Source organism: Cibotium barometz, chromosome 34 (assembly GCF_041138505.1).
Source record: "Cibotium barometz isolate CiBa-2024 chromosome 34, ASM4113850v1, whole genome shotgun sequence".
NCBI classification, from domain to species: domain Eukaryota; kingdom Viridiplantae; phylum Streptophyta; class Polypodiopsida; order Cyatheales; family Cibotiaceae; genus Cibotium; species Cibotium barometz.
In genome coordinates, this window is record NC_141079.1 from 26,675,631 (window position 1) to 26,747,719 (window position 72,089).

Sequence of the window (72,089 nt, forward strand, 5' to 3'; positions counted from 1 at the left end):
TCCTTAAACAAACTAGGCCAATAAAACTATCTTTTTACTAGTGCATAGGTCTTCTGAATCCCAGGATGACCCGCACTTGGACTATCATGACTTTCTTTAAGAATGTGGGCCCGAAAGTCACCAATAGTTGGTACACATACTCTACCCTTGTAGAGTAAGTACCCGTTGTCAATGGAGTAATTAGCATATTTCTCCCCCCGACGAAGTTTATCACTCCCCTTTGAAGCCCTAGCAGTCAAAGGTGATGAAGGGCCTACATCAGAACTCTCCGGCTCCAAACTATACCCAGAAGACATGGCTAGTCTCTCCGGACTAACTCTCGCTTCCCTTCCCGTTGCACCTTCAGCCAGTCTCTCCGGACTAGCAATATGTGCCAACGAGGGAGGTGGTCGCGTCTGTGAAGAAGTGCGTACACGTACAGCGCGCGAGACCTCTATAAAAGATGGATCATGCTCACATAAACCACGTAGTGACTCCAAGAAATCATTCTTGAAGACTGTGAAACTAAGTTCATTAATCTATGGCATGCGACTAAGTGCATCTGCCACCACGTTATACTTACTTTTCTGGTAACGTATCTGAAGGTCAAACTCCTGTAGAATCTCCGCCCACCGAGCTTTTCTACCCTTCAGTTCATTTTAACTTAAAAGCCATTTCAGACTTTCATGGTCCGTTCGGACCTCAAAAGTAGCAACATATAAATAGTGTCTCCACTTTTTTAGTGCATGAACTATCGCTAGTAACTCTCGCTCATAAGTCGAGTAGTTACGCTGCGCACGATCTAACTTTTTACTCTCAAATGCAATTGGGCGTCCCCTTTGCATAAGTACGGCCCCAATGGCCTCATTACTAGCGTCTGTTTCCAAAACAAACGGCTCATTTGGATCGACAATAGTCAAAACAGGTGCAGCTGTGCTACGGTCACCTTGAGCTTATCAAAGCTTTTCTGTTGGGCGTCCCCCCCAACTAATGTTTTTAGTTTTTGACCGTAAACTGGTCAGTCAACGGGACTGCGATCTTCGCGTAGTCCTTCACATGCTGTCGATAGAACCCCAAATTGCCAAGAAAAATCTACAGTTCCTCGAGATTCTTTGGCGCTGGCCATTTAAGAATAGCCTCTACTTTTTTTGGCTCCATCCGTGTACCATCGGTGGATATAATATGGCCAAGGTAGTGAATTTTTGTTTCAAAAAATTCACATTTGCTCTTCTTTGCAAATAGTTTGTGCTTTTGCAACAACTCGAACACTAGACGCAAATGCTCTATGTGTTCTTTCTGTGTCTTACTGTACACAAGAATATCATCTAGGAAAACTACTACGAATTTTCCCAGATATGGACGTAAAATGCTGTCCATCAGTGTCATAAACGTTGCTAGAGCATTGGTTAGCCCAAATGGCATAACCAAAAACTCAAAATGCCCAAGACGGGTCCTAAATGCTGTCTTCGCAACATCTTCTTGTTTAATTTTAACCTGATGATATCCTGATCTCAGGTCTATTTTTGTAAAGTATCTCGATCCATAGAGCTGATCAAACAACTCATCCATGCGTGGCATCGGATACTTGTTCTTAATCGTTATTTGATTAAGAGCCCTATAGTCTATGCACATCCGCATAGATCCATCTTTCTTCTTTACCAGAAGAATAGGCGATGCCCACGGACTTGAACTAGGCCAAATGAAGCCTTTGTTCAAATATTCCGTCAATTGTTTTTCCACCTCCTATGCCTCGGAGTGGCTTAATCTATGAGCAGGTTTGCTTATAGGTTTTGATCCTGGCATAACTTCGATGCCATGGTCTACTTCTCTAGATGGTGGTAAACCATCTGGCAAATCATCAGGAAAAACATCCTGAAATTCCTCTAATAAATTCATTAAAGTATCTACGTACTTTTTCTTTAATGTCTCATTCACCTTGGATTTTTTCTTGCTAAACAGGGTTTTCAAACAGTGGGTCTCGTCCAATGTTATTTTGTTTTCCTTGTTTGTCTACGCAAACATCAATTATTGTTTCATCTACAGAAACAGAATTCAAAGGAGGGTAACAAGCATATACCTGTCACGTAGGCTGTGCCTGTGACCGACGGCAGACCGGATGGCCATATCCGGGGTTCAGTGGGAGAGGACGCCCATGCGGAGTCATGGGCGGCCAGGCTAGTGTGGACGGCAGGCCACACACTATATAGCCTGGGGGATGAGGGGCAATCCTCATTCTTCCTCTATGGCTGGGTGGTGAGCCAGAGGCCGTCCCCTCTCGTGGTAACGCCCGTAGCGGCATTACGGATATCTAACACTGGTATCAGAGCATGGTTCGAAGGGATCGTGAGAGTCCGTGCGCGCGAATGGGGGGATCGGAGCCCACTCGGTGGTTTTCATCCACAATCTCCTCACCCTTATCTCCACAAGGGAATGTGTGGAGGAAGGAGGGCCAAGACTTTTGAAGGGAAGAACTCTTTCTCTCTCTCTCTCATTCTCTCTCCCCGTCACACACAGCATCGAGGTAAGCAAAATGTGTTTGTTTTCATTTTTTTTTCTGCGTTGAATCGCTTTGAAAGCTCTGCGTTGAAGGTTTTAAAAAAAAAAAAATCGTGTGTGTCGACATGGGGGGGGGCGCAGACCAACCCCCACGAAATCTGTATGCGTTAAGGGAGGCGCAGAAGCGGCAAAACACATATCTAGAGGGGATTCCCCACGACGTGTGTAGAGGGCATTCCCCACGACGTGTGTAGAGGGGGGGAAGGCGCAGGCCGCCACAGCACGTAGGCTGTAATGTCGCATAATGCGTGGAGGTGTGGGGGCGAACATTCTCAGCTCGCACCTCTCAAGCTATTTTTGTCTGCTCTCCATGTGCCGTGGCTATGGCGTTTCAAAGCAAGGAAAGGCCAAGCGCCTAGTAGCTGAAAATGCGTGAGCAAAAAGGCGTACCCGTTGAAGTGGGGACGTGTAAAGGTGAGCGAGCTTGGGTGGCTGCAGCTCCTCCACGCAGTGGCTTAGGCGGCCAGCCCAAGCACCCAGGCCAGCCAGGCCAGGCGGCCAGCCAGCGGCGGCCAGCCATGGGCGGCGGCGGCGGCGGCCAGCCAGGCGGCGGCGCCGGCCAGCCAACGGCAGCCAGCCAGGGGTGGCGGCCACCAAGCCACAACGCCCAGCACACGCCAGACGCCCACCAGTGGCCAGAGACAACCAAAAAAAAAAGGAAAAGAAAAAAAGAAAAGAAAAAACCATTTCTTTTTTGATATATATATATTTTTTTCATTATTCAATTTGAAAAAATTAAAAATGAAAAATTCAAGGAACCCTCTCTCTCGGCTGGGGAGGAGAATCATTCCCGCAAGAAATAATCCCGGCAAGGGATAAGTGTTTCCGGAGATTAATTTTTGTTATGAGTTGCAGGCATTTTCTCGTGGATCGGAGCATCCCGGAAGCGTCCTTGTAGAGGCTCGCAACGCAACAAATCGACAGGCGACCGTAAAGGGGGGTGACTATTATTCTCTCTCCACCATTGCTCATTTTTATTAGCGTTTTTTTAGTAATTTCCGAGTTCTCGCATTATTTTTTACAAGAATTAAAAATGTCTGCTAGGCGTAGTGTGTCTCCACCGCCTTCTACTTCTCTAGGTTTTTCCAGTCTCTTGTCCTCAGTCGCGGGTTTGACCCCGACCGAATTGTCAGGCCGTACACGCCCGACCGTTGTTCGGTCCGGAGCGCGCTTATCGATCACTCGTGATCTGCCAGCGCCCTCCTCGTCTATTGACCTTGCCTTAGGACCCAGCGAGCCCGCAGCGGCCGCATTGGCTAATGACCCCTTTCTGGCCGATGAGCCAGAGGACATGAACACTGACGTCGCCGAGGGGACCGAGGAGGACCTCTTGGATTATGACGACGATCACTATGACCTACTGGACCCTGCTGATGTCCTGACAGAGACGGAGCTCTCTAGTGGACTGTTTAAATATCTTAATGCCAAATTGAATACTATGGGTAAAGTCCAGGCTGATTTAGTCACGATGCTACAGAGCATCTCCACACGGTTAGATGCACTGACAGCCGCCTCGGCTAATACTCCGACTCCTCGTGGTAGCCGAGCTCCTACAGCACGGGTGAGCGTAGCCTCACCAGTGGTTGCAGGAGTACAGGCCGATGCGCCTACGGGGCCGTCCGTAGCGACAGCTTCGTCGTTGTTAAAAGACTTAAAGCCGCCTAGTTTTGGTGGCGAGGAAAAGGAGAGAAACAAGGACTCAGTCAATATGTTTCTAGCGAAGTGGTCAGATTTGCACGCGCTGCGACAGCAGCCTAGCCGTATACAGCCCGTAGAGGCTAGCCTCTCTTTAACCGGCAAAGCGTACAAGTGGTGGATGAGTCTGACAACTCGCCCTGCCACTTGGACGGAATTTGAAACAATGTTTCGAAAAGAATTTTTGCCTGTTAATGAGGCAGAGAGAAGCTGGGAGTTATGGGACAAGTGCTCGATGGAGAACAAATCCCTAACTCAGTACATCTCAAACTACAGGGAGATAGTACTCAAGTTAAAGGGAATCGATGCATTCCAGACATTGCGAGGCTTTAAAAGAGGCCTCAAAGATGATTACCTTGAGTACGTAGAACCCCTACAGCCTAAAGACTTAGCAGAGGCAATTCAATATGCACAGATATTCGATGACATCAAGCGCCGTAGTGCGCGTGGTGGTTCTAGCAGGGTCGAGGGTAGTGAAAAGAGGAGGTCAAGCCTCAAAAGAAAAGGATTCCGCAGTGAGAAACAAGGGGATAGGACGGACCAGGAAGGACAGGGTGGTCATTGGTCTAAAAAACCGCGACCATCCAGAAAAAAAAGAGACACCGAAAACCAAAAGAAAGAGCAATATATTAAAGCGCGAAAGGAAAATCGCTGCTTTAATTGCAATGAAGTAGGACACACGAAGGCTGAGTGTCCAAAGCCTAAAGCTAGCACGAGTGGCAACGAGCCCAAAAAAGATGGTAAATCTTCTAGGCAGTTGCATACAGTGCAGAGACTCCCTCTCAGTTCCGCAGAGTTTAGAGAGGTGACAGTGTGTCATTGTGATGAGCATCACGCTTGTTCAGTGACACCAGCGATGTGGCAGCCTACTGTAGGTCCGCATGACATGGTGCGCATGTATGGCACCATAGGTGGCCGTAGAGTCACAATTTTTATTGATGATGGAGCTAGTCACAACTTCTTGAACTACTCGTTAGTCAAGAAATTGGGATTGACTGAGACCCGGAGTGATCATGAGTATACTGTTGGCCTAGCCAACGGATATGACAAAACGGTATGGAATACCGTAGTATTGGGGGTCCCATTATCTATGCATGACTACAAGGCTCCGCTTGACTTTCAGGTCATGCACTTAGCCAGAGCAGACGTATATCTAGGCAGGGAGTGGCTGTATGGCTTGGGCCCTAGTCTAGCTCGGAATTACTTACATAACACGCTATGTTTTGAGCATGGAGGTAGAGTCATCACCCTGCAGGGCGACCGTACTGTCCCTGCCACACCACTTATTTCCTCCATGGAGTTGTGTACAGCGGTCCGCAGAGACCAGATAGCAGAGGTATATGCTTGTTACCCTCTTTTGAATTCTGTTTCCGTAGATGAAACGATAAATGATGTTTGCGTAGACAAACAAGAAAAACAAAATAACCTTGGACGAGACCCACTGTTTGAAAACCCTGTTTGGCATGCATGTGATTCAAACAAGAAAAAATCCAAGGTGAATGAGACATTAAAGAAAAAGTACGTAGATACTTTAACGAATTTATTAGAGGAATTTCAGGATGTTTTTCCTGATGATTTACCAGATGGTTTACCACCATCTAGGGAAGTAGACCATGGCATCGAAGTTATGCCAGGATCAAAACCTATAAGCAAACCTGCTTATAGATTAAGCCACTCCGAGGCACAGGAGGTGGAAAAACAATTAACGGAATATTTGAACAAAGGCTTTATTCGGCCTAGTTCAAGTCTGTGGGCATCGCCTATTCTTCTGGTAAAGAAGAAAGACGGATCTATGCGGATGTGCATAGACTATAGGGCTCTTAATCAGATAACGATTAAGAACAAGTATCCGATGCCACGCATGGATGAGTTGTTTGATCAACTCTATGGATCGAGATACTTCACAAAAATAGACCTGAGATCTGGGTATCATCAGGTTAGAATTAAACAAGAAGATGTTGCGAAGACAGCATTTAGGACCCGTTTCGGGCATTTTGAGTTTTTGGTTATGCCATTTGGGCTAACCAATGCTCCAGTGACGTTTATGACGCTGATGGACAGTATTTTACGTCCATATCTGGGAAAATTCGTAGTAGTTTTCCTAGATGATATTCTTGTGTACAGTAAGACACAGAAAGAACACATAGAGCATTTGCGTCTAGTGTTCAAGTTGTTGCGAGAGCACAAATTATTTGCAAAGAAAAGCAAATGTGAATTTTTTGAAATAGAAATTCACTACCTTGGCCATATTATATCCGCCGATGGTACGCGGATGGAGCCAGAAAAAGTAGAGGCTATTCTTAAATGGCTAGCGCCGAAGAATCTCGAGGAACTGCAGATTTTTCTTGGCATGTCGGGGTTCTACCGACAGTATGTGAAGGACTACGTGAAGATCGCAGTCCCGTTGACGGACCAGTTACGGTCAAAAACAAAGAACATTAGTTGGGGGGACGCCCAACAAAAAAGCTTTGATAAGCTCAAGGTGACCGTAGCAGCTGCACCTGTTTTAACAATTGTCGATCCAAATGAGCCGTTTGTTTTGGAAACAGACGCTAGTAATGAGGCCATTGGGGCCGTACTAATGCAAAGGGGACGCCCAATTGCATTTGAAAGTAAAAAGTTAGATCGTGCGCAGCGTAACTACTCGGCTTACGAGCGAGAGTTACTAGCGATAGTTCATGCACTGAAAAAGTGGAGACACTATTTATATGGTGCCACTTTTGAGGTCCGGACGGACCATGAAAGTCTGAAATGGCTTTCAAGTCAAAATGAACTAAAGGGTAGAAAAGCTCGGTGGGCGGAGATTCTACAAGAGTTTGACCTTCAGATACGTTACCAGAAAGGTAAGTATAACGTGGTGGCAGATGCACTTAGTCGCATGCCACAGATTAATGAACTTAGTTTCACAGTCTTCAAGAATGATTTCTTGGAGTCCCTACGTGGTTTATGTGAGCACGATCCATCTTTTACAGAGGTCTGGCGCGCTGTACGCGTACGCACTTCTTCACAGACGCGACCACCTCCCTCGTTGGCACGTATTGCTAGTCCGGAGAGACTGGCCGAACGTGCAACGGGAAGGGAAGCGAGAGTTAGTCCGGAGAGACTAGCCGTGTCTTCTGGGTATAGTTTGGAACCGGAGAGTTCTGACGTAGGCCCTTCATCACCTTTGACTGCCACGGCTTCAAAGGGGAGTGATAAACTTCGTCGGGGGGAGAAATATGCTAATTACTCCATTGACGACGGGTACTTACTCTACAAGGGTAGAATATGTGTACCAACCTATTGGTGACTTTCGGGCCCAAATTCTTAAAGAAAGTCATGATAGTCCAAGTGCGGGTCATCCCGGGATTCATAAGACCTATGCACTAGTAAAAAGACAGTTTTATTGGCCTAGTTTGTTTAAGGACGTCCAGACTTATGTGCTGAAATGCAATAAGTGCCAGGTCAATAAACATGAACGTCTTAAGGTTGGAGGACTACTCCATCCGCTGGAGATTCCTCAAGGGAAATGGGAAAGCATTTCCATGGATTTCATTACTGGTTTACCCAAGACGAGTCGAGGGAATGACTCGGTGTGGGTGGTAGTGGACAGGTTAACTAAAATGGCAAAGTTTATTGCCACGAAGAAAACTATTAAAACGCCAGAGTTGGCAAAACTCTTTATTGAACATCTCTACAAGCTATATGGCCTGCCCGCAGATATAGTGTCGGATAGAGATAGAAAGTTCAACAGTCATTTTTGGAGGGAAGTCTTCAAAAAGCTGGATACTACTCTGAGTATGAGTACGGCAGATCATCCGGAGTCTGATGGTCAAACTGAAAGAGTTAACCAAATTCTAGAGGATATGTTGCGTTCTTATGTTAGTAAGAAGCAATCTAATTGGGAAGAGTACTTACCCTTACTGGAGTTTGCCTATAACAGCTCCAAACACTCAGCAACTGGATTTACACCATTCATGTTAATGTATGGATTCCAGCCGAGATCTCCAATAGCTGTAGGCCTAGAAAAGGAGAAGATTCAATCTGTCAAGGATTTCCTTGAAGATATGAATGATATGCTCAGAGCCGCACGTGAGAGCATTCATAGCGCTCAGGATCGCGCTAAAAGTTATGCGGATAAAGGACGAAGAAAGGTGACCTTTGCAGAAGGTGACTTTGTATTCCTCAAGGTTCCTGCGTAGTCAGAAACCATGAAAACGGGAAAGTGTGATAAACTTTCTCCGAGATATTGTGGTCCTTTTAAAATCCTTAAGAAGATTGGGGACGTAGCATATAAACTTGAGTTACCGGAGAGTTCTCAAGTCCATCCTGTCTTCCATGTCAGTAAACTGAAGAAATCAGTTCACGGGTTAGAGAACGCAGTTTCTCCAGAGATTTTGGTGGACTTGATAGAGCCACCAAAGATACCACATGAACCTGAAAAGATTCTACAGTATCGTGATAGACAGACCCGACATAAAGTGTACCAGGAGGTACTTGTTAAATGGACAGATAGGGATGAGGAGGTAGCTACCTGGGAACGCCGTAGTGCAATTTCCAAAAGGTTTCCCCAGTTTGTTTTCGAGGACGAAAACTCTTCTTAAGGGGGGGTAATGTCACGTAGGCTGTAATGCCTGTGACCGACGGCAGACCGGATGGCCATATCCGGGGTTCAGTGGGAGAGGACGCCCATGCGGAGTCATGGGCGACCAGGCTAGTGTGGATGGCAGGCCACACACTATATAGCCTGGGGGATGAGGGGCAATCCTCATTCTTCCTCTATGGCTGGGTGGTGAGCCAGAGGCCGTCCCCTCTCGTGGTAACGCCCGTAGCGACGTTACGGATATCTAACAATACCTCTGCTATCTGGTCTCTGCGGACCGCTGTACACAGCTCCATGGAGGAAATAAGTGGTGTGGCATGGATAGTACGGTCGCCCTACAGGGTGATGACTCTACCTCCGTGCTCAAAACATAGCGTATTATGTAAGTAATTCCAAGCTAGACTAGGGCCCAAGCCATACAGCCACTCCTACCTAGATATACGTCTGCTCTGGCTAATTGCATGACCTGAAAGTTAAGCAGAGCCTCGTAGTCCTGCATAGATAATGGGACCCCCAATACTACGGTATTCCATACCGTTTTATCATATCCGTTGGCTAGGCCAACAGTATACTCACGATCACTCTGGGTCTCAGTCAACCCCAACTTCTTGACTAACGAGTAGTTCAAGAAGTTGTGACTAGCTCCATCATCAATAAAAACTGTGACTCTATGGCCACCTATGGTGCCATACATGCGCACCATGTCATGCGGACCTACAGTAGGCTGCCACATCGCTGGTGTCACTGAACAAGCATGATGCTCATCACAATGACACACTGTCACCTCTCTGAACTCTGTGGAATTGAGAGGGAGTCTCTGCACTATATGCAAATGCCTAGAAGATTTACCATCTTTTTTGGGCTCGTTGCCACTCGTGCTGGCTTTAGGCTTTGGACACTCAGCCTTAGTGTGCCCTACTTCATTGCAATTAAAGGAGCGATTTTCTTTTCGCGCTTTAATATACTGCTCTTTCTTTTGGATTTCGTTGTCTCTTTTCTTCTTGGATGGTCGCGGTTTTTTAGACCAATGACCATCCTGTCCTTCCTGATCCGTCCTATCCCCTTGTTTATCACTGCAGAACCCTTTTCTTTTGAGGCCTGACCTCCTCTTTTCACTACCCTTGGCCTTGCTAGAACCACCACGCGCACTATGACGCTTGATGTCATCAAATATCTATGCATATTTAATTGCCTCTGCTAAGTCTTTAGGCTGTAAGGGCTCTACGTACTCAAGGTAATCATCTTTGAGGCCTCTCTTAAAGCCTCGCAATGTCTGGAATGCATCGATTCCCTTTAGCTTGAGTACTATCTCCCTGTAGTCTGAGATGTACTGAGTTAGGGATTTGTTCTCCATCGAGCACTTGTCCCATAACTCCCAGCTTCTCTCTGCCTCATTAACAGGCAAAAATTCTTTTCGAAACATCGTTTCAAACTCCGTCCAAGTGGCAGGACGAGTTGTCAAACTCATCCACCACTTGTATGCTTTGCCGGTAATGAGAGGCTAGCCTCTACGGGATGTATACGGTTAGGCTGCTGTCGCAGCGCGTGCAAATCTGACCACTTCGCTAGAAACATATTGACTGAGTCCTTGTTTCTCTCCTTCTCCTCGCCACCAAAACTAGGCGGCTTTAAGTCTTTTAATAACGACGAAGCTATCGCTCTACGGACGGCCCCGCAGACACATCAGCCTGTACTCCTGCAACCACTGGCGAGGCTACGCTCACCCGTGCTGCAGGAGCTCGGCTACTACGAGGAGTCGGAGTACTAGCTGAGGTGGCTATCAGTGCATCTAACCGTGTGGAGATGCTTTGTAGCATCGTGACTAAATCAGCCTGGACTTTACCCATATTGTTCAATTTGGCATTAAGATATTTAAACAGTCCACTAGAGAGCTCCGTCTCTGTCAGGACATCAGCAGGGTCCAATAGGTCATAATCATCGTCGTCGTACTCCAAGAGGTCCTCCTCGGTCCCCTCGGCGACGTCGGTGTTCATGTCCTCTGGCTCATCGGCCAGAAAGGGGTCATCTGCTAATGCGGCCACTGCAGGCTCGCTGGGTCCTAGGGTGGGGTCAATAGATGAGGAGGGCGCTGGCGGATCACGCGTGATTGACGAGTGCACTCCGGACCGAACAACGGTCGGGCGTGTACGGCCTGACAATTCGGTCGAGGAAACCCGCGACCGAGGACAAGAGACAAAAAAAAAACCTAGAGAAGTAGAAGGTGGTGGGGACACACTACGCCTAGCAGACATCTTTAATTCTTGCAAAAAACAATGCGAGAACTCGGAAATTACTAAAAAAACGCTAATAAAATGAGCAGTCAGTGAGAGAATAGTCACCCCCCTTTACGGTTGCCTGTCGATTTGTGTTTCCTGCGAGCCTAGACAGCGCCGCTTCTCCGGGCTGCTCCGATCCAAGAGAAAAATGCCTGCAACTCATAAAAAACCTAGGCTCTTCCTCTTCAACGCAAGTCGCCCCCCTCAGATGATGCTCACGCAAGGTTCTTCGCTGGTTTTTGCCCCCCTCAGACACACAGTGTTATGGCTGGCCGCCTTAGACTCTTCGCCCCCCCTTTTACACGAGTTGCATTGCCACAGACTATCGTGGGGCTGGCTGGTTTTTGCCCCCCACCCCCACACACAGTATTGCGTTTCAGCATTCTTTCGTGGGGCTGGTCTTCGCCCCCCCCCACACACACAGTATTGCGACCTTTCTCTACACCTCACGAGATTATGTTGGCGCAGACAAACTTCAATTTCGAAAGGAAAAAAACCAAAATAGCTTACCTGCTGTGTGTGACGGAGAGAGAGAGAGAGAGAGAGAGAGAGAGAGAGAGAGAGAGAGAGAGAGAGAGAGAGAGAGAGAGAGAGAGAGAGAGTTCTTCCCTTCAAAAATCTCTTGGCCGCCTCCCTCCACACACTCCATTGTGGAGATAAGGATGAGGAGATGAATGGTTGAAAACCATTGAGTGGGCTCCGGTCCCCCGGTCACGTGCGGACCCTGACGACCCCATCGAACCGACGCTCTGATACCAGTGTTAGATATCCGTAACGCCGCTACGGGCGTTACCACAGGAGGGGACGGCCTCTGGCTCACCACCCAGCCATAGAGGAAGAATGAGGATTGCCCTTCATCCCCCAGGCTATATAGTGTGTGGCCTGCCGTCCACACTAGCCTAGCCGCCCATGACTCCGCATGGGCATCCTCTCCCACTGAACCCGGACATGGCCATCCAGTCTGCCGCGTCGGTCACAGGCGTTACAGCCTACGTGACAGTAGGCCCTTGACTTGAATATATTTGGTGCTTGTTGTGCTGTTAGGGACCAGCCTATGGATTAGCTCCAATTTTTTTGTCCATTCCAAGCTATTAGGATCACCCAATATTGCTTGGTGTTGTTTAGGAGGTCACACTCCAAAAAACATGCAGTTTTGGAGCATTGGATGTGTTTATTTGTTGCTTTTTATTTTGATATAAGGTTTAATTTCATTCAAGCATTCCATTTCATCTATTAGTAGGGAAAAACCTTGCTTTTTTGGTGATTTACATCTTGTGAAGAAGCACTTAGAGTTTATTAATTACCTTATTTCCTTGTAGACCAAGCTAGGGTGAACTAGATAGTGATGTAAGAGTGGGTTAGAGTGAGGATGTGTGAGTGACAAGGTGGGATCTCCGTATTTGTTGTCTAATGCATGAGCTTGGATACATTTAGAAAAAGATTTTATAGCTCACTATCAAGAACATAAGAGCAAGATAAGAAAGGCTGTGTGTATAGTATGGATGTCTGATAACGAGAATGAATCGTACATCTTTGCTTATCTTCTTTTATGTACAGCAAGGAAGAGTGTGTGTGTGATTAGAGACATGACATTTTATTAACTCTCATGGATAATTACTACTCATGTTCACAAGATAATGACTCTCTTCTATAGCATTTCACAATGAGGGTGTTATGTAAGTATACATAAGAGCTACTAGAAAGCCACTTTACCTTAGAGTCCAGGCATTGGCCAACACATGTATTCATGGATTCTTCATCTAACACTTTCCCCAACCTACCGCTAGACACCACTTGGCCCACCAACATCAACATCAACACACAACAAGATGAAACCATTGTCAACATGAAGCAACTGGTGACAAGACACCCTCATTTGGCCACTATCGACAATCTAGCAAAAGCGTCGATCAATGCAATGCCAATGTTCTTCCTGATATAACTTAATAAGTGCACATAACCACTTTACCTACACTTTACCCAATGTGTAGATAACCACTTTACCCACCTTTTATTGCATATTTTGGCTCCCCTCATACAAAGGGTAGAGATGGTATAGTTGGGATTATTTGCAAGTTCAACGTCGAATCGCCCAATTACCAAACCACCTACAAACCTAAAAGAAAATCCCACTCCCACTAAAACCAAACCAGCTTCCACTTCAAACCAAACCCTTATACATAAGATGTACTAGAAAGCCACTTTACCTCTTAGAGTCCGGGCATTGGCCAACACATGTATTCATGGGCTTCTTCATCTAACACTTTTTCCAACCTACCGCTAGACACCACTTGGCCCACCAACATCATCGTCAACACACAACAAGATGAAACCATCGTCACAACAACATGAAGCAACCGGTGACAAGACGCCCTCATTTGGCCACTATCGACAATCCAACAAAAGCGTCAATCAATGCAACGCCAATGTTCTTCCTGATAACTTGATAAGCGTACATAACCACTTTACCTACACTTTACCCAATAAGTGTGATAACCACTTTACCCTCCTTTTATTACATATTTTGGCTCCCCACTCGGTGGGGGCACTACCCACGGAGGGTAGAGTTGGGATTATTTGCAAGTTCAACATTGAATCGCCCAATTACCAAACTACCTACAAACCTGAAAGAAAATCCTGCTCCTACTAAACCCAAACCGGCTTCCACTTCAAACCAAATAAGTTTCTGGTTTTGTAGTCCCTCTTCATTCACATCCGTTTGCTACTAGCACTTAGGACCGAGTTGTCCTTCCTACTACCCAGTGGTCCATGTGGCACCTATTCATGCACTCTCACTCAGTCGATCACACCCATGGTCCACACGCCACCTTATTAAGGCCCCATCAAGGCACTCCAACATTGGCTCTCATTCTTACATGTAACATCAACGTCCCATGCCAATGTTTTGCATGGATGGCCTTTGATCTTGTTACCTTGACCTCTTTATTGAGTCTTGTTCTTACAACCCTCTTTCCATCCATGCATGCAACATGATTTCAGTGTGACCACATACTCACAAGGGATATTAGCTTTCCATCTGTGCTCGGCATGTTGGTACTTTGTGAAGATGATGCCATCAAAGAAGCCTTCATCTTGCCTAATCACATGGGCATCCCAATTGTGCTCTCTATGGAGACGTTGGACTGATGAACCCAAATTGTAATCTTTACACTTAGTAGTGATTCCATTAAGCATGCTTTGCATCTCCCTCCAAGGTGCAAAATTGGCCTACATTTATGCTAATCAAGCGAAGTAAAGATGCCCAAAAAGGTCAAAGTGATGTTGTATTCCCATGGTTGATAGTGTTCACATTCCATCGTTTCACCCCCAAGCCACCGATAGCTTTGTAATGCTTCTATTCTTACTGTCGGCATTGCTATGTTTCTAGCACATAGGCCTAATAGCCACCACCACTTCAACTTCAACATGAGGCTCGAGAACCGCTTGGATCCATTCGGCTATGTCTGATAAGCCACCCTTCATTTGCAACTTCTCAATGTCCCTGCTAGACAGGGTGTCCTCAATTCTTCCATCCTCAGCATTAATTGAAGAGGATGCAACTATTCGTGATTCTCATCGGATTTTGCACTGGGTCCGGGCTACTTTGCATGACAACAAGCTGCCTAAACCTTTACCCGGAAGGACACGAGTTGGCTCTAGACATGCATCTCATTTTGTTGACATAGTCCTTGTCGCTATTGCACTGAATGAGGAACTGATTCCTCACTTTGGAGGATGACAATTGGGTTTTAGCCATGCTTTCAAAATTGGATTCCATTGCCAAGAATCATACATGGGAGTTATATGATCTGCCTACTGGCAAATGTGCTATAGGCACCAAGCGGGTGTTTAAGTTGAAACAAAAGCATGACGAATTAGTTGATCAGTATAAGGCCCGATAAGTTGCCAAGGACTATGCCCAAAGGGAAGGCATTGACCATGATGAGACTTTTGCACCTACATCACATGTACGATGGCCATTTGGACTGTGGTTTGCATTGGCTTCACATAAAGGTTGGAATGTGCATCAATTGGATGTCAAAACTGTATTTCTGAATGGTGAACTGCAAGAAGAGGTTTATGTCACATGACCTCCTAGTTTTGTTCAACAGGGTGCAGAGCATCAAGTATGCAGATTGAACAAATCACTATATGGCCTTCAACAGGCTCCTCATGCTTGGTATCAAAAGATACATGCATACTTACTCTCTTGCCTATTTTAGAATAGCCCCACTGAAAGCACTCTTCATGTCCGCAGCACGGAAAGGGATCATCTCCTTATCCTCAATCTTTATGTGAACGATCTGCTCGTGTGATAGGCCCTGATGAGAGGGGCACATTGCAGCTTTCATTCGCTAACCTACAAAGACATTTGACGTTTCTGACATGGGTCTTCTACATTATTATTTGGGTATCCTATTTGTTTCGATTGAGGGGGGTATCATGTTATCTCAAAGAAGATACATTCAGTAGCCCTTGGAACACTTTCAAATGACATATTACAAAATCGTTTCTTCTCTTGTGGAACCTGGTCTTCGCCTGTCAATTGAGGATTCTTCTGTGCCGTTTGATGTAGCCACCTATCAGCAAGTTGTCGGGTGCCTTATATATCTGTGCAACACCTGTTTGGATGTTTAATATGCAATGTCACAATTAAGTAGGTTTATGCATTGTCCTAGCACTCGATATTGGTAGGTAGTGAAATGTGTCTTCCGCTACCTTCAATGCACTCAGCACTATGCATTATTTTATAGAAATGAGTCTTCTTTATGCTCGTCTACCTACACAGACAGTGAGAGTGGGTAGGATGTTCATAGACGAGTGTCAACCAGTGGATATTGTTTGCAGTTGCATGGAATCCAGTATTCCATGCACGCACAAAGCACATTGAGGTGCATTATCACTATGTCAGGGAACGGCTCCATGCTAGAGAGATAGCCTTGACCTACGTGTTGACACAGGCCAATGTGACAAATGGTTTTACCAAGCCCCTTTTCATTCAGGGAGAACTTTGAAGCTTTCCAACAAGCTCTAAACTTATTACCTCTACCAGGGTAGTCTGCTACACCCTATATCAGTTCATGCCATTCACTTCAGGGGGGTTTGTTAGCCTTCTGCCTCCAGGAAGTTCATGTGTGAACAGAGTTGATCGCGAACACTTTTTACGTTGTGTTGGCAACGGTTTTCCCCCGTGAGAACACACCCTTAATGTGTTATCAGCCACGTAAGACCTCTAAGGGCCACTATTATGATGTACTCCACATGTTCATTATCTAATTGAGTACATTCCAGCTATTGCTATTATCTATGTTTCTCTCTAAGCTTATGTGTGTGTTTTGTCTGTGAGTCTATGTAGAGCATCTCCTTTCATATCCAACAAACTTAAGATCAACATAACCTTTGACAACCATACACATTCCCCATTTAATCCCTAATGTCCATGACCACTATCATTACCCAATGTCCATGACCACTATCATTACCCAATGTCCATACCATGACCATGATTGGAGATGGCTCTTGGGGGCCAATTTCCAACACCCCCCCTTTGGTTTCTACATGGTAATATTTTGGGCTCTATGTGGACTCTCAAGGAAAACCATCAAGGGTTGACAAAAAAACATACCATAACATGATCATGACATGACATCCATGTTGTTTTATGAGGTGCTAAAATTGGTGGGTGCTTGTTTGGCCCCTTTTTATAAAGGTAGTTGATTTTTGGGAGTTGAACTCTCCCTTGATCAAATAAATCCATGCCAATGTTAATGCTTCTAGAATTTGTTGATGGAGATTCTTTTCTCTGGAATCTTTGTTGATGATGATCCATGCTTTACATTCATAGAATACCTACATAGATGGGACACCATTAGACACTATAGTTTTCAACTACAATTGAAAAAGCTACCAAGAGTAAAAAAACATGGCAAAGAAAGTGTAAATATAATCTATGCTTGAAGAACTTGGTAGTGAACTTATGTGACTGTCATGCTTATTCCCTATTGAGATGTTGGACCAAAAATTGTTGACAACACTATGTAAGTGCCCTTTTCGTCTCCCTCTACTATCAACATTCGCAACATCCATGTGAGTACAATACTCGAGTTTTTCCTTATGACACACAATTTGCCACCAACAACGAGGAGTAGTGTTGCAGGTTCCAACACTTGGGAATTCCCTAGATGAAGCTTATTGTCTATAAATTTATTCCAGAAGTTGGTTACATGGTTGTAGACTCTCGATTTGCAACCATCTAGATAATTAAGGGCATAAAATTGACCATTGAGTGATACACAAGGATTACACTAGCCAACAAATGATGCCGTCAAAAACTAGAGACCAATTGGTTGCAGGAGCATACACCTCACTCATGACTTGTCTATGAGCTGGTGATGAGGTCACTATGTGTGTAATGAGGGAGGCTGTTTACCACTGCATGTTCTCTCTCTCTCTCTCTCTCTCTCTCTCAAATGCGGTGATGGACGAGTGCTACTGGTACAAGAGGGTACTACCACTTAACATATTTAGCCTTCTATTTGCATGCAATCTTGGAGGGTATACTAAATCTTCCCTTACCACTTCTTTCAGACCCTATTGCATTCTATCTCAAAGATGAAAAGTTGACTCTGGTTGCGATTTCTCAAATTAAGAAAGACTAGAGCTAATGTTATCTCGATGTAATGCCTACCTCCACAAAATACCATTTCACCTTCTATAACTCCCAAGTAACCTTTCACATTCCATAACTAGTATGTAACTTCTCCATCTTGATATGAGATTTTTGACCTCTCCTTCACTAATAATCTCATGTTAACTTAAGATCAACATGACCTTTGTCAAGCCCCCTTTAATCCCTAATGTCCATGATCAGTATCATTACCCAATGTCCATACCATGACCATGATTGGAGATGGCCATTGGTGGGAGCTAATTTCCAAATCCTCTTGGGATATAACTTCCTATTCATATATTATTAACTCATTTAATGATTAAATATACTCCAAAACTTTCACACGATGAGATCATTATGAAGATAAACTTGAAGATGCTATCACTAAATCGAGCCATTATTCACATCTTTTGAGAATGGAAGTAGGGACGTTGTTCACATATTCCATACATTTGAAATCCCGACCTCTATCCCAAGAGCATTTCCTACACATTATGTATAGCCATTGGCCCCAATGATGTAGCAAAACCCAGCCATAAGCCTTGTATATATGAGTAAGATAGGCAATGGGCACCCAATTAAGTTGGGTGTCCGGGCAAAGCCCTTGTCTCAAGTGAAAATATTTTGTTTGTGGTATGCATACTGGTATGATTGCTTGGAGTGTGATTGAGAATGCATGCTTAATAGCTCAAGTGAGGGGGTGATTGAGCTAGAGTGCAGAGGAGTTCCTTTTGGAAGGATTACAAGATTGAGAGTAGAGGAAGGGCTCAAACACAAGGGATTGCCACACCTATTGGCCTCTTTTGCCTCTCCTTTATGAATTCTATGATCCAAGATAAGTGGTTTAGCCACTATCACTATGATTCCTTGCAAGAGGGAAAGAAGATGCTTAACATGAACAACTACCAAGCAGATTGGATAGCCACAACCAAAGTACCCCACAATTTACAAGCACACTTCCCTCGCTATGAAAATGACATCTTATTTACAAGCACACTTACCTTGCTATCGATGTCTAGGTACCTCTCTGGATGGAGGGCCAAGGTGGGTAAAAGCTTGGTCCATGGTATGAGCCACCATTGCATGGATTCCCTCAACAGGTGTAATCACAAGAGTTTTCTCTCACTATTGACAATGTACAATGTACTAGCACACTTACCTCGTAATCAATGTCTAGGTACATCTTTGGATGGGGGCCAAGGTGGGAGAAAGCTTGGTCCACAGAGTACGACCCACCATTGTGTGGATTCCCTAAGCATTCCTTTGTGATATCTCAAACATACTTCCATTAATGTAAGGCAAAAGTCCTCTTGCACATAAGATAAACCATTTCACTAAACTTCTCCTTGAAAAATTTCAAATACTTTATCCTTAAAAACCCCTCGTGATGCCTCTAAGTCTTCTGCATTAGGTAAAAAGGCTCAAATACCTTTTGTAAAGATCTCACTCAAAAGTAATAGTTTACACTCATTTTCCAAGATCTTACTCTTGAATCCTTACACATTTACACTTTATAAACCCTAAACATGCCAAAGTACTAAAACAGAAACTCTACTGGTGTTGTTTCTTTAAGGTGTACATGGGCTCCACAAACACCAACCAATTACAACCACCCATGCCAACTCCATCACTCAAGATAATGCACGAACCTAACTACAATTATGCGCAAACTTCCATAGATGGCCTTGGTTCATTTCTACAGTGTGCCTCTCTTCTTTACTATGCAATGCACCTCTCTTCTTTACTGTGCAATGCACCTCTCTTCTTTACTGTACAATGCACCTTTCTTCTTTACTGAACCCAAATGGCTTGCAATTAATATAGTATGCCATGTCCCCACGATGGCAAATTAAGTGGGTTCTTACGAGGCAATATCTTTCATCTACAATATCTTACTCCAAAGCATTACTTCATGAGGCATTCCATGGTTGAGGAGCCAAGTAACTTGATTGCGATGTTTAATGTGACGGTGATAACAATTAGTATAGCCTCCTCAACACCTACATTCCCATGGGCCCCTCTAACTTTGTTTGTTTTATTAGCTAGTGGATGGTTGCAACAAATAATAAAGGTTGTCCCTTATAGCCTCCTTAACACCTGCATTCCCATGGGCCCTTCTAACTTTGTTTGTTTTATTAGCTAGTGGATGGTTGCAGTAGTAGGTAATAGAGGTTATCCCTTATGGCTCATCCCTCAAGATATTTATAAACCTATTTATGTTAAATTAAGTTTTTGATTAATCTCTTTTTAATCTTTGTCATCTCTTGTAATTTAAATCAACCCATTTGTAATCTTTGTCATCTCTTGTAATTTAAATCAACCCATTTGTTGCCTATTTAAATTCATTATGTGTGTGTGTATATGTATATACATCTATGCACACGTGTGTATATGTGCATGCATGTGTGTTTGTGTGTGTGCACACACACACACACACATACACATACACACAAAGTTGACTTGCATGTTTAGTTAGCTCTATCCTCTAAAAAACATTCACCACTAAATCTTGTTTATTGTTTAAGAATACTTGGGATTAACTATGTATATAGTGTCCCATTTTTTTTTAAAAGATGCTCTTGGATTTACACCCCATGTCTAGCTCAAGTTTGTTTATACTTTGAACATTATTCATAGCACCTTCATTAACCACTTTAACTTCATGAGCTTATATTTACTAATTTTTTGTTGCTACCCTTCATCTAACTTATAAATATAACTTTGGTCTGCATAATAATATTTAATTTTTAGTATACAATTTCAATTATGACAAATGATATTTATATTTTAGTAGAAGACCTAAGTCGAGCCTTATGTTTGAAGAACGTAATTTCTTTCTTTAGTGTGGAAAATTGCCCTTTAAAATAAATTGCAACATTTTTACTCAGGCCTAAGATGGTTTTAAAGCCCTCAACTATGCTCTTTTTATCTTCTCAAATTCAAGATACTTATGTGGAATAACAACATATATAAATCAAAAACTTTCCTTTGACAAATGCTCATGGACTATGAGAAAATTTTACCTACATAAGTCATGCTCTATCAAAATTTTATTTGAAGTTTACAATGTTAATGTATGGTGAATATCTTGATATTTTTAATCATGTTATTGAAGGCAAAGAGCTCTTGAGCAATGTATTAGAAATCACTCTTAAGTTGGAGAAATAATTTGTGCACTTGTCTTCACATGATTCCTAATTTTTTTTAAATTGTCTTGCATATTGCATGTTTTAAATGAACCCTCCACCTTGCTCATCTTGCCAAAGAAATAATTGCTTTATGTTGATTGTTTTGTAGTCACCATGCTTTGTATCTTTTCAAATTGGTAATTATAATCCAGTACCTTGTAAACTCCATTAGTGATGTGCTCTCTCTCTCTCTCTCTCTCTCTCTCTCTCTCTCTCTCTCTCTCTCTCTCTCTCTCTCTAGACATCTCTTTATTGAAGGGGGGGGGGGAGGGAGACCTCACATGCATACTTGCTCTCATATGTTTGAGAATGCATGAACATCAAGAGCGACTTCAAACTTTATGTATTATATGTATGCCCATTTGGAATAAAATCTATTGCTTATTTGTTGAGTGTGCTTTGGTGCCCCTTTTACTTTATTTAAACTAAATTCCATTGTAATATGGAGATTTAAAATAAGAACTTATAGATTATCCTAAGTGATTACCTAGGAAATTTATTCTTTCGCTGCTGCCATGTTTATAAGATGCACATATATTCAATATAATAACCTATTAGATTATAAATCAACACCTAAATGTCTTAATTATCACATACATTTTTCATATGGTAGACATCCTCTATTATCTTGAGTAGCATGTAAAGATCCTTAAGTAAACAAATCTACTATTTTTGAGTATCATGTAAAGATCCTTAAGTAAACGATTTCTACCTTTAAAAAATAAGAAAAAGCAAAGATCACCCAAATCTTTTCTTGAGTACAAGGTAAATTGTAGTGATTTTTGTGTGTACATGCAAGTAATGTGGTGCCTTATGTATGTTATTAGATGGTTTATTTATATGAACACATGAACCACTATAAGAAACTACATGATTTTTTTTTGGACACGTTGTATAGCATTCTTCAAGTGCTTAAACAATCTCTCTATGGTGCCTTGTGTATGCTATGGGATGGTTTATTTATATGAACACATGAGCCACTATAAGAAACTACATGAATAGAGCATTCTTTAAATGCTTAAACAAACTCTCTATGATTATATATAACATGTTTCACTCTCTTTCATTCCTATGTACCCACACACACATAAGCACACATGCTCACTTCCACACACACACACACACACAAATTATTTATCTCCTTCGCAAATGTAAATTAACTCCAATATGCAAGTGCACAAAAATGTATGCAACAATGTGAATCAACACACTTGTTTTGGGGAGCTAAAATAAAAAGTCATAAAGTGCACTAATGGTTCATCAAAACAAAAGATTAGTTTTAGTATGGTTGAACATTTTTGGAAAACTTATTTATCCTTCAATAAGCTAAACATGTATTAAAATGATCTCAAACTTATTTTTTCTTCAAAAGGCTATGCATGTATTAAAGTTATCTCAAACTTATTTTTTCTTCAGAAATCTATACATGTATTAAATTATCTCAAACAAGTATATTAATGAATCCCATAAATTTTTTGAAAATATGTAGTTTGTATCCATACTATCAACTCTAAGTAATTTATGAACTTCTACAATTTAAGGGAAATGCTTAGGTTATAAAAAGTTGAATCATATCATATAGGTGATTTGTAAAAATAGGAAGTATACATTACTTTTGAATGAAAGACTCTAAGCGAGAGTTGGAAATGACTTGAAAATTCAAATGTATTGGATGCATTGTAAGGATCAAAAGTTCACAAGTTGGAGAAATGTCATGGATACTTGATTTATTGAATCGACTGTTTGTTACCTACGTGTCACTTATCAAGCTTAAAACAAAGGAGGGGTCATGGTTGGGACTATGATGTAAAACATTTGATATAGAAAAAGTGCCCCAAATAGTAAGTAGCATTTACTTACATCATTTGATAACTATTAAGAACTCCTTAAAGTTTTTCAGAACTTTGATTCTATGATTGTGTTCATCAATAAGAGACTTTTGCTTATGCTTTTAAAGAATTCCATGTTTGCTTTCCTTACTGGAAATGAAAGATGTTTCAAAATGTAATGCTACTGGTGGTTGTCATGGTGGGGCTTTATTCATTTTGGTACCCTAGTGGAACTCTACTTTAGAATGGCTTTTCTAGGTTACTTTTCTTTCATAACACATAAGTTTGGACTCATGACACCATTACAACAACTACTGATTAAAGTCTTAGAATTTTAATGCTTTCATCATCGACTCTCAGTGGGATGATTTGGAGTGGTCGTCATTATGCTTCCAAGATAAATAAGAAAAATGAATGGTTTGAAAAAAAGGAGGATATTATAGCTTAAGGATGTAATTTAATGGGCAACTTGCCATAGATGCTTAAGCAATGTTGATGCATGTCTTATGCAATGTGTATTACAAGGTGTAAGTTTTTCATTTTTCATCTTCATGTAGTCAATCTTTGGTCCAATTCATGTTAGCAAGTTCAAGTTATATTAGTGTTTTACATTACATATTCAATATTTGGTTGATTAGGTTTTATATAGATTAATGTGTTATTTATTCATAAGCATTTTCCTTGTTTTGGGTCCATGCATAAGTAGCTTTTGTTGTCTATGACTGGGATCTTGGATGGGTGAAACCCATTGTTCATGTAGTGCTAGCTAGGATAGCCTTGGCGAATAGGTATTGTATGGGTTTATGTAGTGTGTGTAGGCTCTTATGATTGTGTAGAGGCTACTATGAGAGCTCCATGACATGTGCCCATTGCTGTGCTCACCCAATATTTTCTCTTGAAGGTCAAAGGGGGTGACCAATATGCCCTTTGTAGCCTTCAAAGTTCAACACCATTGGTGGTTGGCCAAAAGTGCAAACAATCTCGAGTTATGTAAATAGTGTGACACAACATTCCATAGATCATACAAAACATATAGTCATCAGAGCTTCCAAAACCACCTTATGCATTGTAAAGATGGGTCACAGGTGATAGAGTTTTCCTTTGAACTCTACAAGGTCTACATTGAATGCTTCATATATGTTGCAAATAATTTTTGAAAATAGTATTAGGGTGCGTGTAATAATCTATCACTGTTAACCCCCATGTCCCCAAGTAACAGTGTGCTACCTAAATATTAGACATTGGTGCTCGAACGTGCGAATGGTTGACTCGATTGCCTGAAGGAGCACATGATGGTGAACCACCTTGAATATCGTGCCACCACCTATCCAACATGCAAAACCACTTGTAGCACCTACAGAACCAACCAAGAATATGTAAAACCACCAACTAGCTAAATGTTTTCAAATTGATCACACAAGTAAGCTTGGGAAGATGCACATGTCGCAAATCGTCATGCAACCCAAAGTGCAGTTGCTCACTTGTTTAACCTCGCCAACGACCAACCAAAATGCCATGTAAGTTCTTATAAAAAAATATCCTTTTACTCTAGCTCTCAACCTATCATGTAGAACCACCGCTCCACGAGCTTCGCCCTTTCTTCCATCTTCCTGAGTGCATTGTTTGGAGCACTGTAGCCTACACCCTGCGAGAGCTTGTCTTACTATGAAAGCCCTCCTAGAAGGCTCAGAAGCCAAATCATCCTCGAGTGAGCTCACACAACTTGCAATCTTAGGTACCCACAAGTAAACACCAACAGGGCGTGAGAACACCCTCTTGGAGATACATTCTCTAACTAAGGCTTTGATGCCTTGGCAATGCCTTGGGAATGATATCACACGTGTCAGCTTAGGCCAGAGCTTACGTGGCCAGATGGGAATAAAAGAGAGCTTTTCCCAAGTCCCGAGTCCCGACCAATCTCTCTCAAACACACCCTCTCTCTATTAGCCATGATGCGCATGCTCTCTCTTCCGGATTCGCACGTTTCGCCCACGGACATCATTCAAATCAGCGCAAGCGACGCAAGGAGATTTGCACACCTTCTCTCTCTACGCAAGGGGGGCCTTTCGATTTCGAGCACCACTGCCCTCTGTCTCCCCACCCTCTCCTTATCGTCCCTACCAGTGTACGTCGGTCTTTCCTCCTCTTCTGCAGCACAGACAGCACCACAGACTGCAGAGAAACCCCCCAAAACCCTACCCTCCCTGTCTAAGTTTCTACCATGCCGGCTTTCCTCTTTACTCAGACACACCAAGCAACAGAACAATGCCCCGTTTGCCTCTCTCTTTTGCAAAACCCTAGCCAGACTTTCACATATGGCAAAGAAGACAGCTGCATAGCTGAAACCCTAGCCACAAAACCCTACACAGAGACGGCAAAGAACAAAGCTCCATACCCGCCAGAGATGGCAAAGAACAAAGCTTCATACCCAAAATTCTAGCCAGTCATGGTGTAATTGCAGCCAGACATGGCGTAGTTGGAAACCCTAATCACAGGAGGTCTGTGATCCAGGCATAGCGAAATTTCATAGCTGAAATCTTTTTATCAGACACGGCTAAACACGAAGATCCATACCACTGTTTAATCAAGGCCAGAAATGGCCTCTGCTGACATTGTTCCCTAACCCTGCGCTTAGGGTTTTGGCTTCTGCATCCTGCAATGCCCCGTGCTGACATTTTTCCCTAGCTCTGCACTTAGAGTTTTGGCTTCTGCAGCCATGGATTACCTAGGTCTGCAGAAGCTGCCCCTTGGGCAAAACAATGGAACAGCTCAACAGTATCACCATGGTAGAGCCATGCCCATGTTTCAAAGCACAGCTTTATATGGGTCTAAAGCTACACCTGATTTCCCCACTCAAGGCAAGCTAAACGGTGACAAAGGATTGAAACAAGCTAACACTAAAGACGCTGGCCCCTCTGACAGAACAGGATATCAGAATCCTGTGAATCCCTCGCCGAACCCCTCACCCTCGCCCTCCCCCTCGCCCTCAAACTCGCCCTCTCCGCCTCTGCAGAGAACTCCCCTTGAGAAACCCCTGGAAGAACTGACAGAAGAGGACATCATGCACTTGACAAGGGAGGACTGTCGGCGCTATCTTAAGGAAAAAGGTAAAGCTCCTGCCCTCTGTGTAGAGCTCATTCTGTTCTGTTTAGAGAGCTTCTTGCCATGCTTTTTTCATCATGTGAGGGGCCTTAGTTGTGCTTGTACTTTCAATGAAGAATTGGTCATTGGCAGAATCTCAGTTTAAATGTGCCTAAGTGTATCCATGTGAGAACTTCATTTTTTTCGCCTTTGGCATCATGGGTTTTGTGCATTCATGTGTTTGAAATTGCAATTTTTCTGTGGAGACTTGACATGTCAGGAGGATTGTGTGGATCACTTTGACAGGGTGATCCGATTGACACTAGGTTTCTGTTGTTAGTGCCCTGGTGCCACTGAGTGTCGGTTGAGTCCTACCTTGATAGCACATGTATATATATAACTATCTATATAATACCTACAACCCCCCAAAACCAATACATTATATGAGTTTGTGATGGTGGTAGGACTCCATCGTAGTGGGATCAACCAATGGGTCTTGCTTGGTTTAACATTTGCTGGCTTGAGCTTAGTGGCATTTTTGCTTGTGTGATGTAATCCTATCCTGTTTGCCTTTCAAACTCTAGGAATGAGAAGACCATCCTGGAACAAATCACAAGCAATTCAGCAAGTGCTCTCCCTCAAAGGGCTCTTTGGTAGCAAAGGCGATGATGAGATGAGAATTAGGCCATCCAGTGTTCCAAAAAATCTTGGTAAAGAGTCGTCTGTAACCCAGGAGCTGCCACATTTGCAACAAAAGAGACCGGCTCCTCACACTCAACAAACACTGGTAGCAATGACACAGCAGTCTTTGCCGATGATAAATGTGAGCTTCTGTCAACTCTTCTTTCTTTTGCATTCATCAAATTGTTTTTTGGGGTTTCAAATCATGGGATTTGATCCTTTTACTGTTCCCACAGGTTGTAAATGAAAGGTCTCAAGAGCTTTGTACAACCTCTGGAAGGGTGCCTCAGAGACATGGTAGGAATGATTTGCATAAAACTCACCAGCCTAGTGCCTCTCAGTTGGCATGTCCCAATGCATCCGTGTCAGCAGATAAGCTTCCAAGGAGCTTACCAGCATACACACGCCCTTCAGACAGTACTATTGCAGTGACTGTCCAGCAACTTGAAAAGAGCAATATGCCCTCTCAGACTGCTTGTTCTCAGTGTGTGCAAACTATTGGGTAGGTAAATTGGCTTCACAAAGATAAGGCTTTATTAGGCTGAATAGACAGTTCCCACCCATGGGACATGTGGGGAGTTGGACGGGCAAGATTGCCCATCCATTCCTCATGGGAGGAACCCCACTGACGGGGGCAGGCATTGTTCTGTATCCCATAGGCAAAGATTGTTGAGAATACACCAGCTGGACGTTTTTGGCACCAACTTAACTGAATTGGTTTCTGCTGTGGCACAATGCAGTGTGATTGGGAGGCAACCATCAACACAGCTCACTATATTTTACTCAGGAATGGTGAATGTTTATGATGACGTCCCCGCAGATAAGGTGGGCCAGTCGGGCAGCAAAAGGAGTGGCATTATTTTGTCGTACTTTTGTGGCTCTTACATTTCGCTGGTCTAATTTTGCAGGCACAAGCCATAATGCTGCTAGCGGCAAGCGGCAATACCCTGAAGCACTCGCACTCGCACTCGCACTCGCAATTGCCTTGTTTGCATACTCAAGCTCCCATGAATGTTCCTATCACTACACTTGGTACTACAGCAAGCAGTCTGCCTACACCGTACTATGTGCACAGTCCACTTGCAACAGCACAGGCTCCCCTGACTGCAATGTGTCCATCTGTATCTGTGTCCATTTCACAAGGCCCAAGGGCTATGCATTCAGGTATATGGATATTTAGGATGCTCCCCACGCACATGCATGCATGTGTGCATGCAATTATGCAGTGTTTCTTTTAGGTTGAACATCTAATAACAATAACATGTCTTGATTGTCGGCTTTTCATGATTCACAGAGCATCAACCTTCTAGAAAGGCATGCCTCCAGCGGTATTTAGAGAAGCGGAGAGGCAGGTAGATTTGGGGAATTTTGTAATTGCATTTATATCTTATTTAAAAGGTTCCCTCCCTTACATAGAAGGGTTTGTTGGCAATATTGCAGGTATGGTGTCAGAGCTCCTTACCTAACCTCTACAAAGGTTGCTGGAGGTGATAATCCACCTCAGTTAATGGCTGAAAGGTGCAAAATGAGTGTCGTTTACAGAATGACTGGCCCATCTTCGGGGTTTCCTCATTTAGATCAAGGGCAAATGCCAACACAATCCAGTGGGAGTGAGACGTCTTCACCCCACACCCCCCTACAGACACGCTTCCATGAACATGGCACATCTTCAGGGCAAAGGTCATGTGAGAAGCAAAGCATTGTAACTGATGGTAAACGGTGCTCGTCAGAGGTGGAGTCTGCTTCCATATCTCAGGTGAATGCCAGCCAAGGGTTGTTGAGTTGGTCAGTGAGAGGGAAAGAACTGTGAAAGGCAAGCTTGTAGGTGCCTTTTCATGTGGAGGCTGGTGATTATGGTGCAGATGGCCTTCTGATCTCAATAATGGACTTGGCAATGCTCAAGGAAAGAAGCCATGGGCAATGCCAGCCATCAGTGCTGCATTTTGAAGGCCATGTTAACCTTCTCCAACTTGAGGAATGTGGGTTTTTAGAAAAGGCCACTCCAAGTGAAATTTTTTATAATGAGTAGGGAAGGCCCATTTTAGGCCTTCACTGCTCAGTGCCCAGACTAGCAAGCTGACTGGACCTTGATGAAAAGCTGACGGGGCAGCGTCGTGGTCGAGAAATCCGACGTGGCCGTATGTAGTGGCAATGTCGAGCTGGAATGTTTGGGCAGTGTACATGAGAAGTGTGTGGAGTCGAAATTGTGAAAGCATTGATGTGCTATCCACTTGGCTAGATTTCGGTTGTGCCACGTGGGCGCTAAATTTTTGTGCCAGCTCAGCGGGGGCTGTCCTTCGCGGCTTGCACACTACGGGAAGCTTTTAAGAGGTGCGTGGCCCTGGGGGGAGATGACCACGTGGCTGGGGCTCATTGGCTATTTCCCGATTGCGGTACGGCCGCAGGAAAGAGACTTCTCGCGCGTGTCAACCATCCGCATACGAGTCACGACTGACTACTGTTCACACGAGTCAAAGTTCACCCCCATGGTGTAGTAACTATCTCTGTTTTCACTTTTTCAACCTCCAATTTTGCCTTGAAGTTTGCAAGTCAAACATATTTAATGCACATTTTTTTCCACGTCGAACATGGTCAGAAGTATTTAATGCACATTTATTTACATTCGTGTGAGCTCATTGCCAAGACGAACTTGGCCAGAAGTATTTATTGCACATTTATTACAGTCGTGTGAGCTCGTTGCCAAGTTTTTCCATATTCCACAACATGTTTCATTGAACCATTCAATGCCTTTGGCCAAGTTTACTTGGCTGTGGGAAAAGGCTATTTAGGCTATTAATATTGGGGAATGACACAACAAATTAGAATGCTTGTGTGGAAATTGGTTAATGGGGAGTATGATCTTGATTCTTGATTGTAAGTAGGATGGTGGAGTTGATGTGAGGCATTTAAGTAGTAATCAACACTATTTTAAGGGAAAGGACCATCTAACAGTGTTCTAGCACAAGCAACATAGCTGTAAGGGAGTAGTGTTTTAGCACAAGCAAGTAGTGTTCTAGCAAAAGCAACATAGCTTGCAAGGGAGTTGTGGTTGGATGTGATAGAACAAGATTGATGGGCTAGGTGTAAGGTCTTAGAAGCGTCCATCTAGCCTAGAATTTGAAGGTTATAGAGCCCTACTAGAGGCATTTAACCCTTAACAAAAGGCCAAGATAATTTTTACCCTAAAAAAGAAAAATTGTGTTTTAAAATTACCCTCGGAATGCTAATGTAAAGAAAAGAGGTTTGAAATTTTACCCTTATAATGAAAATCTACGATCACCATTCAAATTTGAGACTTGGCCTATATCGAGTTTTTGTCATAGTATGGCTCTTAGTAAGCTTGTCTGGTATCAACATAGAGCCTCTCATGCAAGGATGTTAATACCTTAGTTAAAAATTAGGGAGTGGGTAAATAATGTACTTAGCTAGATTGCTCACATAGAGGATTTAAATAGCCTTCTACATGATAAGGGTAATGGATGTTGTTAGTTTATGGAGTTGTATTGATAAAAATGGCATTCTGCATAGTAATAGTATTCTCTGAAGGCTATATCCTTGAAGTTACACATCTTGTAGTGCTTTTGCGTGAGGTTGTCAAACAACAATCCCCTAACCAAAGCAACTTTTTTAAAATCCTTTTAAACATAGGGTTGCTTGATGTTTGAAGATCATACGGGATTGATTTTGTAGAAATTTGATTTTACTATATCCTTTTGAATGTATGTGTGGGTGTGTGTTGGCATGCATATGTGCATATTTGCATATGTCCTTGTGTATGTGTGTGTAGATGCGTAAGCAAGTGTGCATGACACTTATAAAACCCTAGTAAAAAAGAAAAAGGTGAAACTTTGACAAAGAAGACGTCATATGGCAAAGGAGATTAAACCACCATGACATCATATGATGGCAAAGAAGGAGATCAAACCACCATGATATTATATGATAGGTGAATCCACTAAATGAAATATTTGATCTTCCACAAGGGTGATTGTTTTTATTGCTATTCTATAGATTTGAAAAAGAGTGGCATGATTAGAGAAGGCCAAAATCAGGAATTGGTGCACTTCTAAAGCATGGGACCAATAATAGTATCATGGCTTACTAAGAAGGCCTATAAAAAGTATGCCCAATTCATTTAAAAATAAGAAATAAAGAATGACATGGATCAATTCATTTTGAGAAAGGCCTTTGATTAAACGAGCCAACATAACGAGGAATCAACGATACTAAGCCAAAGGATTGGACATAAACTAGGTTTGGTTGCCCCCTTTTCTAAAAGCTAAGCATACTTCTTAGGGCTGAAATTAGGGACACCTTTGTTTACAACTCTCATAATTTTCAACAAGTTACATCTCCACATTAAAACCTATTTTGAAGTGATGTGTTCAAAGAATGATTTAGTTTAAGAAATGATGGGATCATTTTTAAGACTCAAACATCATCCCTCATGCAAACAGGCCTTTGACTAGCTTATATAAATTCATATAAAAAAAATACCTTTGGGGAAGATAAAGTTCACAAGCATTAACTACCTCAATGAATATAGAAGGTTCTCAAATTCTTTTTGGTGGCTTGAGATGCTTCCTCATTTAGAAAGTCTCTAGTCCTTTATACATGTACTAAAAAATAAGTTGTTCTACATTGAATCATCTAGTTATGTGCTAATAATCTATGTGATAATTGTCTATATATAACGTAAGAACTTTTGTCATTGTGTAGTAGTATTGAGCATCATTTTTTTTACCACTAAGAGGATTAAACACCTTTTGTAGTTTAATATCTTATTCTCTAGCAACCACAAAAATTATCAAAATTATTCGTACATGTACAATTGTGTGATTTAAAACAGTATGCTTATACCTAATATAAGCACACTTAATTAGGGATAAATATCATTTTCACGATTTTGCCTATGTAAAATATCAACACTAGTCTAATTATTCGTCTTATGGACTAAAATTAAGTTCTCTATTTAACTTTGCAAATTTAATACATCAAACCAAATTATTGAGGCACTCACTATATACTTTGTTAGCTTATACAATATAAAAAGGCATTCAAGCTCATCCAAACTTGAGGCTATGTTTCTAAGGTAAATATGTATTGAGGTTGCCACGGTAAGGCACTGAAATATGTATTGAGGTTGCTGTTGTGCAAGTCACTGAAATACTAGTATTCACACGCATACTTGAGTAGAGAACAAAGTTAGATGTGACAACAACAAAATGCATACTTGTTAGATATAATAATGAATCAAAAGCTTATATATTATGGGTTTAAGTGATAATATTTCCTTGAGAGATGTCATTGTGGGTGAAAAGGGGACTTGCTTTGATCATCTAAAACACGACCATTATTGTTCAATAATATTTGGTAGGAAACCAACTAGGTATTCTCCCACACACGTACTCCTATGAATAACCAAGGAAGAAAGGATGATAGTGTATCTATTTCATGGATATAATTTTACATGGGAGAGTAAGGTAAAGTTGAAGTGTAAAAAGAGTGTATTGTTTACAACCTACATGAAAGGTGCTACTCATTGGATTTCTTGACAAGTTTAATGATGATTTGTTTATCAAAATGGTCAATATGCCAAGGTCCTTTTTAGTGAAAATGTATGTGCTCTATCCTATGAATCATCACTTTTAGTACCATCAGTGAATGACATTTCAAGGAAAGCCATCATGAAAATCTACAAGGCTAGGCTTGATCTAAGAAAATGAAAGAAATCACTCACTCTACAAGTGTTGTGGTCAAACACCTCAATGTCTTCAAGCATTTTCACACTATTGTTTAGCAATTAACAGTGGGTTCTTATGACATTCCAAGGGCTTTAAGGGTTACATGAATGTGCTTTGGGCCTGATAAAAAATCCTAACCCTTTGTTACCTATGCACTCACATTAAGACATAAGTTTACTCATTTGGATACATTTCCTTGATATTGAAGACTCATATGAGTGTGTTTTTGCGCTAATAAAAGGCATAACCCTTAGTTCTCATATGCTCTCACATTCAGAGTCATAAGTTTACTTCTTTGGCTATGTTTCCTTGATATTTGGAGACTCATATAAATGTGCTTTGGCTCTAATAAGAAGCCTAACCCTTTATTCTCTTATGCCCTCACATTGAGACTCGTAATTTTACTTCTTTGGCTACGTTCCCTTGATATTTGAAACTGTACCCTCAAAGACTACTCTCTTCTTTATAGGACCCTTTAATCATGATTCGTATGGTCAATTTTCATGATCATTATTCCTTCTTGTATGTCAGTTACAAAGGGGTCTTTGGGCATATGTAAGGCCTTCACATGTCCACAAACCCCATGATTCATATGGTTGATTTTCATGATCATTACTCCTTCTTGTATGTAAGTTTACAAAGGGGGGTTTTGGCATATGTAAGGCCTTCACGTGCCCACAAACCCCATTATAATAGGAGCGTAAGAGTAAGAATGCCTTCATTCTGTTGAAAGCTTGTTAAACTATTGTTGATGAAGGGCTTGTTGATTAGCTCTAAGCCTTGGTTTGGTTACTTCAAAATGAGACCTTATGTTATGGACTTTACATAGTTTGGTATCCATAGCACTATTCTAAGAGGTACAACAAAGTTTTCATATCCGACTTCACTATTTTAAGTGGGATAGTGTTCCTATGTTGTACTTATCTACAAGCTAAGAATTGCGTGGGTTGTAATGTTGAACCCTCATGTATAGTTTCAATTGAAATCTCAAATGCCTTGAGCTCGAATGGAACATCTTGGAAATATCTACCCTTTTCCTTGATATGTTATGATGAAGGAATAAACCATGGGAGGAAATCGCCACACGAGTAACTCAAATGTGATGACCTCTTAATCCAATTGGCATGTTCATGGACTCAATTCAATGGCTTTACTTTTTAATCTCAAGTGAAACCTTAGAGTTGATGTGATGATATTCATGCAGATTATAAGGAAAAAATGCACTCAATTGAGGGTGGTTGCAAGATAAGGTGCACCACTTTTGACAACTGGGCACCTTGAAGGTAGCCTGAAAACATGCATCTTCACAACTTAAAGGTCCAATCTCTCGGTTATGTTTGGAATTTAGTGACATGGTGTTTGGGGCACATTATCCATATAGTGGGTATTCAAATGGCACCACTTGATTGGAAATCCAATTTATTTTAGGGATTGTTTCATTGCACGAAAGTTTTGATATTTGCATTTTTCAACTTTCTTTACTGTAGTATATGTCACACACAAAATGCTTAGTACTTCTACATCCCAAGTCCAATGATCATCCCAATTTGTACATGAAAAAAAAACATTTCATAGAGATTAACTTGATTTATTGGAAATTTTTAAAGGTATTTAACTATTTTTATAAATATTTTTTCTCCACTTTATATTGTAAAGCAACATGTGATTTCTTATTCAAGATCTTGGCAAATGTGAAGGTCATCATTGAAGATCCATGGTGAGAAATTAGAAAAATATGTCTAGAATGTGGCCATATTTTCGAATTGTAATTTTAAAGGTTGAATTTCTTCTGATCTTCTGTAGAAAATTCACTCTCTTAGGTCAGTAAAAATTTAATAATTTAATTACATAAATTTTATACAACCCTCATTGCACTTCAATTTCTTGTGGATCAAAGTACTTGTCATGATGAATTTAACAAAAACAATTGGAGTGAATTTGAGTAAGGGAAGCCCATTTTCCAGCCATTTCAATCAAATTTTCAATGTTTGTCTACCCAAAGTCTAAAACAAAGGATGCCTATTAGGCTTGGTGTTTCACTAAACCTAGAGAGTATGCCATTTGTCAAGCAATTGAGCTATGGTAACATAGTCTTAGTCCTACATGTAATTGCCACATCATATGGAGGAGAGTTCACATAAGCATCTTGCCATCTCATCATGCCTTGTAATCATGTCACCTCAACTTAGTCAACAAGGTTGACACCTTAAAAGTCTACATGGCATGCCACATCACGTTAATACATGGCATTTCCATGTAATCAAGAATGTCCATGTCATTTCCATGTAATCAAGAATGTCCATGTCATTTTGTCACCTTAGCACAATCAACTTGGTTGACTTTAAGTGTCTACATGCATGGCGTTGTCGCCTCACACCTTTGAGCATGAGGAATGCCCATGTGGAGGTTCCATGTCAGCCACATTTTGCCACATGGAAAAATTTCTATCGCCTCCATCATTTTTCTTGATTTTAATTTCAAAAAAATAAAAAAGCATTATAAGGCCAATAAGAATGGCATTATAAGCCACATAATAGAAGGAAAAAACCACCCAATTTATGAGCACAACAATGGCCAAACTGGAGGAGTGGGATCTCTAATGAGGCTTCAAAGATAATTGCTAGTGCATTGTCTTTGAATGTCATAGTGTTTACTAAGAGAATATTTAAAGCTTAACAACATATTTGAGATAGAAACTCATGGATTTATGAACCATGCAACAATATTTTATGCCTTATCGTTTGTTGGCAGCTTGCCTAATAGAAACGTGGTTAAATAGAAAAAGTCACATCTTTCGTTACAAGTAATTATTGATCTTTACAAGTTCATGGGCTACATCAAAGTGAGATCACTTTCATTTATCAACTATTACATCTTAGGTTGATATGAATATCCTATATGTGGGTATGATCCTATGCCTAATGCCTCTTTTTAATTAGGACACTTCTTTATTTAAGACATCTGTGATGATATTCTACCTAGATAAAAGCTCCAGAAAAACCCTTTTCCATAGATCATAGAAGAACCTCCCTGTCAGAATATGCAACGGAGAGAAAGACAAATTCTGAGAACACAAGAGCAAGTGCATAAAAAATATAGCAATGGAGAGAGAGAGAGAGAGGCATGCAACTCTGCTCTATATACACAAGGAAAATCTCAAAAACATGATACAATGGAGTGGGGGCGATGGGGCTATTTTATATGGCCCCATAGATGCAGTCAGCCTGTAGAAGAGGCAGCCAACAGCCTGCCGAAACAACCTGACCAGTAACTGCTCCAGTCGGCCAGCAAGTACACACGTGTGAAGTCGGCTTGCTCCGGTCGGCCAATAGCCTCTAGTCGGCCAGCATCTAGTCCATCTTGCCAGCGAAGGGTAGCCTTCCACACCATGGAAAAATAGGAAAAGATGGAAAAAAAATATGGAGAGTGGGAAAAAATGAGAAAACACCTAATACGGGCGGGCACACCCACAACAGAGGCCCTGGTGTATATATATAGACAGGAGATGACTTCTAACACCCCCTCTTAGCTCGTGGCTATGGAACCAACCCTAGGGAGCTGGAGTGCCACCGGAGCAACACCTGAGATAGCGACTTTGTGAAGAGGTCCACCGCACTGTCCTCCGTTGAGAACAGAACTCTAGCAAGATGTCATCAGCAAAAAAACAACGATCTTTTCACGAACAAAGTGCCTCTGGATGACCGTGGGTTCCATCAGTGGAAGCACAATCCTGCCAAGTAACCTCTGCAACCTCACTACCTTGCAAAGCAGCACCACAAGCAACCCGGTACTTTGCCTCTGTTGTGTGAGTGACGACAAGGCAATAGATGGTTGCCTCTTACTGCTCCATAAAACTGCTCCTGAGCCGAGGGTAAAATTGTCACCTGAAGTAGATCTCCTCGTGTCTAGATCTCCTCCCCAATTTGAGTCACTCCAACCTCGGAGTCGGGGACTCCATCCATCAATCCCCCTCTTGTGCAAAAGAGTTCAAGATCCTTTGCATGCTGTAGAAACTATAAGATACGCAATCTTGCATCCCAAAGAGTCATGTGCAAACATGATCTCAATAGCCTCACCTCAGGAAGCTCCCGTTCAATGTGGTATACATCAACCAAATCCATTAGGGCCAAAAACGTCTCAAAATGGGCTGTGTAAGGAATTTCGCTAACTTGCTAATTAGTAGAATGTTGACGGTCAAAACGGCTCCAAATTTAGCCGTTTTGGATATTTAAAGCGTATCTATCTGATTGAATACGTATCTAAGTGCATATTTTAAAATCTAAAAAAATATATCGTTTTCATGCTACTCTTTAATGGCTCGTCTCGAAATTTGTCCTCTTTTAGTGACTACGTGGCAAAATGACCATTCTCTCCAAACGCGCTCTTATCCATTCTCCAAAAAAATTTCACTCCTCTGCTTCTCTGAAAATTTCACAAGCTACATCTCATTCTCATTTTTCTGTGTCTCTCATGTTCTAATAGCTCTGCTTATATTTTTAGCTCTGTTAGTAATGAGTGATACATCTAATCGTAAGTTTCATTTGAATATCAAGCTCAACCAAGAGTATGCAACTACACGGAGTGTCTACCAAAGATCCCTTTCATGTGCAAATGAAGCTCAACATCTTCGCAACGAAGGAAAGAAGCATATTGACCTATGGACAGATGGAAGTCTATATCCACCGGATCCCAAAACAGGAAGGTATCCTTCTTTTCACACACCACATGATTTGATTAGATTTGTTGGTGATGGGGAGGATGGCTTACTTGGCTATAGTTCAAGACTATCTCAATCACATATTAATTATGCAGAATATACTACATATCTTCAAAATACTTCATCTTTGAATGCAACAAAAATTATAGAACTTGAAAACAAAATACTGTCTTTGAAACAAGAAAATGATCAATTGAAAACCTTAAAAGAAACTCCAATAGGATTAAGAGCACGAGTAAAATGAATGCAGGATGTAGTTAACTTAACAGAGAGATCTGGACAAAGAAAAAAAAGGTTAAAACTTGTAAGAGATCATGTTACTAACCTTCTAGGATTTGACATGTCTAATGCTCAGGAAAGGGTAAGATTTTTGAATGAGCTTATGAATAGGTCGGATATCTTGAAACTTTTAGAACTTCCTGAAAATCAAAGTAAAAAAAAACTGGTCTTTCAACATCTTTTAAAAGATATGGACTTATTAGTCCAGCCTTCCCAAATGCAAGAAGTTTGTGACACAGTGGGAGTGAGTAGAAAGGGATACAGAGCCATCTCTAAAACCTGGTTCAGGGTCCTTAAGTATTACAAAATCAAAGCTTTTGGGTTGCCTAGACCTCACAATGTTGGAAAATACAGAACTCTGTTAAATCAGGAAATTTCTAAACATTTCGGAGAGTATTTCCATATTGAGGGAACAATGCCATATGAGAGACAAAAAAAAAATCATCTTTTGAATACAACGTTTATAATAATATTTGGATGAACATTAGAAAAGTCCAATCTTTTATGGTGAGATATTACAACATAAGGGAAATAGATTGTGAAGGAAAACTTGTATTTGTTTTAAAATTAGATGAAGCTCAAATCCAAAAATGTCAAAAAATAGAAAGAATATCTATATCCCTAATGAATAAAGCATTGGACTATAGTCAAGGTAAGCTTGATTCTCCATACCACAAAACTCAATCAGAAATGGAACTATGGTGGATTGGATCAGCTCAGGTACCAGTAGAGAGTCATGAAACATTAAAGTGGCTCTTCTCACAAACAGACATTCCTTCAGTTATTCAGAGCCAAAATACAGGTGAACACCTTCATGTTGATGACATAGGTGATTTCATTGTGGAATGGCATTTGAGTGCCGACCTCAAGGCGTTGAAGTGTATGTTTGGTGTATGTGGAGGAGCAAATACCAAATATCCATGTCTGTATTGCATGGCAAGCACAGGGACAAGAGAATGGCTTGCAGAAAATGAGATTGGAAAACCACCATCCAGAAATAATGTGAATGTCGTCGATTATCCAACTTCTCTTAAAATATGGGATCCAATTCTACCAATACATTTGAAAAATGTGCATATATGTACATTGCATGCAGAGATAAGAATCTTGGACAAATTGCTCAGACTTCATCTGGACTATGCATATTCTATTAAGCCGACTAAACTTGCAGATGAGTGCATAGAAAAGTGCGAAGCCTTGCTCTCTCAAATGGGTTTTCATGGTGGGGAAGTGCATCTTAAAAAAGATCCTGTTCTTTCTTGTTGGAGGTACAGGTGATGTTCTGCAAGATGTTTCAATGGGAGGAGTAAAAGCGAGAAGATTTTTGAGCAACCATGACACCAAACAAGTCAACGCAATGTGGAACTGTTGGAAACAGCTATGTGTCATCACCACAAATGTCAAAAGTAGACCAGATGTAGCCAACAAACGTATGGAAGTTTGGAAAAAACTCGACAATTTTTTCAAAGTCCTTAGACAACAAGTTGGTTCAAATACTTATGCAGATGATTTCAAAAAAGCAATAAAGCTTTTGATCAAAGCTATCATAGATGCCTGGGGAGAAAAGGACATAACTTATTACTTGGTGAGTGTTCAGACTTATCAAAACAGTTATAAATTGGTGTGTCCAGACTTATTACTTGTACTTTCTTAAATGTACTAACAAAAATTGTCTTTGTAGCATATTCTTTACTTGCATGGACCATATTTTGCTACAGAAGGACCACTTGCAACATGGAATACACAAGGAATGGAAAAGTCTCATTATCAAGCGAGAACTTCCTTTTTTAGATGTACCCGAAGAGGAGGAGGTGGACAAAGAAGAAGCAATGCACTTAAAGAATTATTCAATTGGTTCTACAGGAGGCAATTACAAAGGATGAGATCAAAGACCCAGCAATCTGAAACTACACCAACACCTCAAGAAAGAGACTAATGATTACTAACACATTTGTACCTCTAACAAAATATTTGCTGAAATATAATCGGTCCTTGCAAAATATTGTGTACATTAGTTTTTGATTCTCTTGGGACTACTTGGCATGTCACCTCTGTATCTCAAAAATTTTCTCCTTCTATAACCCCCAAGAAGATTGATATCTGACACCTCAGCTGCAGCTGCATAGCTAGAGTAGCAAAGAAAGTATCCTGCTCTTGAGGCATTGAAACCTGCAGCATATCCAAAGATTCTAAGAGCAGCAGCTCTCTCAAGAAGCAAAACCTTGTAAGCATTTATTGGAAGGGGAGTATATCCCATGAACCTTGACAACACCTTCAAGGCAAAAATTGGCAACTCAGCATCTTCAGAGAAGTTCATGTGGAATGCACAGAACACAGCCTTATCCAATGTAGGCAAGTAGTGCATGAGAGCAGATGAAGACCTTCTTGACCTAGTGTCTGTAGATTTCACTCTGCTGCCTCTAGCTCTTCCAAGAAAATCATCCTTATCAAGCAATTCAATCTGCAAGACAAAAACCTCAATTTAAAAAAATTACAATCACAATAACATTTTACAAAAGATTAATGGAAGCTACCTTCTGCAACTCATCCTCAATTACTACTTTGTCTTTCATCAAGTTGCATGAGCCAACCCTTTCCACTTTATCAGAATCTGCCTGAAGCTTGAAATCTCTGCCAAAAGACTCAATACCCAACTCAATAAGCCTGTTCTCAAAATCCTCATCACTCAAGGAAGGTTTCCCCTCTTCCACTTTTTTAAGGCACAAGGCAAGTGCATCATTAGCAGGGATAAATGAGTGGTCAGATGTTTGCAAATCAAGTGCCAAAAACTCTTCCTTTGACTCTACTTCTGTATCAATAAAGTCTTTGGCCACTTCACAAGCTTCTGAAATTGCTGCAATACAGTAGTCTTCTCTGATATTGAAGAGACTTTGAAGATAGGACAGAGGAATAAAATCTTTCTCATTGATAAAGAAGAAAGGAAGGTTTGGAAGAGTAACAGAGGATTCAGATATGCTTGCTTCCTCTAAGGGCTCTTCAGTAATAGTGAAAGCCCTAAATTCTGCAACATCAAGATTAGCACTTTCTCTCTCCTCAGCTTGAACATCAATTTCTTCCTCTTCTAAAATCTCACTTTTCTCTAACTTTGAAACTGTGGTGACATTCAAGTTTTCTTCTTCATTCTCTGAATCAATTTGTGGCTGTTGCTCTTTATCCTGTATTTCTGCTTTCAAAAATAGGAAGAAAAGAAAGGAGACATCCTTGGGGACAAGGTTGCAATGCTTTTTATGGATTGGACAAGAAATGGATGAAGGACATGTGAAAGAGTTTCTATTTGAAAACCTACTGAACCTCTTTGTAACTTTGGCTTTCTCCACAGACAGCTGTGTAAAATCTGTAAGGTGACAAAAATCATGGTCTCCTATACGAAAACAATGAGCTTGAATTGACATTTCAAATTGCTTGTAATCATCTTCAAGAATGTCCTTAAGCTTCAACAAAACATCTGAAAGAGAAAACCTTGGATTGAATATCTCCACTGCATCAACGTATATCTTCATATCATGACCATCTTGCAAGATAGCATTCAAGAGTTTCTCGCTTGGGCTTTCTTCAACAAGTTCATGTCGACCCGCAACACTTTTACTCATTGAGATATTTGAGAAAAATGCTTGAGCCCGAACGAAGCGAAAACGGAAGGTCCAAAAAAATTGGAATGCCTCTATCGCTTGGTGCGGGCTTTGGCAATTCCAAGGTCCCAAAAATTAATATTGAGTTTTGCAAAATAGGGCTTGGAAGATAATACGGTGCACAGCTTGATTTGACGCAAATAAGTGGTCCAAAACTGGCTAAAAAAATTGAAAGAGAGTTTTGAAAAATATATGTTGCGTGAGTAAAACACCTTAAATAGTGACCGTTTATGCCACGTGGCAATAATGATGAGATGACACATGTACCCAACGGTAATTTGTACGACATTCTCGAGGTATAAAAAGTAAATTTTGTTGAAAATATTCATATTTTTCTCCGACACTGTATCAAGCGAAAACAGGCTACTTTATTTCCCAAACTTACTTTCTCATTTCTTTCCCATATCAAGCGATTGCACATTTCCAGGGCATTCGGAACCCTTTACTCGCCTCGTTCCGTCCTTTTCTTGATTGCCCGAATCAAGCGATTACGCTCATCCGAGATTTTTGGATTTGCCTCATCGCTTCGTTCGGGACTTCTACTTTTTTCATTTCCTGAACCAAGCGATTATTAGTTTCCATTTTCTTCGGATTCGATCTATCGCTTCGTTCCGTCCTTTTCTTCATTGCCCGAATCAAGCGATTACGCTCATCCGAGATTTTTGGATTTGCCTCATCGCTTCGTTCGGGACTTCTACTTTTTTCATTTCCTGAACCAAGAGATTATCACTTTCCATTTTCTTCGGATTCGCTCTATTGCTTCGTTCGGGCCACCTTATTTTTTTTGTCCTATTACACAAATCACTTCATCTGGTCTCCTATTTCAAGCTTCAATGGCAAGGACGAAACAGACTGCAAGGAAAGTTTACCCACCTTTGGACACTGAAAAAGCTGAGGACAAACCAGGACCTTCCAAACAAGAACAACCTCTTCCAAAGCCTCGTGCAAGGGCGACAGCAAGAAAGAGATTGAATTATCAAGTGAAGTCCTTAAGAGAGATAAGAGCAGCACAGAAATCTACTAGTCTTCTCATCCCTCGACTGCCATTTACTCGGGTTGTCAGGGACATATCAGAAAGGTTAGTTGGCAAAATGAGAAACACAAATCTTCAGAAAGTGCGATGGGAGACCCAGGCCCTCATGTGTCTTCAAGAGGCTGCTGAAGATTTTTTAATCGACTTTATGAATGATGGCTACATTGCTGCTGCATTTGCTCATAGGATCACTCTTATGAGCAAAGATTTTGTGCTTGTGTCCAGACTTAGATATAAGTTTGACAAAGCTTTGGAGCCTATTCCAAGTCAAGATATGAGAGCTTTTGAAATTCTTAATATCCCTCCAGCAAGGCAACCCAAGCAATCAGTTGTGATTGAAGATATTTCTCATTCTTATGATACAAGAAAAGCTCAAGATATCAAAGAAGAAGTTGAAAAAGAGAGAGAGCAGGAGAAGATTTCAGAGGATGCAATTCTTTCTCAGCAAGCTGAAATTCTCAGCAAGCTGAAATTCTCCATGCATCCAATTCAGAGCTTTATCAGAATGTGACAGGTCAAATGATAGTAGATGTGTCCATGCATGGAGAGGATGAGGTTTATTGTGACATTGCCCCTGAGGACACAAGTATGCTTGTGAATCACAATATTGAGATATCTGACACAGTCCTCTTCATCTGTCTGAGGTTTGTGTTGATTTGCTTTTGTTTTCTTGATGAATTTCTCAGACTCCATATTTTGTTGACATGTTTTAATTGTGTCTCCAGATGTCTTATGAGGGATCTTCATGAATCAATGGCTGTGCAAGTGACCATTCTTGATCCCCTTGTTACACAGTGCCTTTTCAATAGGCAAGGGGATCTTGCAAGTTTTCTCAAAAACTTTGATATGCTTACCTGCAATTACATTATATACCCTTATGTTGAAGTGTAAGACTCATTCTCAATTATCTTTTGCCTATAATAGACATGACAGTATTCATTACTAATTTCAGTATTCATATTATCACAGAGGCCATTGGAGTCTTATTATCTTCAATCTATTGGATAGAGATGTGATATTTATGAACTCTTTGGCATCCATTCATGGGAGAAGTAAAATGTAAGAATCAACTTTTCCATGGTTTATGTTCCAGAACAATTTCTTGTATGATTTCAATTATTTGGTTGACCCTCAATATTTTATGCTTGCAGTGCTGCCAAACTTATCTTGAGCTTTCTAGGTTCTACCTATGTAGACTACAAACTTGAAGATTTTAAGTACTTCAATCAGGAAGTTCCCTTGCAGAAAGACTCAACATCTTGTGGATGGATGGTTCTTGCTAATGCTTGGAGATATCTTGAGTCAAGATTTAGAATGACAACACTTACTGTAAGTTCATGAATGAAAACAATTAATTGATTTAGTGAATACATTTAGTGACCTTTTTTCTTACTTTCTTTTTTTCTTTTGTCTTAGTTGCATGAGTATCCAGATTCTTGGGTAAGTTGGGTAAGGGAGAAGGCAGTGTCCATGGTTTTGAGCAGATCCATCAATCCATATGATCCTGATTCTCCCTTTCCACCTAATAAAGGAGCCAAGGATACAACTTCAGAGAAAAGGAAAAGGGAGAAGAAGGAAAGCAAAGACAAGGATGACTCATTCAAAAAGGAAAAGACCTCTGCCAAAGAGAAGAAGAAGAGGAAGAAGAGTCCTACTAAGATCTCTCAGGCTACAGAGAAGATCCCTACCCCTCCTGCTAAAGAGAAGAGCCCTAGCCCTCTTGCTAAAGAGAAGACCCCTAGCCCTCCTGCCAAAGAGATGAGCTCTTCACCAGCTCAAAGGAAGACTCCTAAAAAAGAGAAAATCCCCAGTCCTCCTGCCAAAGAGAAGAGCTCTTCTCCAGCTCAAGAGAAGACACCTATCAAAGAGAAGACTCCTGTCAAAGAGAGGAGTGCTACTAAAGGTCTTCCTTTTCACTCACCAGTGAAATTTAAAATTCAGAAGCGTCGTTTATCCAACAAAGGTGGTAAGAGGATAAATGTTGGCTCTCCATTAAATTTCTTGTTCATGTTCCCCAAGAAGACTGCCAAGTCTCCAAGGCCAACCTCCAAGTCTCCAAGGCCAACCTCCAAAGAACCTTCTCCAAAACCAGACCCCACTGCCAAATCTCCTTCGCCAACACGTGAAGGTCTCAGAGAGGAGCCCAACTTACCACCATTGGAGGAATTCACTTTAAAGTCTTCCTCTCCAACACCTCAAGTGCTGAAAACTCCAGAACTTGAACCTCAATCAACAAAATTTGATCGAAGCAAACAGAAGAGAGAAAGATTCTCTAAAGATGCAGGGTCATCTCATGCCAAAAGGAAAGTTGATTTTGTAGAGTGATTCCACATATTGGATTTTGTTTTGTTCATTTTGTCCATATGAACACACCCTTTTTGGGACAATATTCTGTACTTAAATTCAGTATCAATAATTTGATATTCAACTGTTAAACCTTGTTCTGTGTCGCAAACAATTTGTTAACCAATTTTGTGAAGAAGTCAAGACGAAATCTAGCAAAATATATTGATTACATTATTGGAGAAATCCTTTTCAACTATACAAACTTGCCCTTGCAAGTGGCTCAAATACAACTTTTTTTGGGGGGAGACATGTGATGCATGAGGTTACACTCTCCATCCTTGTACTGACAACAATATCATCTACTTTGAATCTATATTCAGGTGATATTTCGTCCAGAAACTCAAGCGACTCTCTTACATGTTGTAGTCGCCAGTTTGATGTTACTATGAGTTTCCTGGGATCTATGAATGGATGGACCATGATGTTAAATTCAAACTCTGGACAATTCTCTTCAGAATCCAAAGGGACCCAACTACCAAGCTTGCTTTTCCATCTCCTATAGTCATAGCCCAAAACTAGGGATTGGCGACACAGTTGGTATGAGATGGACAAAGAATTTGGGCTTACTCTACAACTGATATTGTCCCCCATATGAAAAGTTTCCTTGGTACTCCATCCTTCTCCAAGTACAGTGTCCATATCAGTCAGAGATAGTCTTCTATTAAGCCACATCGTTCTTGTCCTCTCCAATTCCATTGTTTTGAAACATGCCACAAAGACATGTATAGGCAAGAACCATTGAATTTTTATCCTTCTTGAAATCCTTCCAGGAGACATAGCTTTAAGAATATCATCTTTGATTTTGGATTTGAAGCTTGTTATGGTATTTGGATTAGGAACTTCCCATTCTAGTGACATTAATGTGGGAATAGGTATGTCATATAATTCTCCATGAACACCTTCTCTTGATGGAACCCTGTATTCTGCAAAATACACAAATAAATCCACTGATTTGTAAAATGAAGGTGGTTTGTCTGCGTACATGACATCTGCAATCCCCTTGTGAATTGCTTTGAATGTGCCACTTAAGCTCTCAACAGGCTGCCACTCCACAGCTGTTGACGGAAAGATAACTGAAATGAAACAAACAACAAATATATCAGAAAGAGAAATATTGTGTTGTATCAAATAGATAAAGTTTTGTTGAATTACAGTAAGAATGGAGAATTGGATGTTCATCCAAGTTCAACACCATGTCTTTGGCCATGTAGACATGTTGAACTTTTGCAAGCCAGCCATTGTCGGTCACTTTGAATGCAAGAACATGACCTTTCCAATGGGATTTCACTTCATTTCGCTTGGTTCTTTTCACCCTGTGGGCACCTTTGCAAGAGGGAAGCATTGTTACCCAATCATTCACACGAAAAGACATGGGTTTCCAAACACCATCTTCTCTCGTGTTATGAAAATCACAAGAAGTTATATTATGAGAAGGACGACGTGAGGACGCCATAGAAGCTCACAGATAAGAGAAAAATAGTGAATCTTTTGAAAGTGAATCTTTTGAATAGTGAATCTTTTGAAAGTGCAAAGAAAAGAGAATAAACCATATGCCAAAATGAAGGGAAGGTGGAAAGTAGACGTTTGAAAAAATTTGGTGTTTTGTCATTAATAGCGTTGTTTTCAAGGCCTGAAAAGAGGATTTCGTATCTTCATGCTTGATTTTTTGAAATAAAAAATGAAACAAGATGTCACTATTTTGGACCCAAACTTTAATGTTAGCCATCGTAAACGTCTAAATTTAGCCGTTTTAGCCGTTCGCCACCAAAATAGAACCGTTAAGAAGACATTTGGAGGAGACAAGAATGCCATACTTTTGTATACGTGTCAATTCACAATTGGACAATTTCTTAATCCTTAGATTAACAAACAGCCCTTTTCTAGCCGTTTTTGGCCCTAATGCAATGAACCATTTTGCTTGCGAGAGTCAGAGAGGCACCACACTGCTCACAAGGATCAACAACTGTTACGGTGGGATGCCAAGTCCTGGAAACTTGCTGAAGACCACTGAAGGCCTTCGGAAACCTGTAACCAACCCCCTCTCGCTTCGGAACCACAAAGCCTGGAGAATGTGCAACATCCACCTTCTTCTGCAAGTAATCAACTCTCACCTGCTTGGCTTTCCAAGAGGTCCCCATGGAAAGAACTTCCTCATCTACATGAGTTTCTTTGTCCCGAATACTACGAGACATCAGAGCATAAGTTACCTGTAAAGTTTCCTCTGACTGAATGACGAACACAAGAACTACCAACATTTGTACTGGAAAGTTCCTGCCAACTGCTTCCATCATTTGGTCCCCGAAAAGCTTGCAGAGTGCAGCGTATCCACACTTAAGTGGCCATTACCGGACTGCCGCTCATCACAAAATTGAGAACCTAGGAGAGAGAGTGCTGAAAGTTTATAAACTCCATTCTCCACTCCGCCTTTCCCAACTACCTGGCCTGTTGTCTTGTCCCGAAGAGCAACAAAATGCTCATCAAACTCCACCCATATGCTAGTCTTGCAAACCTGATGCACTGACAACAGATGCCAGTAACTGCTCTCTCCAGTGTCGGCTCTAGCAAGTACACACGTGTGAAGTCGGCCTGCTGCTCTGATCGGCCCAGCAGCCTGCTGGTCCATCCTGCCAGCAGAGGGCAACCTCCCACACCATGGAAAAATAGGGAAAATGGAAAAAAATATGGAGAGTGGGAAAAAATGAGAAAACACCTAATACGGGCGGGCACACCCACAACAGAGGCCCTGATGTATGTATATAAGCAATGTATATAAGCAGGAGATGATTTCTAACACTCCCTTCATGCATGCTCTTATTTTTGTCAACCTATGTAAGGCCTCTACATTCATGTATGCCTATTTGTAAGTTAAAAATGTCCTTTTATATACCATTTCAACTCCATCTTTATGTAAATATACTCGTTGATGTCACATTAATTAGCATAAATTGTTAATAATGTTTGTTAAAATATTTCTTGAAAATGTGACTCAAAAAACATTATTAAAACTTTTGAAAATGTCTTGCCGAAAGCTTCTCCCCATAATAGCCTCAACCTAAAGACAATCTCACTCTTACTAGTCTTATAGAGGTACCCTCACTTATAAGAACAACTTTGCCTTGGGACATATGCATCTCGAAGTTTTATCGCAAAAGAAAAGGCATGGGTATGATGGTGAGCAAGCAACCCCATCACTTAAATTTGTGTTCTAGTAACTTTATTTATCTTGCACCATTCCCCTAGTTAAATACTCACTCAAATCTATGCTAACCATGTTAGCATCATAATGCATTGTAGTGCTTGATGATTGGGAATGGGGTGGTTGCAAGATGAGGTTATCTAGTTTCATGTAGTGGGCGCCCTTGGATTTAGCGTGAAAACATGCATTTTTTCAAGAAGAATAGCCAATCTCTCCTAGTTAGCCAAGGAGTTTCACTTCAAGGTCTTCTAACGAAACATCATATGCAAACTTGGGCACCTAAAACTATAATTTGATCAAATATCCAATAATTTCAAATCCCCTTTTCTTTGGGAACCAAAATTGTATACAGGCCTTGTCGGAGGTTTAGACAAGTACAATGAATGTGAGTAAATTGCCTATAACTTTTTACATTATTACTCATATGATGTTCCCACTTTGCATATCACAAATACAAATAACATAGAGCTTAATGTGATTTATCGAGTAATTTTTGATGTGTTCTATTGTTTTCTATATTATTTAAAAGGCATTAGAATTGTTAAAAAACATACTATTTTGTCCTCCCACCACATATACCATTTAAAATGCTTAAATTGCATGGATCTAGTGATGATTAGATTTGAAAAGATTAGTATAATGTGTGTATAAGGTAAAATTACAAATCTAACGGTTGGATTTTTGTAGATTTACTTTGGAAAATTTATGATGACTGTTAGGAGGCCCATTAAATCAATTGTAATTTAATTCTAGAAAATCAAATATTGAATCCTTCAATCTAAAAACTCCCACGTGTCATGCACGCATGTGACATGTGGCACCTCCTTTTCACCTCCCCATTTTTTTAAAAATATATTTTTGAAAAAGTTAATTTAGTAATTTAGAGAAATAGAATATAAAATTTTAAATAATAATAATATATAGCTTATTAATATAAAAGAATTTAAAATCACTAATTTTAAAGGATTATATTTTGGAATTAGATCAATAATATTATTTTTAAAGTTCATGCTATTCAATTTTTTTTTAAAATTTAATATTTCTTGAAAATATTTTGTGTAGGATAAACCTTTGAATAAAATTTAAAAAAATACATTATAAAAAAAATGTAGTTATATAATTATAAAATAAAAGATAAATTTAAAGATATATTTATATATCTAGTAATGATAAATATTTAGACTTGTTAATAAATATTATTAATAATATTAATTTTTAAGTGGATAATAGTTTATCTTTAATTATCTTTATGTTTATCTTAATTATCCAATCAATCTTAGATAGGAAATCCAATGAGATTCGAAGGGGATAACCTGTTTTTCATACATAATCACACATCGCTAGTACTATCCGACACTTATCTCTAGTACTATCCCATCATTGAGCCTTCATAATTTTTCCTCTCTTAGCTTCCTTTGAGAATGGGATCTCAAAATCGTAGGAGTCAGAAACGTGATAGGACTAGACTTCCCCCCGTCCACCAAGTTCAAGAAGAGGAGGAGAGGAAAAGGGTAGCTCGTGTGCGAGAAAGAGTGGAGAAAGAGCACGTCAACGAGTAACACTTTCCATTGGCGATGATCCAAGCCTTGCTCCTCCTCTTCCACTTCCTCTCCCCTCCGCCCTCTTCCCCCCCACTACCCCTTAGTTTAGATAATCCACATGAACCCGCCCTTCCTGAGCCCCCTTCTCTTTCACAAGAACCCACCCCCCTCCTTTGGGCGCCCATCGTGTTGATAGGAAAGAACTATCAAAGTTAGGGGCATATCGTCGTGCCCATGCAATATTCCATTCCTATTTCAAAGACCTCACGTCTTTAGCACAGGCATGCGTGCTTGATGCTTTGATCGATTTGCCCAACATGGCCAATTGCAGGGTGCTTTCCGACATTGGAGGTCGAAGAGAGAGGAGAGCTGGCATGGCGGTGCTACAAAGTGTTCGTCGTTCCTATACAGTTAACAAGAAGAGGAACTCTGCAGACACTTTGGCTACTCGACGGGCTATTGTGGCAGCCATAAGTAGCTCCCAAATGAAGGGTAAGGTGAGTGCCACATCTCGCATCCTTTCCATAACACCACACACACTTAGAGTTGGGTCTATTAGACTACAAAGTTTAGATGCCAATGAGGTTGGTGCTTTGTGGGTGAGTAGTGGTCGTGTAGCTAGGCATGATCGCCTACTACATGAAACCACTAGAGCCTTGATAGAAAGTTTTTGGGAGGAGAATTGTCGTGCCTCGCCAGTTTTCAAGAAAGCTTTGTGTAACACAGTGATAAGAGAGCACGGTGCTTGCTTTCTTGAAATGACCCAAACAGAGTTGTATTCTCAGTTTGTGGCATCGTATCGAGAGCTTAAAATTGGGCAAAGGTCATTTGAGGGGTGTAAGCCTTGGTTTGTGAGGTACTCACGTCAACGTGACACATGTTGTTGTCGCTACCATGTTGAGTTAAAACTTTTTTATGATGTGTTCCGTTTTCTTAGTGGGCATAGAGAGTTGCCTCTCATAGTCCTCATGATTTCATCCACTCTCTTTTGTGTGCACGCACGGAGGATGCCTAGTTCCATAGGATGCCTTGTGTGGACAGCAATTGTACATCATGTGGTTCACTTGCACATCTACAGATGGAAGATCTTGATGCAAGTGACCAAGAGATAGTGCCATGGCAACGTTATATGTGACACACTAGCTCCAAAGTGGTGTGGACAGTCCAGGAAGTTGCAGCTCGTGGACAAACATACACCACGTCGTCACTTCACAGCCACATTTAGGGAGCAGATCTACCCCTATATACGGCACAATCATTGTGCCAAGTGGCAGGATTGTCAGTTCTGAGCATGCCTAGCAGAGTATCCTATTGGTGTGGTCGAATTTGTGATTGATTTTGCAGAAAACTATACCTTCACACCTTTTTAGGATATGCAATCTGAGATTACTTCTTGGAGCAGGTAATGGTTATATTCCATAATATTTGTTTTGTGTTTAAGTTATATTGCTTATTTGATTTTTTGTGTCCTAATCATCTCTATTGCTTACCTCACCAGGTTGCTATTATGGTCCACAAGCTATCGACATGTAGAGGCCCATGTAGATGGGATAATGAGTACCCCCGAGACCCATGTCATTATTCAAGAGAGTATCATTTCTATATCAGTGGTGATCGTTCACATGATGCACATTTTGTGCAACACTGTTTTCATCTCCATGACGATTTTTTACGAGATTGTGGGATCATACGTGGCCAGCGATGGGTTTGGTCGGATGGTTGTGGCACACAGTTCAAGTCGTCACTATGACAATTGTATTGGCTCTACAAGTAGTACTTATGGTTCTCTTATATTCGTAAAACTAAATTCACTAGAATATCTTAAAGAAAACAATAACTAAGACTTTGTTTTATCGATTTATAGGTGGCATGTGCAGTCTAGTATCCCAGTGATTTGGTCATTCTTTGAGACTGGTCACAGGAAGGGAGAGCATGATGGTGCGGGTGCGTGTGTGAAACGTGCCCTAAGGCGTCATCAGCTGCGGTAGATGCTGAGCGGTTCAGAGATGCGGGCCACGTAATCGAGTGGTGCTCCCAACATTTGTGTGTGGGAGTGCAGCATCATCGTATCCCAAACGTGATGCTCGGATTGTCAGGAGATTTTTTTGGCATGTGGATGGTGGCATGATTGATCGTAGAGCCTCCCATGATTGTGACATAGTACTTGGCACCTTGGGATTACATATTCCATCAGGAGCACGTGCATGGCGGCCCCCACGATTTACACACGATGGTTTATATGCTTCTGTGGAGCATGTATGGATGACGATTGGTCACATTGTGCCTCGAGAGGATGGGCAGATGCATGGATACAAACATTCCTCTCCCCCGAGCATCCTTCACATCCAGTGTTGTTCGATGAGCACACAGGTCTTATGTTCATGGCCAGCTATGATGACCTGACAGATTTGCTATAGGAGGGTGATGTATTTGCTATTATTGCCTGGTGAGGACAATAGCGAGGGAGTAGGCTACTATTTGATGAGTTGCACTAGGCCAAAGTGCATCCTTGACCAGGATACAGTGGATGATCATGGGTTTTCTTTTGATGCCCATAGCATGATTGTGGCAGGTCGATTCTACCAGCAGATTCGACTTCATCGGGGGAGTCTTGAGTTCTAGCAGTGGAAGTGGGAGTTAGAGGCATTTAAGTTCTCTCATCTAGTGGTTGCTACCAGGCTCACTCTTGATCGAGTACAGAGCTGAAAACACAGTTCTCGCCTCTCATTCTCGGCTTCGAGTGGATGACCATGAGAGCATTCTAGAGCAGTTGAGAGCTAGAGAGGGTGCTGCTGACTAGATCTCTATCTTGATAGTGACTAAACTCAGACTAGCTGGGTTAGCTCACTTACATTGTACTTAGATTTTTTGAGAGTGACTATTCTCAGAATAGCTGGGGTAGCTCATTTTCATTATACCTTTATCTTTTGAGTTAGTGGCTAAACCCAGAGTGGCTGTGTTAGCTCACATTCTGATGTACTTAGTTGATGTTTATATCATTTTTATGAGTTTTCTCATTATTGATGAGGATCATTGCATTTTAGTTGATGTTCATGGTTTTTTGATTTTTTAACACTTTGGCTATCATATTGTTTGTTGAAAATCACCATCACCATATTGTTTGTTGAAAATCACCAAACTTTGCAAGCACTGGTGGGCGCTTATTAATAACTCGAACATGCTCCAATCATGACCAAACTTTGCAAGCATATGGGGGTGGGCCCCACCCACATGCTTGTGCAAAGTTTGGTCCCCATCGGAGCATGTTTGGGTACGATGGTATGGGGAAGGCCCGGATTTTCCTTGGCCTCAAGAGCACCAAGAGACTTGAAAAATCCACACTGGGTGCTAATTACTAATCCAAACATGCTCCAATTATGACCAAACTTTGCAAGCATGTGGAGGTGCGTCCCCCCCACATGCTTGCAAAGCTTGGTCCCCATTGGAGCATGTTTGGGTATGATGGTATGGGGAAGGCCCAGATTTTCAGCACCAAGAGACTTGAAAAATCCGCACTGGGTGCTAATTACCAATCCAAACATGCTCCGATTGTGACCAAACTTTGCAAACATGTGGGGGTGGGCCCCTCCAACATGCTTGCAAAATTTGGTTCCCATTGGAGCATGTTTGGGTACAATGCATTGTATGGGGAAGGCCTGGATTTTCCATGGCCTCTTAAGCACCAAGAGACTTGAAAAATCCGCACTGGGCGCTAATTAGATAGCCGCTAACTCGCGGTCTATCTCCGCCGCCGCGGTAAGGTCCACAATAGACGAGCGGCCCTCCTCGTGGCCCTCCTCGCGTGACTCCATGCTAAAACCTAAGCCTAACATAAAGGTCCAATGCTTAGTGCTAAGTAGCACTAAAGAAGCTATAAAACAATGCTAATGGACCCACTAATGCTAATCCAAATCAAGAGAGTCAGGAGAGGGAAAACGACTTCTGACAATGAGGTAAAAAGAAAACTTTTCCAGTTTTATAACCTCGAACGAGGTTTACTGGCATCATGCACTTTAGGGTTTGCAAGATGTACGCTCTGAATTTTAGGGTTAGAGACAAACGGCCAAGATACGCACTTAATTTTAGGATTGGTGAAGGATCGATGGCTGAGGTTTGAATTTAGTATCTTGTTCGAGGTACATGGATGGCTTAGAATTTAAGTCATTGCCACGATTGAGGTATGTTTGACAGTCGAGATTCATTTAATACCTCGATCGAGATATTTAAACAGTTGGGATCACATCTTCAAATGTGCGTGAATGGACGGGTTAGATTTTGTAAATAAACCTCGTTCGAGGTATTTAAACGGTCTTGATTTCATCTATGTACCTCGAACGAGATATGTGGACGGATGAGATTGCATCTCTATACCTCGAATGAGGTATTTCAATGGTCGAGATTTTATTTCAATACCTTGTTCGAGATATGTGGACAGTGGAGATGGGCTGGTCAAATATGCTGAATCTACATTTGAGCGGTGTGTCTAGGGGGATACACCGTGGCATTGATTTGGATCCGAGTGGCATGAATATCTTGATTACGATCGTGTGGTGGCGATGACCTGTATTGGTACATCGATGGTGACATGGATGATGACTCGAAACCCGCCTGCTAGTGTGGCATTAGTTGGTATCTCGTTCGAGATATGTCGCTTTAGGCTTGGGAGGTACATGCCGTGTTTAAATTGATGGCGATATCACGATTGAGGTACTCCGCCCGAGATGCATGGATGTCCCAAGTTTAGAGAGTGAACGAAAGTGAGTACCCTCATCTTGCAAAACCACCGAATGATAGGGGCTACTGCAATTGGCTAATGTGTCTCCCATGGTGATTTGTGTAAGGTAAGCAATAGATATATAGTATGAACCTTATAAGAGAACATTAAATTGATTATGAAACTTTGCATGCCTTCCATCATAATGTTTTATCTTTTAATTCATTTTTTAAATAAAATGGCATGTAGAGAGTGTGGTGAACCCTCTAAATAGTGTATCATTACTAACTAAATGCGCAGGAGGAAAAATTTTAACTTGTTTCACTAGTACATATTCATTAAACTATCATGCTATAGAGTAAACGGCTTATAAACGACATATCATTCACTGTTTCAATTAGCTTTTGTGATTGTATCTTATGGCATAGCCATAAAACAATTTGGTAGTGTTTAATTTTATGAAAAACTAACACTATATATGTAGAAAAAGAATTAAAATAAAATAGAATTTGGTGTTTTTATTCATAATAAAGGAAATCATTGATTCATGATTTTGTATCATGGACTTCTTGTTACACATAATGTACGATATGTGCGTATTGATACTAAAATACATTCTCTCTTCCTTCATGTGGACTTCTAAGAATATATATTTAGAAAAACTAGTGTGCCCTCAATCATTCATTGCATACAATTTAATTGGAAAACCCTTTGCCATTTTTATAGCAGGAGTACAAAATCCATGGTCCACCTCGACAGTCTCCCACCTAAATGCATAACAAAAAGTTTTCAAATAGTTAGAAAAATTTTAAATAAAAGTATATGGAGTTTTTTAAAAAACATTCCATGACATATTTAAGTTTTTTTAATAAATAAAATAAACACAAACCTATAAAGTGTCACAAGGTAGTGAAGAAACACTGTAATCTCCAATCGGGACATATGAGCTCCAGGACAAAGCCGTTGGCCAGCACCAAATGGTGTGAAGTGCTCGGTAAGATTTGCAGATACCTATTTAAGGAAGTTATACAATTTTAGTGTTTCCAAATACCAACTTGAATACATAATTATAATGTGTGTGTGTGTGTGTGCGTGTGCGTGCGTGCATGCACGCACACGCATACATGTGTGTGTATCTGTGGGGGGAGTAGGTGGGTGGGTGTGTGAGTATGCATGTGTGTGTGTGTGTGTGTGTGTGTGTGTTTACATACATGTGTGTAAATACATGTATACATTTACATACATCTTTGTATGTATTTACATACATACATTTACTAACATGTAGTAAGCTTTAAATATGGGGAAAAGGCCACCTTCCAACGCCATGGATTGAAAACAAGTGGGTCCTCAAAAAACTTTGGATCTAGATGCATTATAGTCGGAGATAAAAGAATCTTCCAGCCTCTTGGGATTATAAATCCTGCACAAAAAAAATTCCTTACAAGTAATTCATTGAGAAATATAAGATTTATATATTTCACCCTCATTTCACTTGGAAAAAGTTTGCCTCTAGCAACTTCCTTTTGCATTGAAAATTATTTTAAAAATATCATTGAATCTTTTGCTACAGTTGCTACTCCAAATTCAATCAAGTTGATTAATGAGTTGCTTTAATTTATTCATCATTCATGATTTTTCTATGTATCATTTCTTATATCATATACCCATTCCTCTCTCCATCAGCGTTGAAATAATATTAAATAATAAAACCTTAACCTAGAAGGTTAACATTATTTTGTAAACATAATGAATATGGTTTAAAATATAGAGGTTGCAGCATTGTGGACATGTAAGATGTCAGCAGCATGAAGTTTGAGGGCTTTGTAATTACATGTGATACTATAAACATTTAGATATCTTTAATGTAGTCCATACCTTTGATCTCAATGTCCTCAAGAGCCACACGTTGAACAAAGGGTGATGCACTCGCCAATCGCATTGTCTCACTTATCACCTAAATGGTTTTTATTTTTTCCACAAAACAACGACTATTAAAGCAGAGCTGGTGGAAAAACCTCATGCATAAAGGGAGTGCAAAATCAAAGCTTGTATATGGTAGACCTCTTTAAGTGTGTTTTTGAAGTGGTGTTCTTCTTATGTATTGACAAGTTTAAAAACAACTTCTTGTAAGTCAAAATGCTTAATCTTTTCATTCTAATTATTGAAAACATTATAATGCAACTTTTGAAAACTTATCATCCATATGTTATACAAATTAGTTTCACACACCTATTTCCACATGTGCATATGTGTGCACACATGCAAACACATACAATGCCACAACACCAAATGTAATCATCAAACCAATGCTTGGGAAATGTTTTACGAGAATCGATTTTATGATCATGCATAAAGCCTTGTACAAACCTTGCTTTCAACACATGTAACAAACAAACAAAAAGTAAACCCTCAACCAATGCTTAGAAAACTTGGGTTTCAGTGTGTTGTTCTGACTGAAATTTAAAAATCTCGATGAAAGGTTGAGATTGCCTTTATTTTTCAAGGGACAATATTTATAGATTTTAGTTATAATCCCAATGGCATTTCTTTAATTCTTTGAGCGAAATATCAGCTACTTTTAAGCATGTTCTTTATTATGATTGGATTTTACAAAAATAGAGCATTTTTTTTTTCAAGGATGGCTTACTAACCAATCATAATATATACCTTTTGAGTGAAGTCCATAAGTGCATAGTCATCCATAGTGAGCCTAGATGTTCCTCGTTCATGCATGGCTTGTCGAATGGTGGCATGTTCTTGCTGTAAAAGGAAAACAGAGCTATTAGGAAAGTCCACAAAGGCTTGTATAGTGTGAACACAGAGAGAACTTGTAATGTGAAGGCTTGTATAGTGTGAACACAGAGAGAACCCGCAATTCTTGTAAGGCAATTGGATTCTCGGTGAGGTATTTGATTGTCATCATCAAGGTGACAGACACAGGCTCCCGGCCAGCAAAAAGCAAGCCAAATATCATGTCCACCACCTCCTCATCAGTGTGCGATGCTTTTCCTTCCTCATCAACATCATTTAGCATGATGTCTAACACATCATTGTGTGCCTCTTGTGGCTTCTCCTTCCTTCTCATCTCAATGAATTCCTTGAAGATATTAACCACCACTTTTCTCCCCTACACAGTTATAAAAAATTAACACTTCATTACATACATAATCCATATGATTGACAGCCCATCGTACTTCACTCTTAATTATGCTTCACCATAGTTAATGATGTTTTCACATTTAATCATTTTGTAACGCCAATCTATCTCAAACTGATATTTTCAATCTAAGGTAAAATCATGTTCAAATTACTAGTCAATTTAGCATTTCAATCAAGGTAGCAAACCGTGTCAAACTAGGGTTCTTAGGTAGCAAACCGTGTCAAACTAGGGTTCTTCTAAGCCTACTTTTTTTCCAAAGGAGATTCATTTCTTTAATTGCACCCCTTATGCCATTAGAAGAAATGAAGAAGAGGGGGGGGGGGGGGGGGGGGGGGGGCAAGGGGCTCAATTTCATGCCCACCCACTAGAGCACAAACACTCTAATATTAGCCTAACTCTCCCACCCCTTGCTCTAAGGCTCCTGCTTTACAAGCATATAGATATGTTATGGCTAATCAATCAATTGACCATCTATAGACTATCACCATATGGTTAGGGCCACTTACTTGTACTGCTCTTCCAAACGCTGTTCTTGGAATGTTTAATGGGAATTTACTCGTGACAGCAGGCAAAAAATATTGGTAGTTCTCAGCTAGAACTTTAGTTACTTTATCCCCTGGTCTCAATCCAAGAGCCACCATCGAAACAAAAGAAAATGCAAACTACAAAGAGAGCCAAAAAGAGTATTAGCTTCAAAGCATCTAGATTCATTCCCATGTACAAACTTATACCCCAAGATTAACTTTAATAACAAGATAACAGAATAGTAAAAGCAATTATGCATTGCCATCACTACCATGTGATTATATATATATATATATAGAGAGAGAGAGAGAGAGGTGCAGGGATTAATGATACCTTGAAGGCTTCATCTTGCACTTTGAGAGGTATTAACACGAGGGCATATACGACCAAGAGTGAGACTTTGAGAGGTATTAACACGAGGGCATATACGACCAAGAGTGAGACTTGAACTCGGTTGGATCATGGACTTTATAAGGGCCCGCCTTATATATATATATATATATATATATATATATATATAGAGAGAGAGAGAGAGAGAGAGAGAGAGAGAGAGAGAGAGAGAGAGAGAGAGGTGTGCAGGGATTAATGATACCTTGAAGGCTTCATCTTGCACTTTGATGAAGGGCTTGTCTTTCCAGGAGGTGAGGGTGGAGAGGGCAGCATCTTGGAGGTGGTGCAGCAAGGCCGTGTTGTGTTTGATCTTGGAAGGGGAGAGGAAGAGGGAGACAGGGCGCCGCATTCTCCTGTGCTCAGCCCCATGCACATTAGGCAGGCTGTTGGGCCCAACCAATTTCTGCAGCGAATACAGAAGACTGGTCCTCACCAGCTTCCCTTCACTCAACAGCAGCATCTTGTTCACCTCCGGATCCAACGAGATTACTGTTGGGCAGCCCAGCAGCCTCGTCTTGAAGATCGGCCCATACCTGCAGAGCTCCCATAATTCATTTCGCTCATTAGATTCTCATTAAACCACCCCCTCTGCTAATAATCTATGCTCATACCAAAACAACAGTAGTCCTCCCGTTCATCATCATCATATGATATTCGGAGCTCAATATTAGGTCATAGAAAGCACTCCATTGATTATCATCAATATTCTTACTTTAACCTTTCGTTTAACCCGCTATTAGCCGTTCATCATCATCAACTAGAATCTACTCTAAGCACTGCATACTCAACTCGTATGAATTCTGCGGCTTCATACGTAAATCTTTCGCTTAACCCACAATTATAGGCAGTTTTTTATCTCCCACTGAATTTCGACTGGTGATTTGTGTTACTCAACTGATGAATTCTGGAGCTTAATACTCATGGAAAACAGCCCCGTCATTATTATGAAAAGCTTTCACGTTAATCTTTCGCTTAACCCACTACAATTGGCAGTTCATCACGTTAATCTTTCGCTTAACCCACTATAAGTGGCAGCTCGTCCCACTACTGTAAGCAGTTCATTATCACCGAATTAACAGCCCTAATCTTTCGCTTAACCCACTATAATTGGTCCTACTACAAGCCTGAGTTAATCTTTCGCTTACCCACTATAATTGCACTACTATAAGCAGTTAATCTTTCGCTTAACCCACTATAATTGGCAGTTCATCCAACTACTAAAAGCAGTTCATTATCACCTAATTAACAGCCTTAAATATTGCATAATTGAGTCTTGCGACTGGTGATTTGTGTTACTCGCAAACTCATACATGAAATTCAGGAGAAACCCAATATGATATATTGTGCGGATTAAACTATAATCAGCTCAAGGTTAGCAAAAGAAAAAAAATTAATTACCGTTTGAGCCGCTTCATTAAGAAAGGTGGCGGGGTTCCTACAGGGTAGTAAGAAAACATGAGCTCGAGAGTGTCACCCCAGATGGACCATGGTGAGATGTCTCCCGGAGGCAAAGACAAGGAGGGTGGTTTTCTTAAACTGGTCATTAGAACCCTAGATAAGAAGATTAAGATGAAGCTTAGAAAAGAAATCAAGATCAAGAATGCGGTGATAATGGCCATCTTAGTGAAGGTAATCTAGGGGAGTAATAGCACTAATTATGTGTCTCAAGGTTATCCAGCAGGGCTGAGCTATGTATAAATAGTTGGGCAATATCATTGACTGTATTTATTTTCTCACCTGCCCCAATGCCGTAAACCAGTTCTCCTGTCAAAGCTACAACTTCCAGGACCTATATGGCAACATTTATTTAGAGAAAACAAACCCCACCCTTTTATTATTATTATTTTTTGAAACAGTGCAATATATTAAAAAAAGGTGAGATTACAAGTCCCCATGCCATGGGGAGACCCCACCCCTTTACAAAAGGGTGATAAACAATTCTGTTTAAAAAAATGCAAAAGTTAAAAAATAGGAGTATTTTAAATACATGTTTTCATGCAATTGCTATATAGGAATTTACAGTGACCTCCCCACGCTAAAACTCTACTTTGTCTGTTATAATTCCATCATTTATTTAATTTTCAATACTACTTTTGACTAGTACATTTAGGTTAATTGGTTGGAAAAACCATCTACAAACATCTCATAAATACCTTGTTTAGGCTCTTTACCCATTATAAAGTATCGATGGATGCATTCTTATAAATGAAAGAGAAGGTGTACAAGTGAGTTTTGATTATTTTCTTTTGAATTGTGACATGGTAAACCGGTTCAAATTGCAAAACAATAAGCTAAGGTCTCCTTCAATTGTAATTTATAATGGTCGTCAAATAATTAATGGTCGTGAAATAATTAATACATGGTAGTATGATGTCTCCTTCTATTATTACTAATCATACTTTGATAATTATTTACATTGAGTGGTGGAATTATTATGAGACCACGTGGATGTTGAGACTAAGAACCACATGGTCACGCAAACTGTACCGAAACCAAAATTACAAAGCCTTGATTTCTTACTTCCTTATGTCACTGTCTATCGCATCAAATAAGGGACCAAAATATTCCTTTGCTATTAATTAATAAGTTGAGAGAATAGAACCTTACAATGTAAACCTTACGTTTGGAAAAAATGAGATTGTGTGGGGCCTGAAAAAAAATTCAAATTTGGCAGACATCTGCAAGTTCCTTCTAACCGCCTCAAAATTCTAGGCACAACTATGCCATGGGCATTTGAGGTTGTGGCCTCCAGCGTGCGAGAGAGAAAGAGAGCGATCCGAACGTTGCGTTGCGTTTCGGTTTTTTTTTCCCGTTTCGACTCGTTGCGTTTCACTTTGCTTTGACCTTAGGGCCCTAAGGTTAAAACCTAGCGGCGATAACATATTAATTAGCACTCATAAGGGCGCTAATTAATATGTTTTCGCTGAGCCCGAATGGAGGGGGTAGAATAATATGCTAAGGTGAATAAATGGACAAGCAACCTCTGAAGAAAGGATCATGTATAGGCTTTTCTTGCGGATCACTGAAAGTATAAAACCAGTTAGTAGCAAGATTTTTATTAATGAAAACCGGCTAGGCTTCAGCCTTACCCTTTTTAGACCGATTGAGAAAACAGTTTTTTGTGAGCAAGAATGCATTGATTTTTTTTTAATGAGAGAAGGATACATATTTTCTATAGGATTTACAACACATCATGCTAGTGGTCCTTGTGGTCATACTTTTTAAACTTGTAGCTTGATTTCTCACAAAAGATAGAGTCCATGTGCTTGAATTTTTTGGCCATCGTGTCCCTTTTTGGGTATTTGAATCACCAAAAACTTGGAAGAATACTTTTTGGCCATAACAAATCACAAGAAAATGTCAAAAACCTTGTAGCTTTTACCCCTTCCCCTCAAATTTGACAGATACGGGTATGAGGAAGATTCAAACCAGGATCTCTTCAAGGATTGGGCTTTAACAAACTCCTAAGTAATGTATTTTTCTTTTACAAGATGTAAATGAGAACAGCATTTGATTCAAATAGTCTCCCACATAATGTAATCAATAGTTTTGTTTTTTTGTTTTGAGATTCTAATGATTTGTCCTTGGGTTAAAAAAAATCTATGTTGAGGATGTGAGTTGATGGGTGTTCATGTTTTTTTGAATGCAAGGCATGAACATGAATTACTTGAAAAGGTTTTACCAACAATTCTTTAGTGCTCAAAATCTCATGAACTAATATTTACACAATTAAAATATTTTTCAAAATTTCCACGCACACACACACCCCTCTCCTAAGAGGGAAAAATTGGGGGGCGGGAGGGAGGGGGTGGGGGTTCATTGAAAAATCTGTAAGATAGCACATGTGTTTAGCGAAAGGGTTTTTTTTTCTTGTGGAGTTCCATAAATTTTACAAATGTAAGGGGTTTTTAATTCGAAAATTAAAAATCTTATAACAACTAATATGGATCTTGTTACTTTTACATTATGTTTGGGAAAAGAATTAAGAGCACATTTCCCATTTGCTTCTCTAAGATGAGACAACACTATTCATAGTCATATGCTGATGGTATGATGGTCCTAGAAGTTGATGCCCTCTTGCTATGTTTCTTTAGCTATTATCACAATATAATACCATTTCAAAATCTATTTTTAAAAAAAGACTATAAAGTATGAAGAATTCAAGAGAGTCTTTGTTGACAATCCTCAATCATGGGCGAAAAGGATTAATATAAGGTTTGAGAAATATAGCGTTCCGAACCTGAATTAAAGTAATGGGGTCATACTGTCATGTACACATAGTCGCGTAGTGTCTCATAAATAAATTTTTTTAATTAGTGGGAAAGGGATGAACTTTTCAAGCTCAATCGGTTTTTAACCGATTTATATACTAAAATTTAAAAATCCGAATCTTTAAATTCAGGGCTAGGCAAGAGCAGTGTTTAGGAAACATTTTTGAGTGAACTTGACATCAATCCTTCTCACCATGGGTTGGAGAGGAAAAGGAAATTTCAGAACAAGCATTTTCTCCATAATTTCATCCAATTGCTAATATAGTATTTTTTGAAAAATAAGAGCAGCATTTTTCTATCTTGAAAATGAGGCACATTTTTCAAAAGTTGGTCAGGCTCTATGATAAAGTGAACGCGTCTTTTCTCGAACCTTGGGTAAAAGTACAACCATGCGTGGGGGGGGAGCATAACGCGTTTTTTTCTCTTCGATATGAGTAGTGGAAAGTTGAAACCAGTGTCAGAAATAAACTTTTTTTCTAACCAGTGAGAAAAAGGACGACCTTCAAAAAAATGCATAGATTAATCGGTTTTATAACTAAAATTTCAAAAAAAAAAGACTTTAAATTCAAGGCTAGGTAAAATTATAACCGGGTTTTCTCAATTTGAACTGTGAAAATTACGCAAAAGGATGGTGTTTTTTTTCCTGGATTTATTTCTTTTTGAAGGCAAAAGACAAAATTTATAAATGCGTGGGCAATGTCAAGGCATATTGATGAGAAGGCTAGAGGCTCGGCGCTACACGTGTACGGCGAGGATTGAATGACAAATCTTGAAGGTTGAGTGCTGATTGGATAAATAAATAAATGATAAGAAAAAGGGGGCAGCGGAGCGAGTCCTTATTGGACACGTTACACGACAGTCAATCAGAAGTTGACTGCTGTAAGCGACAGGTTTGAAGATCCGCCTTCCTTTTTTTCCACAATATATCGGTGAATTATTAAATGCCTTTTTAACCACAATATATCGGTGAATTATTAAATGCCTTTATTATGTAAATTATTTAAATGCCTTCCACCTCATTGACCTCCCCTTTAAGAAACCAGACTTCACATTCACCATCGACAGTGATGGCATTGTGTAACTCTCCCGCCCTTCCTCCAATTTTTTTTTTAAAAAAATTTCTTACTTTTGTAAAAAAAAAGGGCTTTTCTAACCCTCCAAACATTCAGCCAGATAGATTACAAGTGTAGTAGCCCTTCTTCTAAACATTAAGCTAGATTACAGTGAAGTAGCCCCTCTTCTAAACCATGTCAAAAAATAAACTTTTTTTTCTCTAACCAACAAGAAAAAAAAAGGACAACCTTCAAGCCCGCTGACCGGTTTTTTTAAAAAAAATGCACAGTTTGATCTGTATTATAACTAAAACCGAAAAAATGTGAATCTTTAAATTCAAGGGTAATTAGAGAGTGGGAAAAAATGAGAAAACACCTAATACGGGTGGGCACACCCACAACAGAGGCCCTGGTGTATATAGACAGGAGATGACTTCTAACACTCCCTCTTAGCTCCTGGCTATGGAACCAACCCTAGGGAGCTGGAGTGCCACCGGAGCAACACCTGAGATAGCGACTTTGTGAAGAGGTCCACCGCACTGTCCTCCGTCGAACAGAACTCTAGCAAGATGTCATCAGTAAAAAAACAACGATCTTTTCTCGAACAAAGTGCCTCTGGATGACCGTGGGTTCCATCAGTGGAAGCACAATCCTGCCAAGTAACCTCTGCAACCTCACTACCTCGCAAAGCAACACCACAAGTAGCCCGGTACTTTGCCTCTGTCGTGTGACAAGGCAATAGATGGTTGCCTCTTACCGCTCCATAAAACTGCTCCTAAGCCGAGGGTAAAACTGTCACCTGAAGTAGATCTCCTCGTGTCTAGATCTCCTCCCCAATTTGAGTCACTCCAACCTCGGAATCGGGGACTCCATCCATCAATCCCCCTCTTGTGCAAAAGAGTCCAAGATCCTTCGCATGCTGCAGAACCATAAGATACGCAATCTTGCATCCCAAAGAGTCATGTGCAAACATGAGCTCAATAGCCTCATCACGAAGCTCCCGTCCAATGTGGTATACATCAACCAAATCAATGAACCATTTTGCTTCCGAGAGTCAGAGAGGCACTATACTGCTTACACCAGTTAAGGCCTTTGAACCTCCGCCTTGTGGAGGGTTCGAGAATCTTTCCTCCTGGTCCAAGACCATAGGCACAAGCTCCTCCCATGTGATGGTGCTGAGCCTGCCCTGGTAAATCAAAGACGAGTAGAATGCTGAGTACTGAGAGGGTAAATGCGATAGCAACGTTATGGCTATATCCTCTGATGATATCTCCTTCCCAGCCTGAAGAACTTCCTGCTGAAGAGCTTGCAGCTTGTTAATGTGCTCTCGCATCGTCGATGACTTTGTAGGGTTCATAACCCGCATCTGTACTTCTAAGGAAATCCTCTTCATGGTCGATACCTTGTTATAAAGAGAAGCCAAATGCTGCCATATACCTCTGGCCAACGTCATATGCTTTATATGATTGATTACCTGTGTGGTGTGCAATTGAGGAAGATGAATGAGTGGACCCTGGCAACATTAACACGATCCCACAACTGTGCCTGTGCCTTGCGATCCTTTTGAATCGACGGTAACTCCCTTTCCTCTACCTCCGGCCGTGGAACCCCAACAACAATGAAACCAGCAAGGTTATAAGACTCTAGAACAGATTCCATCATTACCTTCTAGATGCTGTATTTATTCCCGTCCAACTGATAGTCCTCTGGGAACGTGGCGAGTTTCAAGATCTTCACATGTCTCTCAACCATCTCAAGTAAATCTACCATTGCAGGGATGTAACTGAAAAGGATGGGAGGGTGGGAACAAATAAGAACTTACACCTGCAAAACAAGTGGCTGTCCAGCAAATTAGCCCGCCTTCCTCTTGCTTCTGCTCTTCCCGAAAAGTCAAGACGATCCACCAATCAGCAACACAACAGTCCCCCTCTTGCTCACACAATTCCCAAGATCTATCAAGAGCCTAGGGCTTTGATACCATGTCAGAATATGTAGCAGAGATGAAGACAAAATTTGAGAACACAAGAGCAAGTGCAAAAAAAATACAGCAATGGAGAGAGAGAGAGAGAGGCGTGTAACTCTGATCTATATACACAAGGAAAATCCCGAAAACATGATACAATGGAGTGGGGCCATGGGGCCATTTTATATGGCCCCATAGATGCAGTCGGCCTATAGAAGAGGCAGCCCTGACAGCCTGCTGAAACAACCTGACCACTAACTGCTCTCTCCAGTGTCGGCTCTAGCAAGTACACACGTGTGAAGTCGGCCTGCTCCGATCGGCCCAGCAGCCTGTATAGTCGACCAACATCTGGTCCATCCTGCTAGCACATGACAACCTCCCACACCATGGAAAAATGGGAAAAAAATATGGAGAGTGGGAAAAAATGAGAAAGCACCTAATACGGGTGGGCACACCCACAACAGAGGCCATGGTGTATGTATATAAGCAGGAGATGACTTCTAACACTCCCTTCATGCATGCTCTTATTTTTGTCAACCTATGTAAGGCCTCTACATTCATGTATGCCTGTTTGTAAGTTAAAAATGTCCTTTTATATACCATTTCAACTCCATCTTTATGTAAATATACTCATTGATGTCACATTAATTAGCATAAATTGTTAATAATGTTTGTTAAAACATTTCTTGAAAATCTGACTCAAAAAACATCATTTCTGTTGGATGTCAGTCTCTCTCACATGCCGTGCCTTTGCAGCAGTACTAGCTGCCTCTACCGTCTGCAATGCAGCTCTAAGGCGATCAATCTCTGCTCTCGCCTCTACCAACTCCTGAGTGAGTCTCTCAGTGGTAGGTGTGGGACTCTACTGACACAATCAACCATGCCGCTCATGTAAAAATATAGAAAAGTACATATAAACATGTAAATAAATGACTAAAAAAACTTAAGAAGTAATAAATGTGTAAATACCTCGACATCTGTCGTCGGTATCGATCGTGAGAACAAGCGCACCACGTGCTGGATGCTCTCCGTGTGGTACTCTGTACGTCGATGCCAACCTCGGTGCCAAGGGCCTTGACTGTCAACATAGGCACAAACGTCAGATCTGTAGGAGCTACACGAAGGGCTGGTGGAGGCCGCCTAGCCTGGTCTTGGAGACGGCCTTGGCCAGCACCACCACCAGGCCGATGGCTAGTGTAATCTACCTCCTCCCCTAAGACAAACTCCGCATATAATTGCTTTGCGAAGTATATGAGAATTTGGCGGTTGTTCAGCATCCTCCCATATGCGGCAACATATCGACTATAGATATGTGCCGCCATATGAGGATGCGAACACCGCGAAATAGTAAGGGGCTTGCCCGCCCCATGCCTCATCCCATGACTATCGAGGAAAAGATCTAAGCATTAGGACTTGTTTGGGGTCTTCTTGGGCCCTTTAATTTGCCCCAAGCCTAATGACAGTCATTAAGGAGTGGTGCAATGGGAGAAGGCCATGTGGAGAAAAATGTTGGGTTTCCCTGCCCCTAATATGTAGGGGTCAAACTTGAATTATACCATTTTTTTTAAAGAAATTGGGCTGAAAAATGCAAAATCTTTCAATAAAATCAAATTTCCCATCTTTTTTTAATAAAGACAGCTCAAACTGGCATAAATGATCCCACCTCAAAAAGTGGGCTAGGGCCAAAAACGCCCCCCCCATCATTATCCCTCATTTAAAGCTACTTTTCTCTCTCCCCACTCCCTCTTCCTCTCTCTAAAACTAGCAATTCGGTTTTGAGTCTCTCTCTAACTAAAAGAGTCTTTTTTTGGCCTCCTCCCTCCCCATTCTGCCTTCCCCTTCCCTCCTAAAGTTAGATCTATCTTTCGGTGCCTTCTTGGCTATGGAAAGCTTGGAAAACAGTCCACTTTTTCCCCCATCAAGTCCATCCTCTCTTGCTTGCACACATTCTTCACTCCTCTCTTGCTTGCACACATTCTTCACTCTCCTCTTGCTAGCTTATACACATTCTTGACTCCTCTTGCCAGCTTATATGCTCTGCTAGCATTAGGTTGCAGAGATCTTCTTGGCTATAGAAAGCTTGGAAAACAGTCCACTTTTTTATCTAGTGAAAGAGAGCGTCCTCTCCACGGCGGATACGCCTAGCTAGACGAAGATCAGATGGCTTCCAAGTGACACGTTTTGCATGCACCATGCACAAAACCGCGTCTTGGAAAAGCGAAACCAAAATATCCTCGGCACCTGTTGCAGAGCGCCTAGTGCCGCCGCTTGCACATGATTGACATCCCGGTGCTGGTCGTGGATAATCTCTTTGACGAGACACCCAAAAGGTGCCTTCAAAAGGGCAACTGTCCTTGGTCTCCACCTTTGCTTCTTCTGCGTTGTTGGGGGCGGTGGTGCTTGCGCGTGGCGAGTCCAAGCTGGCGTGTCATTTTTGAACTTTTGTCGCTGCTCTTGGAAGTTATCGGAAGGGGGTTCTGTGCGTTTAGGAATGGTTTTCCCCTTCTTAGCCTTTGCAGGTGTTGGAGTTTTCTTTGCCTTTGCAGATGGAGTCTTCTGAGCTGCTCTCTGCTCTGCCTCCTTCCTTACTCGCTCCTCTTCATCTTTCCTTTCTTTTTCCTCACAAAGCCTCCGTGTGTTTGCTGCCCTGGCTTCTCGTTCAAGCTTCTGTCTCTTATTTTCTACTTCCTCAGCTGAGAGTTTTCTCTTTCCTTTACCAAGTGCACGAGCCAAGACTCTGTCTAGCATTGCATTGAGAATCCTATTACTCGACAGGTGCTCCCTTTCTACTGTGTCTTCATTTCTCCTCTTTGTATATTTTGCTCGAAGACCTTGTATAGCCGCTTCCAAAATTGTGTCATCTTCGTATCCGGCCATTCGCAGGTCAGCAACAAATCCGCGAGCTTTTCTGTTAAGCCAATCCTCCTCCGCAGCAAAGAATGCTAATCTTCTCTCGTTGCTTGCGGCGGCCTGAGCTTCTTCTACAGCCTTCTTATCTGCCTCCGCCTTCCTAACTGCCTCGTCTTCTTCCGCCTTCTTGGCAGCCTCATCCTCCTGTGCTTTCTTTGCTACCTCGTCCTCCTCCTCTGTTCTGACGGTCTCTTCGGCTTCTTTTCTTGCTCTCTCAGCTGCCTCCATGTCCTCTGCTTCTTTCTGTAATCTCTCCGCTTCTTGGCGTTCTTGGGCTTCTTGGGCCTCTCGCTCAAGCCTCACACGCTCAGCTTCCAGATCCATTTGGGCTTGTGGGTAAATGTTTGGGATTTCAGTTCTATGTGTCACCGGTAAGGGCCCAAGGTCTTTGAAAATGTCATCCTGCGTATTGGAGGGAGGATCATTTGGGGGCTCCATGTGCGTGAGATATTAGTGCACGAGCGAGAGAGAGAGAAAGAGAGCGCGCGAGAGAGTCAAGGGGAGAGGAAGAGAGAGAGCTCACAAGTCAAGACTTTTAAAAATGACTATAAAACTCACTGATATTTATAGGGGGCCAAAATTACAAAAAAGTCAATTTACAATGAACGCGCCAAAAAGTGGCGAACAAGAATTATTGGGTGGGTAACCACACGCGGCCATTTCTTAGTCGACCACTGTGCCATTGCCTCGCTCTTTCATGTGCCATTGATGCATTGCACCCTTCTCTTTCGCCTTGCACCTACCACCTTCATGATTTTGCGCCTCAAAGATAAATTTCCAGCTCGCTTTTGGGCCTTTCTCCCAGTAAGTGCACGGTAAAACCAATTGAACATTTCCTGAAACGCATTGCTACGAACCTTGCCACCGCCATGACCCGTGTTCTTAAAATAGGCCGCCTTGGCTTGGTAATGTGATCGTTCCATGCCTTGGTTGCTCCAGAGTGCAAGAGACCCATATTCATCTAGAAAGAAGGAACTGTGCGCATAGAGAATATGCATGTAGTGTGTTATATGAGTTTCCCCCCAAGCATCGATCATTTCTTCTGTGAATCTGTCAATCGAAGTCTTGAATGTAGCTATCTCTGCTTCATCAAGATACGGGTGCTCAAGAAGCCTCATCATCTCATCATAAGCTTCCCACACATGTGCACGCTTCAATCCTAGTGTTGCCTCATTGCCTCGATAGGTTGTTACATCACAAATCTGCTTCCATAATTCAAAATGTGTATGGCTTTGAGCCTCACCATAGTTTGAGAGCAGGTGTCTTGCTTTTGCACCACCCATACATATCTTATTAGGGTTATCTTGGGTACTTGATGGGTTTTTGCGATCCTTAGAGAGGGTGACAGCACCTGCGTGAAGCCCCACGGATGATAAAACAACTTCAAGCTCTTGGATGCCCTGTTCTCGCCGTGACTCTGGCTCCATGTTCCAAGCATAATTGATGTGGAGCATCAACAATTTGTCCAGAATTCTAAGTCTTGCGTGCAAGGTACACACATGTACTCGCGACAGTGGAATTGAAAGAATAGGGTTCCAAGTAGCATCCTCCTCTGCGCGAGATGGTGCCTTGCTTTGATTGCAGCTCATAATTCCATTGAGCCAGACGTGCATACCCTTCCCTTTTTGTAATTGATTTGAGCCCTTTGCACTTGCCTGCTTACAACCTTTCACCTTGGTTGCTTGTTTGGCCTTCCCCACTGCGACACTTAGCATCCTTGGATGACAACAAAAGATGCATGGAAACAAAGTGTTAGCACCGCTTTTAGTTCCCAACATGCATGGAAACAAAAGATGCATGGAAACAAAGTGTTAGCACCGCTTTTAGTTCCCAACATGCATTTGAGGGTCTTGAGATCACCACCAAGGTGCCACTCTATTTCAAAGTGACCAGTGCGAGGCACATGCAAGACTTCACCATTTGATTGCCTGTGTATCACTCCTTGAATACCTGTACGGGTGAAGTACCACCTCAGACTGTCATGGTCCTCATGCGGAAGGGTCCATGCCGCCTGCCACCATATGTTCTTCTCAGACTGCACTCCAAACTAATCTTGCTTGCGTCGCTTTGTGTGCAAGTTATTCTTCGCATCACCTGTTTCATCTTCGCCGTTTAAGCTCTTTCGCTTCAATGCCCTGCTCATGAGTGTCAGACTTGTACGTTCCACCCTTTGGCCGTTTACAACCTTCCATTCATCCAATTTGAGGATTCCATCCGTCTCCTCTAATGTCATATCATAAAACTGAATCATAGCTCATTGAAGCGCCTCCACCTCGACGTAAACATTGTTAAACTTGTTGTAAGCAAAATCTTTTGAATTTGACATTGGCATGCTACCATCCACCCATTTATAGTCGCTTAGCAAGTCGGCAATATTGTTGTTTGCTGACTTCCTTGCCGTAACTATACTGTATGGTGTTGGAAGTATAGATCGTGTCATTCCTTTGCCTCGTAGACGTGCTGTGATGCAAGTATACAAAGCCCTGTATCCCTTATCACTGATACCTGCTGTGTCGCACATAGTGAGCATGTCAACGGGACTGACAATCTGCTCGAATTCCTTGAGAAAATACTTTTGAATCTTGTCACGCAACACACCATTTACTGGATTGGTTATCATATTGATTACTTTCTGCTCTGGAATAATGTGCTCAAGGATAGACTCCTCAGTATTGGAACACCCTAATAGTGCTTTAGCACATTCCCTGGACATCACATAATTCAGAGTCAATGACATAACTATATGAAAAAGGAATGTAATGCTAGTTTTGAAGCTGTGATTACCTTGTTTGACGCACACGTCGCTTGCGAGCCCCCCCATCTTTGGAAAGAAGACTCAGAGGCTTGCGCTTTCACTGCCTTGCATTATGTCCCACGGGGAGGTGAGTGAAATGATCGACACGTCGGCGAAGGTTCTGAGTTGAGTTTCGAAGACGGAGATAGTTCTCTATAGCTCGATCCCTGCTTTCCACACCTTCATCAAGCTTCATCTTCTGCTCTGCATCCTCCTTCTCTAGATCCTTGACTCGAGCCAGCATATGTTCCTTTGTGGCCATGAAAGTTGACGCACATTCTTCCTTTTCTGCCTTGCATAATTTTAGAAGCTTCCTGAGGTGATTTTGATTTGAGAGTTCCTGCAAGTACAAAGAATAGAGCCTCTGACAGTACCCTAAGAAACCATTATAACCATCACCCAAGAAGCGTACGACCTGCGTGATATTACGAAAAGGGGGAGGTGCACCAGTCTGTGGATCAAGGGGATAAATGCTTCCATCAGTCCAAAGATCAATGGCTTTTGCACCTTGAAGTCATAGCACCTCAGCAGGAATACATCCCTTCGTTCGATTACTTCGCATTGTGGCATACTCCTCGTCTAAGTCCACGTGCAAGCGAAACTTTGATTGCTTGTTGGTGATGTCCCGTAGAGCCATTGTACCTAGCAAATGGAGATGGAGATGTAGATGGATACAGAGATGGAAATGTGGATGGTGATGGAGATGATGGAGATGGAGGATGGAAATGTGGATGGTAATGGAGGAGATGAAGATGGAGATGGTGATGGAGATGGAGGTGGAGGAGATGCAGATGGATACAGAGATGGAAATGTCCATGAGACCTGGTGGAGAGGATGATGGAGTAGGAGGTCCAGATCTGCAGGCCATGGCTCCTAGAGAGAGAAAAAGAAGCCCTTACCCAAGTAAAACACCCTAAATGCATTTTAGAGAGAGAGTGTAGAGAGAGAGTGGGATCTGCAGCACCTCCAAAAAGGGAGGGAACAAAGTGACAAAAATTTTCAAACATTCTTTGTGAAAGGTACTTCACTACAAGACAAAAAGGCAGTTAGGTCCATATTCCTTCCCAAGAACAGAAGATCTAATGATTAGATCACCTTTTGGCCTATTTTCTTTTTTGTAGAAAAGGAAAAATGCATTTTTAGGCCTAGGCCACTAGCTTGGTCAAAGCTTGATTAGCATTTTAAGCATTTCACTAAGTGGGCCCAAGAAGACCCCAAACAAGTCCTAATGTAGGCTCCATCCCTAATTGGACCAAGATCACAGACT

The 72,089-nt window shown here is 41.2% G+C and overlaps 2 protein-coding genes across 3 annotated transcripts; one reads left to right on the top strand and one right to left on the bottom strand.

Annotated features, from left to right (window-relative positions):
* Positions 1-24,796: 24,796 nt before the first annotated feature.
* On the top strand, positions 24,797-29,121 carry LOC147618844 (protein TIFY 4B-like). Of its 2 annotated transcripts, none has more exons than XM_086773923.1 (7): positions 24,797-25,882; positions 26,441-26,679; positions 26,774-27,039; positions 27,278-27,362; positions 27,446-27,701; positions 27,832-27,889; positions 27,978-29,121. In XM_086773923.1, the coding sequence occupies exons 1-7, from the start codon at positions 25,492-25,494 to the stop codon at positions 28,345-28,347; spliced, it is 1,665 nt and encodes a 554-aa protein (XP_086630049.1). In that variant the 5' UTR covers positions 24,797-25,491; the 3' UTR covers positions 28,348-29,121. The 2 variants fall into 2 exon arrangements, with proteins under 2 accessions (XP_086630049.1, XP_086630050.1); XM_086773924.1 differs by having other exon boundaries at positions 24,824-25,882; positions 27,832-27,885; positions 27,978-29,078.
* Positions 29,122-54,265: 25,144 nt separating this feature from the next.
* LOC147618845 (cholesterol 22-monohydroxylase CYP90B51-like) lies at positions 54,266-59,498 on the bottom strand. Its single transcript, XM_086773926.1, has 9 exons — positions 59,231-59,498; positions 58,035-58,365; positions 57,424-57,579; positions 56,627-56,884; positions 56,425-56,517; positions 55,633-55,711; positions 55,071-55,177; positions 54,647-54,768; positions 54,266-54,524 (listed from the first exon to the last, which is right to left on the bottom strand). The coding sequence occupies exons 1-9, from the start codon at positions 59,449-59,451 to the stop codon at positions 54,431-54,433; spliced, it is 1,461 nt and encodes a 486-aa protein (XP_086630052.1). The 5' UTR covers positions 59,452-59,498; the 3' UTR covers positions 54,266-54,430.
* Between the last annotated feature and the right edge of the window lie 12,591 nt (positions 59,499-72,089).

Coding starts and splice junctions, on each gene's coding strand:
- LOC147618844 (XM_086773923.1), top strand. CDS start 25,492: ATGGATTACCTAGGTCTGCAGAAGCTGCCCCTTGGGCAAAACAATGGA. Junction 26,680..26,773: donor AGTCTTTGCCGATGATAAAT/GTGAGCTTCTGT, acceptor CTGTTCCCACAG/GTTGTAAATGAAAGGTCTCA. Junction 27,363..27,445: donor ATGACGTCCCCGCAGATAAG/GTGGGCCAGTCG, acceptor CTAATTTTGCAG/GCACAAGCCATAATGCTGCT.
- LOC147618845 (XM_086773926.1), bottom strand. CDS start 59,451: ATGGCCATTATCACCGCATTCTTGATCTTGATTTCTTTTCTAAGCTTC. Junction 56,885..57,423: donor CGTTTGGAAGAGCAGTACAA/GTAAGTGGCCCT, acceptor ATAACTGTGTAG/GGGAGAAAAGTGGTGGTTAA. Junction 55,712..56,424: donor TTATGGACTTCACTCAAAAG/GTATATATTATG, acceptor AAAACCATTTAG/GTGATAAGTGAGACAATGCG.